The 72,089-nt window shown below is 36.2% G+C and overlaps 1 protein-coding gene across 2 annotated transcripts; it reads left to right on the plus strand.

Annotated features, from left to right (window-relative positions):
- Positions 1 to 3,278: 3,278 nt before the first annotated feature.
- PCDH10 (protocadherin 10) lies at positions 3,279 to 43,097 on the plus strand. 2 transcript variants are annotated; one of them, XM_029235663.1, is made up of 5 exons: positions 3,279 to 6,691; positions 8,304 to 8,362; positions 8,922 to 9,028; positions 16,975 to 17,280; positions 41,624 to 43,097. In XM_029235663.1, the coding sequence occupies exons 1-5, from the start codon at positions 4,076 to 4,078 to the stop codon at positions 41,641 to 41,643; spliced, it is 3,108 nt and encodes a 1,035-aa protein (XP_029091496.1). In that variant the 5' UTR covers positions 3,279 to 4,075; the 3' UTR covers positions 41,644 to 43,097. The 2 variants fall into 2 exon arrangements, with proteins under 2 accessions (XP_029091496.1, XP_029091495.1); XM_029235662.1 differs by lacking the exon at positions 41,624 to 43,097 and adding an exon at positions 22,833 to 22,944 and having other exon boundaries at positions 3,285 to 6,691.
- Positions 43,098 to 72,089: the final 28,992 nt, after the last annotated feature.

Below are 72,089 nucleotides of genomic sequence, written 5' to 3' on the forward strand. Positions count from 1 at the left end.
GCATAATCACTCACAAACCTACCAGGATTTTTTATGAAAATTGATTTTGATAAACCCCCTCCAAATAATAATAGCTACTTTCCCCATCTGCTTTAGGATACGATTTGTCTGGGCCCAGATGGTTGGCGCTCCTGGAGGGGGTGTGGGGTTTGGGGGAGGGTTACATTAGGAATTGGTTCTCCCGGCCGGTTTCAATAATTGGGGGGGAGGGGGTCGAAGGACGCTGCATTGAACTGTATTCTGCACTTCAAAGAGGTCGTCCACCCCCCCGCCCCACCCCCCCGCCGAAGCTGTTATCTATGTAATCACGGCCTCACTACATTCTGGGGTCCGCCGAGTGAAAAAGAAGGGGGGGCGGAAATCTGCTGGATTGACACAGCAAGGAAAAAAGTACACGGGTTTCATTTCAAAAGCATTTTTAAAAGGCAGATTTAAAGTGTGGTTTTGTTTCGTGGGTGACGGGGCGAGGGGAGTCTGTTTAAGGTTCCAGAGTAAGGAGGCAAGTAAGGCAGTAAGGGTGCTGATGCCAACGTCTGAATCTTGGCCCGGGACAAAATACTCTTGCAATTGCCCTTGGCCGGAGCTACCCAGACGGAGGCGGACGGCCAGGCTCGCGTCTGCTCTCCCAGGCGGAAGACTCCGTCGTCACCCCGCCGATACCACGGCGCCTCGGAGACTAGAAGTCAGAGGCGAGACCTCTACAGGACCCCAGCCGGCGTCGCCGGCGTGAATGCAGGCCTCTGCGACCCAAGAAATCCTAAAGAGCCCCCAACAGGCCAGCCCTGTCGAATGAGAGCTCCAAAGCGAAATTCTCCGGCATGCCCTGTGTTGCTTTCGCCGCTAGGAGACGCCTGTAACCCACGTTTGCGGCGAGAGTTCCCCTTTCAAACACAACTGCTACCAAAAAGAAAAAAAAATGCAGCTCAAGCGTTAACAGTGGATGTAGTGATTATTTACAGGCAAATCTGGCCATCTCTCCACGCTCTCATCTCCACCTCGGGAAGCACTCTGGCTCTCAGCGAACGTCCAAAGTCGGCTCAAACTTCATCTACATCTTGAGAGCACAAACCGTCTCCCGCAAACAATTTCCGGATCTGTATTGTCATTCAGCCGCATGTCTCTCACACGCAAACACGCACGCACACGGGCACACACACAAGTGTTTCCGTATGTACAAGTGAAATATTAGAAAATTACCGTCATTTAAAAAATGCTCCAGGATTCTGATGGGTCAGCTTGAAGACCTCAAAACGTGTCATTTCAATCCTTCAGATCTAAAGAAAAAACAGGGAGGGGGAGGGGTAGAAAGTACAGATGCAATGCCGTTATTAATATTCAGATACACTATAATCTCCTTTTCATTGATCCACAGGTCCTTTTATAAACTGACGCTCCATTCGCAGCCGCAGACGTGATGCTAAAATCATTTCAACTGCAGCGGTTTTCGCTTGGCTTTGGCCAATCGTCAATTTACTGCAGCTGGAAAAGGATTAGCCATTTTTGCTGGCATCCTTTCCTTCTAACCGCTCAAAGGCAGGACCCATCTCCATGAAAGAGCCAAGGGGGGCGGGGGGCTAGGGCAGCAGACACGCACTCGCAGGGGCATGCCTCAGTCTATAATCACGCCCATGGCCACTCGCCCTCCTTAATTCCCCGCCAGGAGGGAATGGCAACGTACCTCGGGGTCGGGGAAACGACTCTCCTTTTCCCGCAGGTTGTGGCGGTGTTGCTCTCAGGTCATTCATTACCAGGAAGCCCCAAGGGACCTTCCCATCCTGTGGCATAAGAAGGAAACTGAACAAGGGCGGCTTGCGTTTGAATAAACAACCCCTTACAGCCCACTAATTAATACACAATTATGTTTTCTGGGGTTTTTTTAAATCTTTTCTTGGAGAATTAACATTCAATCCACTCTCTCGCATTGAAGAGTTCGCGCTCTATTTCAACTTCACAGGAACTGGGTGCGTTTACGCGCCGCTTTGCCCCCGCGCCTCAGGAGTGAGCCCTCAGAGCTCGTCAAGCGCATCCTTCGCGACCCGGGAGGAGGGGTGGAGGGTGCTCCGTTGGGACTTACACAGAGCTGTGCGCTGGACCAGGAAGGATGGATGCGAGCACCGTGAATGTGCAAGCGCGTTCACAGATACCCGCAGCGGCACACACTCTGGCTCCGCGTGTGCAGCGACCCAGCCCATGCACCCACCCCCGCCTACGCCCGCGCCCGCGTTCGCCGCCGCCCAGCTGCCCTCATCCAGCGGTCTTGCCCCAAGCTGGGCAAGAATCGGTGCTCCGGTCTAGCAGAGGGCGGAGGGGGGAGCTCTCCAATTGTCAAAATAAGCAGAAAAAAGCCTGTGCGCGCCGCCGCGGCGTCGCACTTGGCCGGGGGAACGCGCAGGCATATCCGCGGCGCCTTGCAGCGAACAAGCCAGAGGCCCGCGAGGCCGGCGTTAGGCGGGCGGGCTCCAAAGCGGAGCTCAGATGAAACTCCTCAGTCACTGACCGAAGGGTTCACAGCTCAACCCGGGTCCCCAAGCGCATTAATCTATTTGGTAAGAATATTGTGGATGTACGTTTAGGAAGGGAAGAGGTAAGTCTAACGCGGCCGCACGTCTATAGGAGCCGCCAGCCCTCAACCCTGGGCTTGAATCCCGCGGCTTTTCAGGACCCACCTAAGCTTCACCCCTCCCTACACGGCCCCTTCAGACCCTCACACTTAGTTTAACACAGTCCTTATCGTACCTGTTTTTTAAAAGTCCTGCCAATCTCCACCAGAGTCCCTTAATTAGGTAACCCCTGCCAATTAGTGGCCCCTCTGCAACTTTTTCCTGTTCTCGGTGACTTATTTCCACGAACAGTAGCAAGGAAAATACCTGAAAGGAAAAAGAATGCTAGCGTCATTGGAAACCCCGCTCCTGGGAGAGGATACCGCTGCTGCTATTATGTTTTCGCATTTGCTGATGCAAACAGGGGAACCTCTCTATTCCCTCGCCATTACCTGCGGCCGGGGACTGGGAACTTTCCGTGGCAGAGTCCCAGCTAGCGCCTCGGGACCTGCCGGGCTGTGGTCGCGCTCACACTCACACTCACCCCGGCAGCCCGGGCGCGGGCTGCATCCCGCCCGGCCCGGTTGCTTGCGTGACGCGCCTGCTTGACGGTCAGGTTGGCCAATTAGCGGTGGCTCGGTGGGTGGTGCTTCTCAGCGATTGGTTGGCAGAATGAGGGCGCTGCGCAAAAACAGGGAAGCGGAGCGCTCGGAGCTCAGAAACTGCCAGCCGAGATCGCAGGCTCTGGGGCTGAGGCAGGAGGAGGGAAGGACTGGAAAGAAGAGAGATAGGTTAGAGGGAAGAAGAGGCTTGGGAAGGAAACAGCAAGAAAGAAACTGCTCTTCACACTTCCAGAGAGGCAAACGACGGTGGAGATGAGGACAGAGAGTAAGACTATGAAAGCCAAAAACTACAAATAGAGCGAAAGAGGAAAAAATGCCAAGAAGCACATCCATCCGGAGAAATGAAGAGAATGAAAGTTTTATGCTGCAGAACCGTTCTTTGCTTTTTCGGCACAAAATTCTCTCGCCGTTTTTAAGCTCTTCTGCATTTGCCAGCCGTTGACGTTAAGAGGCATGTTCAGCGGTGCCAACAGCATCTCCTCTTCCCCTTCCTCTTCCACCTCATTCTTCTCCTCCCATCAGCAAGAAGACAAACCGAGGACAGTCTTGAAATATCAAAATTTCCTCCTTGGGCTTTGCCAGCACCGCGTTGCGCCAAGACTGTCGGAATAAAGGACGCTGACTATTGTTATTATTTTATTAATTGGTCAGTGGGAAGATTACAGATTAGGAAAGGGGACGCCTGTCACCCTTCCTGCGCTAAGATTGAAAAATTAGGCTGAACTGGGGGAAATCCTAAAATGAGGCAAAAGTAATTAGATTTTTAAGGACAGAAAGCCACAAGACAGCCCCCCCACCCCACACACACACAGAGCGCACTTTTATTTGAGATTTTTTTTTTTTTTCGTGGTGGCTGGGGAGGCGATTGGGTGGCTGGCTGGCTGCGGGAAGCTGCTTCCTTTCCCTTTGGAGATGATTGTGCTATTATTCTTCGCCTTGCTCTGGATGGTGGAAGGAGTCTTTTCCCAGCTTCACTACACGGTCCAGGAGGAGCAGGAACATGGCACTTTCGTGGGGAATATCGCTGAAGATCTGGGCTTGGACATTACAAAACTTTCGGCTCGCGGGTTTCAAACAGCGCCCAACTCTCGGACCCCTTACTTGGACCTCAACCTGGAGACCGGGGTGCTGTACGTGAACGAGAAGATTGACCGCGAGCAAATCTGCAAGCAGAGCCCCTCCTGCGTCCTGCACCTGGAGGTCTTCCTGGAAAACCCCCTGGAGCTGTTCCGTGTGGAGATCGAGGTGTTGGACATCAATGACAACCCCCCCTCCTTCCCGGAGCCGGACCTGACCGTGGAGATCTCTGAGAGCGCCACGCCGGGCACCCGCTTCCCCTTGGAGAGCGCATTCGACCCAGACGTGGGCACCAATTCCTTACGCGACTACGAGATCACCCCCAACAGCTACTTCTCCCTGGACGTGCAGACCCAGGGGGATGGCAACCGATTCGCCGAGCTGGTGCTGGAGAAGCCGCTGGACCGAGAGCAGCAAGCGGTGCACCGCTACGTGCTGACCGCGGTGGACGGGGGAGGAGGGGCCGGAGGAGGCGGAGCGGGAGGGGGCCTGCTCCCCCAACAGCAGCGCACCGGCACGGCCCTACTCACCATCCGAGTGCTGGACTCCAACGACAATGTGCCCGCCTTCGACCAACCCGTCTACACTGTGTCCCTCCCAGAGAACTCGCCGCCGGGCACGCTCGTGATCCAGCTTAACGCCACGGACCCAGATGAGGGCCAGAATGGCGAGGTCGTGTATTCCTTCAGCAGCCACATTTCGCCCCGGGCGCGGGAGCTCTTCGGACTCTCTCCTCGCACTGGCCGACTGGAGGTGAGCGGCGAGCTGGACTACGAAGAGAGCCCGGTGTACCAAGTGTACGTACAAGCTAAGGACCTGGGCCCCAACGCCGTGCCCGCGCACTGCAAGGTGATCGTGAGAGTGCTGGATGCTAACGACAACGCGCCGGAGATCAGCTTCAGCACCGTGAAGGAGGCGGTGAGCGAGGGCGCGGCGCCCGGCACGGTGGTGGCCTTGTTCAGCGTGACCGACCGCGACTCAGAGGAGAATGGGCAGGTGCAGTGCGAGCTGCTGGGGGATGTGCCGTTCCGCCTCAAGTCTTCCTTCAAAAACTACTATACCATCGTGACCGAGGCCCCTCTGGACCGAGAGGCGGGGGACTCCTACACCCTGACCGTGGTGGCTCGGGACCAGGGCGAGCCTGCGCTCTCCACCAGCAAGTCGATCCAGGTGCAAGTGTCCGATGTGAACGACAACGCACCGCGATTCAGCCAGCCGGTCTACGACGTGTATGTGACCGAAAACAATGTGCCGGGCGCCTACATCTACGCGGTGAGCGCCACAGACCGTGACGAGGGCGCCAACGCCCAGCTAGCCTACTCTATCCTCGAGTGCCAGATCCAGGGCATGAGCGTCTTCACTTACGTATCCATCAACTCCGAGAACGGCTACTTGTACGCCCTGCGCTCCTTCGACCACGAGCAGCTCAAGGACTTCAGCTTCCAAGTGGAAGCCCGGGACGCCGGCAGCCCCCAGGCGCTGGCTGGCAACGCCACTGTCAACATCCTCATCGTGGATCAGAACGACAACGCCCCTGCCATAGTGGCGCCCCTTCCGGGGCGCAACGGGACTCCGGCGCGCGAGGTGCTGCCCCGCTCGGCGGAGCCCGGTTACCTGCTGACCCGCGTAGCCGCGGTGGACGCGGACGACGGCGAGAACGCCCGGCTCACCTACAGCATTGTGCGGGGTAACGAAATGAACCTCTTCCGCATGGATTGGCGCACCGGGGAGCTCCGCACGGCGCGCCGGGTGCCGGCCAAGCGCGACCCCCAGCGGCCTTACGAGCTGGTGATCGAGGTGCGCGACCACGGGCAACCTCCCCTGTCCTCTACCGCCACCCTGGTGGTGCAGCTGGTGGATGGCTCTGTCGAGCCCCAGGGCGGGGGCGGGGGCGGGGGCGGGGGGTCAGGGGAGCACCAGCGCCCCAGCCGCTCCGGCGGCGGGGAGACCTCGCTGGACCTCACCCTCATCCTCATCATCGCGCTGGGCTCGGTGTCCTTCATCTTCCTGCTGGCCATGATCGTGCTTGCCGTGCGTTGCCAAAAAGAGAAGAAGCTCAACATCTACACGTGTCTGGCCAGCGACTGCTGCCTCTGCTGCTGCTGCTGCAGCGGTGGCGGCTCGACCTGCTGCGGCCGCCAAGCCCGGGCGCGCAAGAAGAAACTCAGCAAGTCGGACATCATGCTGGTGCAAAGCTCCAACGTACCCAGTAACCCGGCCCAAGTGCCGGTGGAGGAGTCCGGTGGCTTTGGCTCCCATCACCACAACCAGAATTACTGCTACCAGGTCTGCCTGACCCCCGAGTCCGCCAAGACCGACCTGATGTTCCTTAAACCCTGCAGCCCTTCGCGGAGCACGGACACTGAGCACAACCCTTGCGGGGCCATCGTCACCGGCTACACAGACCAGCAGCCCGACATCATCTCCAACGGAAGCATTTTGTCCAACGAGGTAAGGCTGAAGCGCCAGGACCACCATCTCTCATCTCCTCCATCCGAAAGCCTCCTCTAGCCCGGCCCTTGTATCTCTGGTGCACTGTGTATTTATTTTTAGGATATTAGCTCACTTGTATCTTTGTGGAGGCAGGAATGGGGAGTCACCTCTCCCACACTTTCGTGTATAACTTAAACTTCGTGTTGTCCCTAATTTTCTGCGCTCCACCCCTCCACGTTTATTTTCATTCCCCTCCTTTGGTGCTTTGCCACCTTGGACCTTCCCTCTTCCCTCTGGCATCTTTCCTTTAAAATCCCAACCCCCCCTCAGTCTTTTCCCTTCTTAGAAATCTGGGGGTAAAGGGGAAAGTGCGCTGTGGGGAGAGGGAAAGGCGGTGGAGGGACCTTCTGGCGCTGGCAAAGGTGTATTTTTTTCTCTTTGCATTTGTCCCAGGCGTTAATAAAGTTCATTGTTTTGCTTTGTTTATCGATGCTTTCAGTCGCGTGTAAAAGTAAGCTATAGATTGTTTAACTTTGCACAGTTGTCTAAACTTGAATGCATGTTTTAGTGAATGAGTTATCAGATCCTTGTCCTTTGAACTCGGGTTGCAAAAAAAGCCTTCAGTTCTGCTCTGGACAGCATTTACAGACGCTCTTGAAGCCGAACGCCCACACAGTGTGAATTTGAATGAAGTTGCTTTGGCACAAACCCCTGTAAGCATAAACTAACGGAAGGCTTAAACAATTGTTGTCTTGAGTATATCTTTTAGCTAATAATTACCTTCTTGCCACCGTTTTGGATAACTCACTGCTGTTGGCTTTCTTCATCCAAGAATTTGGCTTGTCAATTCCGATTTCTTTTTATAAGATGGAGAAGTAGCGAAGTTGAAAGGAGGGAGGGAGGGGGGGAGAACGGAGTTGATTTCTGTAAAAGAAAGTTTGGACCGGAAAAGGCGTGTGGGTGCTGGAGGCGGGGAGGAGAAGGCAGGGGGTGTTTGGAGGGGAAAAAGAATTGGGGCCAGGAGGGAAGGGAGGATTATGAACTCCTTTCTTGGCAGGTTATTTCATTTATTTTGAGTCTTAGATATTATTCATTGACTTTCGTGAATATTTGTACAGCTCATTTGTATCTTAAGCACATTTTGAAAATAAACAACAAAATAATTCCATAAAATATCCAAACTTTTTCTTATTGAGCGTGCTGTTTTTCTTGTGTCAACCAGTATATGCACCTAAACACTGTTTTTAGGCCACTGAAACAGAAAGACTGCAGCATATATAACTAGGTTGACCCTATTGGAGACAATAGTTTATGAGCCCCAGCTATGAGGTCATTTGCATTCTCTCCTTAACACACACACACACACACACACACACACACACACACTTAAAATTGGCCTTTTATCTCTGCATTTTTTTTTTAACCTTTACTGAAAATCTAGATTGAAGTGTCTCTGCATATCTTCTTGCCTTTACCCAGCAATCACTAGTCTGAGGCTTTAGGACAGCTTAGAAATTCATAAAAATGTACACAATTACTTAAGCTAGAATTAGTTCCTAACTTCAAAAGCAGACTTGTTAGTTAAACCCTTAGCATTCAAATGCTCTTGATTTATTTATTTTTTTTCTAGACTAAACACCAGCGAGCAGAGCTCAGCTATCTAGTTGACAGACCTCGCCGAGTTAACAGGTATGGACTCCTTTTTTTTTTCCTACCTTGGTGTATGGACAAATTACTACCTACTAAAAGTAGGAATTAGGTATATTATTCAATATCAAAATAGAAAATGATAAAGTATTTCCAATTAGGGCAGGACATAAATACTGATTACGTTAGGTTTCCTAGACAATAAACTTTAAAAATATTGGTGTGTTTCATTTACATACAACCACTAAGTATACTTGAATATTTTGTCAGTTTACACTCCTACACTGCTTCTAATAATCTTCCTAGCTGTTCCAGATATATACATATATATATCTTCTATGAAAATGATATAAACATATGCTTAGTTCCAATCACAGAATAATGGCTAAACTTTACATGCCTTAATGGCTCCAACTAACTGCTAATGTTTAATTTTAGAGAGTTAGGCTTAAGGTTATGAAAACTAGCTTTAAGCAGAAATAAAGCCACCTGAGAGCTCTAGGCATCTGCAGCACCATCAGTGACCATGTGGTGGCAGAAGAATGTTTTCTGTGTTTCTTCACCTTTTTTTATTCTAATATTCACATTTTTGTACTTCTAGTTCTGCATTCCAGGAAGCCGACATAGTAAGCTCTAAGGACAGTGGCCATGGAGACAGTGAACAGGGAGACAGTGATCACGATGCCACCAACCGCGGCCAGTCAGCTGGTAAGTGTGATCAAAGGGCAATGCTGACTTTTATAGTGTTTTTCAAAAATCAATCCTGAAAGGATGATGTTCTAGGTAATTTTTAGTGTTAGTAAATCTACAGAAGAATGGTGCCGTCCTATGTCGACAATTGTATACTCGAAGAGGATTGTAATATTTACTGTTCCTTCAGAGAATGAAAGCTAGAAATTCATTGTGGAATATGTTAGACTATGAAATGTTTCTTTTTTATGTAATGTTCTTTCCTGGAATTATACTGCATACAAAAGCCATAGATTTCTCGCGTGGTCCAGTCCTCAGTCTTCAGTCAATTACGATATTATTAGACTTGCTTACGGATGAGGTAACTGAAGATGAATGAAATTGGTTGACCTGAACAAGGTCACAAGAGGATGAGTGGATGATTGGGGACCAGAATCCAAATTTCTCCATTTCCAGAGCAATGCATTTTACATGTCAACGAATATTGAATGAGAGAAGGAATGGTGATTAAAATCATGAATAAGTTGAGAGCAGGATTTCCAGTCCTGGGTTCTTAGGCTTCAGGACACTAGTTAACATTTGATAATGTGTATTTTCTGAAGCATCCTAGGTTCCCTCATATTTTCATTGGATCCATGTTCAAAAGTTGAACTCTAGGTATATTTGTATGCGGGCTTAATGGTATTCACTGATGGAGGTTTCAATGTGATACGTATTTTTTACTTTGTTTTACTTTATCTTACTTTACTTTTTCTATATAAATTTACCCTTTAAGTTTTATAGGATCCTGATAACTCTAACTACTAATAATTAAAGAAAACACTTAAAAGAAATAAAATATGTACCTTAAAATAATGAAAACAATTTCACAAGGTTTGGGTTTTCTTTCCACTTAATTTGCATTTCAACTATGAAGGGTGCTTGTTGATTTTTTTTTGTTTGTTTTTTCTTTTTCAATTGAGTTTTGTGTTTATCTGACACATAAAGAAAGGCAAAGGCAAGCTAACTTTTATAACTTCTAAGACGCCCATCATTGGACTGTCTCAAGGTCCAACTTCATTCACTTGAGCTTTGAGCTTTATTTTGGTTAGTGATTAAGTGTAGGGTGATAGGGTTCTCATTTTCAAGGTACCATTGATCCTCGAGAGCACCCATTCCTTAACACGCTCCCTGGGCCTCTGAACGGTGCTGACGCAGTGTGCCAAAGGGCAGTATCAGCCCCACGGTCGCCTGGCAGCAGTGGTGGCTGCAAGCCTCTCACTTGGCTTGTGTGTGCCGTGTCTGAGGCTGCCTTAGCCTTGGGAAACGCAGGCAGGAGGAGGGGAAAAAAAGGCTGCTCAAGGGTCTCTTTATATTGCTGCAAGTCATTAATATGCAGACCTAATGAGACTTGAGAACTGCCAAGAATCCCCGGAGGTCCCTGCCCCTTGCGGGCCTTCACGCTAAGTGAACAGAGCATCTATTTAGTGTCTGGGAACCTGACAACAAACCAGATCTTGCCAGAAGTTTATATTTGAGTACAAAGTCCCTTTCATTTTTGGCCTATATATGACATATGATTTATTGTTATCTTTTAAAAGGTATATGTTTAGAATTGCTCATTCCTATTCCTTTTTCAGAGCTTCTAATTTAATAGTCTGCCTTTTAAAACTTTTGAAACAAAATGCTTAAAATTAAAAAAAAAAAAAAAAGAGTATCCACTGCTGCATGGTTCCTTGGGTGCACTTTATTCCTTTCCCACTCCCCCCTACTTTGTTTTTTTAGTTTTTTGGGTTTTTTTCTGTAGCACTCCAATCTCAATGAACATTTCAATTAGTTTAGTCCCCTCAGACATAATGAGCCATAATAACCGAAAAAAGAGAAATGAATAAACACCTGCAAAAAGTGTTAAATTTGGAACATGGATGGGAATACATTCTTATCAGTGTGCCTTCCCACTAGCTCTTTCATTTCACAGGTGCTCAATGTTGCCATTTTGGTAATGTTTCTTTTAAATTATTTGAGATGTCAAAACATTAAAAGGAAATTTTAAATGCTAAATTGTGTAAGGAAAACATATTTAAAAGCAGGCAGTTTTTCTTATCAAAATGGCAAATTCTTTTTTCTATCTTTGAGTTCTTAAACATGTAAAAGTATTACAGAATTAACAATCTACTTCATTAGCAGTTATAGAGCTGCCACCACATACTGGGCACAATGATAGCTGTTTTCAAATTGTACTAACACACTCGTATTAAGAAGTAATTATACCTTCGTGTGCTGAATTTAAGTCAGATTTAATATGTCTAATTTTATTGTAAAAATGATTTTGAAGTGTTTACCTTGTAAAGTATAAAACCCTAAATGCAGAGAATTAAGATGTTAATGACTTTTTCCTGTCCATTCTTTGTTGTGTACTATAAACTTTACACCAAGTAGCTACAGTATTTCCAAAAAGTTAAGCCTATTTCAGGTAAATAAGTACATCTGCTTTATTACCTTCTAAAACCAAGTATTGATGGTCTTCCAATTTTGCAATATTTAGAGAATATTCTTCATAGCACATACATTTCCAGGTTTAGAATATGAAAAACTTTTGTGCTAATAAGCAGATCCCACTGAGCTAGGTTATAAAGGGGGAAAGTTAGACTATCAAGGAAAAACAGCACTGAAAAGAAATAGATTCTGAATTCTTTAGTTTGTACCTCATTTCATACTACATTATATACACTGTTTAGCTTAGTGCTTCACCTGTTTAAACTTCCTAAGTTTTTATTTATTCCCACTTTCTTTTCCTACGTTAACATTAGCTTGTATTTATTTATTTGGATATTCCTTCTATTTATTCTTCTATGAATAGTTTTCCTTTTTGTTCTTTCTCCTCCCTCCCCCCCTTGCTTTTCTCCTTTCTAAGCCATTTGCAGTCACCAATCTTGTTCATAGAAGGGCTTTAAACACGGAGGCAGCTGCACAGAGAATCACATAAGCTTTTTCAGTTTTCCACTGCACCTGGCTCCATGTGTGAAATTCTTCGGCTTGACCACTGCTCTGTGGCACTTACTTTCTATAGCCTTGTCAAGGTGCTTTCCGTTTTTTTCAGTGCAGTATTGATGTATTGGTTAGATATGGCAGAAGTCCAAGGAGATGTGGTAAATGCTTACATAAACCATCACAAGGGGAGAAACTGATTAATCAAAGCTTAAATAGCAAAAAAAAAAAAAAAGATAAAAAAACAATAAAATGAACTTAAAACCAATATATTTTCAATTTTATAATACCATTAGATTAAAAGATAGAATTTTTGTCTAATTTAAATACTGATACAACATTTTTAGTTGTATATTCTTAAACATTTTAATATTATTGGAGGTAGATCTAAGGCAATCTATTTAATTGTGAGAAATTTTTTTCCATTTATTACTTACCATGTACATACTAGGATTAATTATGAATTTATTTTTAATAATTGTGCCTTCTTGAAATATGTATTGAAGAAGAAAACGCTAGTAAGTGATGATTCAGTTAATGTTACTTGTTATATTTACCTGAAAATTTTCAAATTTCTCTTCTTATAAATTTTTCTTTTAGTTATAAAGGGAACTTAGCTTCTCAATGTGTCAATTTCTTACCTAATTATCATGAGATTTATACATGACACATGGTCAAAACTTGGCTATAAATTTAAAAAATTAAGTGATTCGTATTATTGGTATTTTCATACTAGTAGATAAAAGTATATCATGAAATGCATTAAGCCACTGCACTACTACTACAATGTCAATAAGAGAATTCTTGGTTTGTCATAAAATACAAATTCCCCTTTCCTGACTCCAATAAGAATTTAGATAATGGCAATTAGTTTCTGGCTTTATAAATAAAGTGAATTCATACCATTGCCTGAATAAGCAAAAACTTTCTGTTAAGGTTTCTGGTGAAAATGTGAACTACAACTTGATAATGAGGAGACATTTACAATTGGAAAAAATATAAGACCAATGTTAAGAGAAAACAGAGAAAAATATAAACATTTTGAAAGATAAGTAAGGAGAAAATTTTGATGTGCATGTTTTGATTTTTTTCATGGGTGAATTATGTTGTTAAATCTCTGCTCTCAAATCAAATTTTCCTAAAAATTATAGCAATTTTTATGGTTAGAGTTAATATCTGTAATTTCTCCAGTGTTAAATAATTAAAGGAAGACTTGAAATTTCCTCCAAAACTTGAGTGTTGATTTTTAAATTATTTATCATATTTGGGAAAAAAAAACCCACATATTTTCTGAAGGCTTGGTATGTGAGAGAGAAATGAGCATGTAATTTTATAGTATTACATTCATCAGAAAACAGCACCAATTGAATACAGATACCTTTTTGGAATCAGTTTGTTCTCAGTGGTAATATCACTGCCTCTGACTGTAAGGGATCAAGTTACTTGCTAGTTAAAAAAGATGTATTTTAAAATTTGTCTGAATATATCTTTGCATAACAGGCAGTCTATCACTTCAGCTGTCATGCCTTGCAGAACAGACATTTCTGAGAAGTGGAAAAAAATAAATAAATAGGATAAGAAATTGTAAATAAAATATGTATGTTGAAATGCTTCTTAGGAATTACCAAAACTCAGGCTTGGCCTGTATTTGTCTGCTATACAAATCCCACAGGTTCTAAAGTAAGGGCATTTGAACAAGAAGAAAAAAAAAAAGAAGTTAAACTTATTTTCTCTTGGGACTTCAGTTTGAGCTCTTAAAATATTCCGAAAGCAATGTGAAAGGTATGCATTTTTAAATGTCCCATGTACTGAAATAACTGACATTCCTGTCCTTTGAGCAGTCATTTACCACCACAAAACTTAAATATGCCTCTGCTTATCTGGTCATTAAAATAATATATTTAGGGCTTCCCTGGTGGCACAGTGGTTGAGAGTCCGCCTGCCGATGCAGGGGACACGGGTTCGTGCCCTGGTCCAGGAGGATCCCACATGCCACTGAGCAGCTGGGCCCGTGAGCCGCTAAGCCTGTGTGTCCGGAGCCTGTGCTCCTCAATGGGAGAGGCCACAACAGTGAGAGGCACGCATACCGCAAAAAATATATATATATATATATTTATTTATTTAATGGGATTAGTGATATATGAAAAAAGAAAAAATAATTTTAAAATAATTTTAGTCAATGGCTCCCTAAGGTGAGGACCAGTAAATGGGCAAGATGTATTTTGTTCTCAAACTATATATCTAAGACAAATGAAAAAAACATTTTCAGTGAATGTTTCTAAAACTTATTTGAAATTTATTGATGTACTATTTATATGATTTAAAAAAATTGTTTCTGTGTCTGATATTTTCCTCATGAGAAATTAGTATACTTGTTTTATCAGTAAAACTGGTGAAACATCTACATGCAGAATGTGTGCCATATTCCCTTTCCTTGTAGTTATATAAAGCTGTGTTATCACTATGGGGATCCCACTTTAAAAGGAGTAGCTCATAAATTTATTAAGAACATTATTTACAAGTGTTCCCCTTTCAGGCAAGTAACAGTGTTCTTCCAACAGAAAACTTTATCATATTCCTCACTTTTCTTGTTATGCACATGATATGTTTTGTTTTACAGGTTCTCAATTCATGAGAACTTTACTTCATCATCTAAGGGAATTTTAACTAGCCTCTAATAAGTCAAAGAGGCAGAAAAACATATACTTCGAGAGAAGAAAATGGGCACAACTGAATATAAACTACCCATAAAAACAAATTCTACTAAAAGTACCCTCTAACATAGGCAAACATCTTAATGATAATGTTGAGAGACTAGATTATTAAAATTTTTCTCTGTGATTATCATTTTCAAAATTATAAGAATACTTGGGTACAGTGTTCAAACAGATGTGAAAGATTGTTAATGGTCTCCTGAGGTATATTTGAAAGGGTTTGATCAGTTATGTGATGAAAAACTGTATTAATATCAAATTTTGCATTAGTACCCATCTTTATCAGGATCCAATAAAACAATTCTGTCTTAAAATTTGAATTTTTTCATCAACTTCAAATTTAATGACATGAATTTATTTTTAAAATATATAATTGCTCATAATTTACTATTAATGGTAGTTCCACCTATCAAAAAGGCCTTTTATTCCTTATCACACTATAAATAGGGAGCATTTAGAGTACAGTGCCTCAAAAAGAGATGTCTCTGGTTCTCTAACTTCTACCTAGCTCGTATGTCATTGTGCATCAGGGATATTCTCCTTCCCTTCCTCTTTTTTTTTTTTAAATACCTATCTCCTTACAGGCATAGGATAACTAACTTCCCTGGTGTCTACAGAAAAATTGACATGTTTTACATGCTGTTCTTAGTCTGATTCCTTATCTTGGCTTCAGCTCATGTTTATGTTCCTCAACAGTTCACTGATCAGTAGTTTACTTCCAGGCTTATGCATCAATTATCAATGGAATGTTAGAATTGAAGTCAGACTTAGCATTATACATAGTTTAATTTAAAATAAAAAAGTCATTATAAAGTTAGATTAATATATGATAAGAAGCTTGGTGTTATTTCTTAAAACATAATATATGTAATTAGCTGTTCTTAACTCCAAAATACTTGAGGATAATCTGGAGGGTTAATAATTGTGAAAAATTGATTTCTTTATATTATAGAGAGAGATGTTAAAATATATACACAAAAAAGTAAATTAGTACTAGTAGAATACCATTAGGAATTTGCAAACTAAAACTTGTTCAAGAGTTCAAATCACTCATAACATTTAAAGAAAAAAAATCAAGTGTGTTCATGACATAAATATTACTCTGTTGGTCAAAAAAATAATCCCTAGTTTTTCCACACCAGGCATTTCATGCATTTGAGAGTTTCTGACGTACGGACTAATCACACTTTGGTTATTTCAAATTGATCCTGTTTTTAAACATATTTAATAAATGCGTTGCTCTGTTTAGAAACACGTTAAAATGTGATTTTGTTTATGTACTTATTTTTTCACCTACTGCTAGTTATCAAAATGAATAACAAATGGTATTCTATAGTGCCCCCAAATTGTTATGTTTTCTTAAGAAAGTGAGTGAGCTTTCCTGAGTCATAAATAACGTGTTTAATATTCTTGTCAATCTATGGGAGACAATGAAACTTGAAGATGTCATTTGAAATCTTGGTATTCTATCTAGGATTAGTAAGCAAACAGCTCTGTGTTGTCTAGGACAAGTGTTTTCCAATATAGAACAAGTAATAAAGTATTTGTCAATAGCGTTTGTAGCTGACTCACATTGCACTTGTTACCTTGGTTTCACTAATTACAGTCATTTGTTCTGGACTTGTCTAAGGTGGTAAATGATAAGTGGTTTGTAGTAATATGGACTACGAGAGTGTCACTGAAAAATAACTTTTAGGAAGTCATTTTCTAGGAACCTAAGAAAGCATGCTCTTGGCCGCTCACGAAATCTTATTTTATTCTTGTTATTTACTGATGTATCAGTATGTATGCCATGTTTCTGTTGAATTTCACTTTTTATTTCATGTCCAGATTTTATAATCTAAATGTCATCACTAGTACTTCCCATATTTCTTCCCTTTTTGTCTCTAAGAAAAAAAATATCAGATGACTTAACATCATTAGAGATTATGGATAATGAAGGTTTTCCACTTCGGTTTTTTCTCTGTTATGAACTTCACGAGAGATTTTTTAAAATATTCATTCTCACTATTTTCTAGTTATTTAAATAATTTAGAGCCAACATTTCCCCCCCGATATCCTGAGTAGTTTAGAAACATCTATCTCATAGGCCTCTTTGCCAAGAGTCTTACCCTTTATAAAATAATGTAAAGCGATTTTTGGCTCCTGTCAGGTTAAAACAAGAAAAATTTGTCAAGATACCTTCACCCATTGCTCTTTATGCTGCCTGTAACTTTTCACTTCTAAGTAGCTGGTCATGTTGGTGAAGGCTCCCTCCATAGCTTCTGTGTTTTCTGCTCGCAGGTATGGATCTCTTCTCCAACTGCACCGAGGAATGTAAAGCCCTGGGCCACTCAGATCGGTGCTGGATGCCTTCATTTGTCCCTTCTGATGGGCGCCAGGCTGCTGATTATCGTAGCAATCTGCATGTTCCTGGCATGGACTCTGTTCCAGACACTGAGGTGTTTGAAACTCCAGAAGCCCAGCCTGGGGCGGAGAGGTCCTTCTCCACCTTCGGCAAAGAGAAGGCCCTTCACAGCACCCTGGAGAGGAAAGAGCTGGATGGACTGCTGTCTAATACACGAGCGCCTTACAAACCACCATATTTGAGTAAGTATTCCGTAAAAGGCTGTAGCAAAGTATTCCCTTTCAGGAAGTAAAGTTCAACATGCCATTCTTCTTAGTAAAAATAGAGTTCAGGTTGTTTTCAGAAACAAGGATAAAAGTGACTCTTGGATGCAGACAGCACTTTACAATCGAAAAATGGATATACTTAACAAGACAAATTCCTGGGTTAGGACATGGTGGTTGGCTACAATCAAAGATAATTTTTGATGTTGTTGAAAACATTTTTCAAATGATCTTCCTATTTCCTTTGAATACTGCTCACCTGCTGACTTGATTTCCATGTGCTTTGAAGGGCTTAAGGTGGAAAAACATCTCTTCACAGTTAAATCACCGAGAGATCTCGTTTTCTTATTGCTTACCAGCATTATCACTTAATCATCCTTTTCCCACAATGACATTAAACACAGGCTAAATTCAGAAATCATTGCAGCCATCAGTTTGATCATTCTACGTGATTTAGTAATATGTTGGCATGGATACACGTTGCTTATCCGAATCAGAGGAACTACACGATGAAAGCATATCAACACAGCAATATTATTCATTTATTTAAAATAGTAGCTTCTTCTAACATTGAGACATTGATAATTGTAGTCAGCTCTTTCGATATTGGGACCATAGTCTCGAAGTGGATAACTTTATACAACCACTCTGTAAAACAACAATGCTTTGAGATTCTTTAGCATATATTTATTAAAGTAGCCTAAAATCAAATTTTAGTAAATAAGGACTGTGATTCAGTCTTTGCCCCTCAAACTAAATTGTGGATTTAAAATTTTATTCATTCTTTCTGGATTTAAAGTTTTACTTATTATCAAAAACCAAGCTTTTCCAAATTTTATAAAACATATTCTCAGTAGTGTTTCACTTAAAGTAATAACATACATTATAGAAGTACATTATCAATAATTTCAAGGTAAAAATTCAAAGGGCATATGATTCAGAGTAATTCAAATTTGTATTTCTAAATAGATACAAATATTTCCTGTTAGCATATATTAACTGGTAAATCTACATCAAATATAGTGAAAAATCAGTTCAACCTCTAACTCTTAGTGAGTACCAACCTTGAGGAAATTTCACTTACATTATAGAACTGAAATTTTGAACATCTACAAATGTCTTTTCTCTACTGACTAGTTTTCTTTTTAATTTTAAGAATCATGGTAACAATTTTTGTTGATAAAAATATTAATGCTACATATATTTTAATGCAAATTTCTCTACTTTTTAATAATCTAGTATTTCATTTAGATCCCTGATTTCAGGGATTATAAAATATGTTATCAGATATACGTGCTGCTAGAAATCAAAGAATGCATCTATTATTTTACCAAGAAAACTAAGATTTGTTTGCATATTATTCCCGATGTGTATTATAATTAATTAATTTTGAATAACAATTTCCGTCTTCTGTTTTAGCCAGCTCAGCTCATACTGCTCAAAATTTAGGGTTTGGGATGAAGTGTGGACGGGATGAAAAAGAAGCAGAAAAATAGCATTTTGTTGTTTTTATTTATACTCTCCTCAGTTCTTCATATAACTTTAATCATGTCTGAATTTTTTTTTAACTTCTAGTGTTTAATGTCATCTTAGTCTCACACAGTTATCTTTAAAATTACTTCCTAGCTCTGATTTAATAGGCATAGTCAATTTTGTGGTTAATCTAACTGTATAAGCTAAACCAAAACCCTCCATTCCTGACAATTTTGCCCCCCAAATTCACATGGTGGTAGTTGTTAGTACGTGTATCATTTATCATCAGGAATGGAAATATTCTCATCTTCTAAATTGAAAAGCACGTCCCTTATGTAATTAAAGAAGCTAAAAATTAGCACTAATTACCTTTATTTAAAATCAGAATGTTTAAATAATTATTGAGGAAGCAGTTTTTCTTTTGCTAAACATGCATTTTGTTTTTTAATGAACATAATGAACATTTTGATGTTAAGAAAAGTAACTGTATATTTAGTTATTTTTGTAAAGCCCTAAAAAAAGCCTAATCAGGCTACCACTGTCATTTATAAAATGATGACAGGGAAATGGTGATACGCTTAATAATACAAATGAGATCATTGTCTACACCCAAGAACTTTCTATTTCTACACCTCTGATTGCTAAAGTTAAACTTAAAAATTGTAAGAAAACAACTTTTACATAAAAGTGCATGTATGCACATTAAAAACAATGTACTTTGTGTTTCTAAAAAAATACCTATATACAATTATATTTCTTCTTTTTTTAATGTATAAGAAAAGATCCATGAAGACTATACATAATGCATTTAATGAAATGGAACTTATTTTTTTAATCAGGAGAAATTTTCAGCATATCCCTTAAACCTTGTTTCATTAGTCATGAGCTCTTTACAAGCATGCCTCCTCTTATTTTTGTCATAATGTTGTATATTGCTAACACTCTGATAAGGACCAAAGGGATACACTGAAAGATGGAGGAAATAAATTTAAACATGGTCATATAGTCAAAATATAGTGTTTAGATTTATCTTAAAATGTTAATAAATTTTAGCTTAGCTTTAATTTTTATTAAAGTAATAAAAAATATGAAAATACTTTGTCTTAATAAAAATCAAGAATTGTTTTCAACACTTATTAAAATGAAATAAAAATATTCTCTGGAGTTTAAAACTAGTTATATTTTTCATACAGGATTCAAGAATTTCTTTAAAATTACTGACATGTTATTTAAAATTACTGAGTCTTTCAACTGACACAGTAAGTTATACATAAAACATCTAGTCTGAAAAAATAAAGATCATAAAAATAATTCAAGTTCAAGAATATAACTGGTAAAAGTTATAGCATTAATGTAATTTAGAAAAGCCCAAAAGTTAAAACAACATGTTTAATATTATTTTTGTAATCATTCTTGCTTATGATTTTGGTTTCACATTTTGAACATTATCTCTTCAGATTTTTTTTGTCTGGAAACAAGCATATCTTTCAGTTTAAATCCGCCTAAACAATACAGTACTAAAGGTATGAGGATTTGTTATTTGGAAACCTGTTGATTTCTTGTCAAAAACTTAGTCATTCCCTAAGAATTGAAAACAATCATAAGATAAATGGCCAATGAAATTTCATCTAAAATGTATGTGTGAAATCTTTCTTTCATTTGTTTAAAGGGTCATACAATAATAAATTATATTGAATAAAGTGAAAAAAACCTACATGATTTTTAAATCCTAAATCCATGAAATTTTCTACAATCATAGGACTGTAGGAAACCATTTATTGAAAAGTGTTACAATTGATTCTGCTTTCATAGCATACAACATTTAGACTAGTCCAGGTGTGTCAAAAAAGCAGCTGTCTCCTGACCTAACTTTGTTTTTGCCTACTTTTGAGCCCTTTTGAAATTTCAACCCAACTCATACATATCATAACGTAAGAAAAGATGTCAGAACTTTGAAACATTGCATTTAAAATGCTGCTGACACTTTGACTTCTTTTCAGTAACCCTCATTTTAGGAACATTCTTTTTGGCATCTATATTATTTCTACCTAACACTTCAAGTTTTTACTTTTTTGAAGTCGTAGAGTGTGTTTTGTTGAGTCACACGTCTTCCAATTCCTTCATTATCTTAGTCGGCCCTCTAAGTTTTCATAATTTGTTGAAGTCAAACGAATTGTGAAATATATATAGGAGCATATACAGTATTCAAAATAAAATGACTTTTCTTACTGGTACAGATTACCCTCATATTTATGTACCCCTGTGTATTGTTTTCTCTGGAATTTGTATATTCCTCTAATGTCATAAGCATAGCATCACTTTATCAAATATTAAATTCCACAGAAAGTATTTTTATAGGTGGCCTTTTGACATTTTTGTCTGTTAGGTCCATATGTTACTAAATGAATGGACATCTTTTTCAGTAATTTTTCCTTTTTTAATAGATATGTTTGTTTCTGTTCACTTTTTCTCCAAGTTGTGCTACTTTTTTTTTTAATAATATCCTATTTCTGAGATTTTTGTTCTCTCACTTGTCTTTATAAGAATACCTCTAGATTTGTGAGTCTAACTAATTTTCTTACTTTTTTAGTTTATCTCTTTGTGACAAATCTCTGGTTTTTGAATCACACCAGTATTTCTATTTTTCCATTAAATTCTTTTATTCTGTAATTATGAATTAATCTCTCGTAATCCAAATAGTTTACTCACATCAACTCTGTGAGCAAGAAACAAATGACAACTCAGGATCAGAAAAAACCTGACCCCAGTTCATATTCTCCATATATCTACTGTTAGAATTAAATGTTCACTGAATTTTACAATATTTCACTTCTTTGAAAAATGGTAATCTATTCACAATTTATGGGATTACTCCAGTTAAATGGTGTAGCAGCTGACTGGAACCTTTGTATACTCTAGATAAATGAGATATCATAAGACTATCTTGTTTCTTCTCCTTTAGTTGTTGAGCAATAGTCTGCCTCAACTAATAGGATTTAAATGAAAGCTATAAAAATCTTTCTGAGGTGCAGATATGAAACAGAACTGTTCATTTTACATCTATACATCTGGCAATTTCTGTAGGCAATTTGTGTTTTACTTATTCAGACAGCAGTGCTTCTCTGTGACTTATCACATATCATTTAAAATGTGTGCCTTTGGGTGCATTGAAACTAGTTAATATCCAATACTCCCTTGGCATATTTAGACTCATTACCCAGCCATGCATATTATAAATGCAAAATAATTATGTGATAGAAAATGAATTAATGGACGAATGAGTGTTTTTAAAGCACCCAAACTTTCTTTAATACTGTCATCATACTTTACTTTACACACACATCTACACACAGCTTTTGATACCTCTAGGCAAACTCTCTTCTTTTCTTCCAATTAAAAAAACATGTTTTAAATTAGTTGTATTTCTCTCTAGATAGTACCTACAAGGTTTTATGAGGGAAGATAGATATTGAACTCATTCAAAATATTGAAATACACCTAACCAAGATGTTTTGTGAAATATGATGGTGTTTTTCAGTACTTTAAGATTTTAAACTTCTTTTGATTTATTCAAGGGTCTTACTTCGTATTCTAAGGGGGAATTAAATTTTTTTTTAATTTCTTAACCCTCTTAGAATATTAATTGCCCCCATTTCTTACCAGGTCTGTAAAACAATCTTTTACATGTTTTATTTACTAATAAAGCTTTCATACTTTAGCTCTCATCCTTCACATTTTTATAAAGCTAATGTATATACATATATACATTTTCTTCATTATGGTCACTTATATTTCTTATTTAGTTCCCAGGTAGGAGTTATTTATTTACATGTTATTAATTACATTTTTGAGTTCATGGATACATGGTTAAATAAAACATTTAAGGTCATATAGAGAAGACAATTGGTTAAAGTAATTTATATCTTTTTCAGTGTTTTACACTGCTTAGTAAATGATTCTTCATCTACATAAAGCAGTTTATTTTGTGCACACTTTGCATTTTATTGAATCAACATTTAGCACATCAGTATATTTATATACCTCATTTTATATTACAGACCATTTTCATTCTCTTTCTTATTTTGTACATTGGAAGTAAATCCATATAAGCATTTGTGCATCACGTGAGCCTAACAAAGGAAGATTATCAATTAAAATATAAATAGAATTGTTCAGTGAAAAGGAATATCTACTTGGGAATTTTTCCTGCCTCCTCATACTGAAGATTTTGGGTCAAAATTTAAATTCATCAAATTATAAAGATATTGTAAATAAGTCTCGAATATACAAATTCAATTGCTTATAAATATTATTAAACATTGTTCAATACTCAACGTGCCAGACTTTTTTTGAGTGAGTCTGCGTCTTCTGAAATCTTTTTAATAGGAATTAGTATCATTTAGACAATATAGCTTGGAAGTTGTTTTGGACTATAAGGTTCATTGTTCAAGATTAAATAATACTACTGAATCAGGACTAAACTCAGCATAATGTGAGTCCATTTAATGCTTCCTAAATTATAATAAAAATCTTGGAAGTTTTATATCTAGGTCTAATAAGACTCCCTAATTACTGTGTTAGTGATTTCTAATTAACTACATCAGTTTAGGTGGGGACAGTATAGAAGATTTGAAAGATTGAACCCCAAAATATAATTACCTACAAAAGGACATGGATAAAAACAAATTGTAAGCTGGAAAATCTACAGATAAAAATCAGGATTTTATTTTTTATTTTTTAATTGATATAGTATATGACATTATATTTATACATTATGTCTAGGCACTTAACCATATTCTTTTTCCTAGAGATACATTTCTTTTAACTGTAGGGATTGAAAAGATTATATGTGAAATTTATTTCAATAAAATTTTTATAACCTGTCCTCTTAAGTGTTGTCTAAATTATCAAAGATAGTTTTTAAATCATTGAGTTCAACAAGTGATTATAAATATATTTTCTGCATTCTATTTTAATGATTCTGTTGTATGGATAGAGTTGTGCATATTTGCAACCCATAGAGAGCATTATGTTTTTAATTTAGTTTAATTTTTAATTATATCTATCAATTACCAGAGAAAGAACAGACAGAGATTATGCTTAACATAAGAGTAAATTTATTTAACTAACGGCTATTTCATTATCGGAAGCTGTTAACATGATAATATGGTGCTTTTTGAGAAACAGATAAGTGATACAATCAATTTTGGTTGTTCCTTTATTTTTGGGGGTCCTGGTTGTACTTTTTGAGGATGAGTTCATATTGCATAATATAACAAAATTAACCATGACACTGTAGAGGAAATAGATTTCTGTATTATGAGGAAGACATTACTTTTACTGCTTGTAAAAATGTTGTAATCAGTAGGGCTTTTTTTTCTCTTTTAATGTTGATGTTAGCTGGAATCCTACACAAGATTCTAATATTACTTGTGTTGGATATTTAATTGTATATTTTACACAAACTGGAAAATTGACATTAGTTTGTCAGCAAGTGTTCCAAGGTTCATATTTATGCCAATAACTATGTTTCAGCTGAAAATTGGATAATTACTACCTTATTCCATAAAAAGCATATCTGTAAATGTTTTTGTCAAAATAAGTGTTTGGAAAAATAAAAAAGTCCTAAGCCGAGAAGTAATACATAAATAAAATCAATATCAAACATATATTTCCTGGGTTAAATTTTGAATCACCCTGGATAAAGAAATAGCCAGGGCAGAAAGCTTCTCTCATACTTAACTAAACATCACTGGGCATTGTGATGGGCAACATATTGGTAAAAGTTCTGAGTCAAAAATGGCAACAGTAGATAAAGTAAATGTAATAAGTTGTCTTGATGATGTACACCTGATGGTGAGTTTAAAATAAAATACTTCACATGTAGGTTTAATCAAAATGGTGGTAGGAGTAATAGGTCCATAGATAGGAGAGTTAAAATTATAGTTTGGCAGTTGCTATCATTTTATTCTTAAAAAAATATGTAGAAAACCTTGAAACTGACTTGTAAAATTAGTATAAAATTATTGTACCTTTTTCTTTCACTATTAATAAATCTGATGCCAGAACCAATCCCCTTGCTAGTCACTAGTAGTGTGGTTTTAAGGTTTACTTGCCATAGAATTATTCATCAGATGATTACATTGGAGGTCAGGAAATCTAGATCTGTTATGGTGAATATATATTGATTCTTGAATTACCTCAATCTTTTTGGTAAGAACGATGGTAATAGGGAATGATATTATGTACAGCACATACATTCTACTAAGTTATATTTTTAAACATTTTTTAAATGATGGATAATTTCAAGCTTATTCAAAAAAGAGAATAGTTTACTAAACTCTCCACTTAAACAATTATCAATTCTTGACAAATTTGTTTCATCCAAAACCTAATACACTTCCTCTTCTTTCATATTTTTAAAGCAAACCCAGAAACCCTACTGTTTAATTCATTAATATTTCAGCATATTTATTAAAGATAAAGTTGAACATAACCACAGGAATAGTATTCCTCCTAAAAAAATTTTCTTGCTATCGTTGATTGGTTGTTGTTCAAATTTCCATAATTTTCTCATAACTATTATTTACATTTACAATTAATTTGATTCATGATTAAAATAAGGTTTGTTGATAGCAACGCATTTTTACTTATTATTTTAAAACTTTTGATTAATGTACAGTATGCATATAGACAAGTACAAAAATCACAAACGTATAACTCAAGAAATTTTCACAAAAGGAGCACACCTGTGTAATCAGTGACCACATTAACTGGGTACTGTGTCCAGTAGCCAAAACATTACTAGTATCTCAAAAAGCCCACCATTCTGTCCCCTTTCAGTTACTACCACCCAAAGTGTTACCACTGTCCTGGGCTCTAACCAAAGATTAATTTTTCTGGTTTTAAAAATTTATATAGTTTGAATAAATGAACTAGTGCAATATATTTGAGTTTAACTAAAATGTAATAGCTGGTTAGTCTCTCTGATAATATAGGGAAAGCAAATATCATAGCTAAAACATATCAGTATGTAAGCTTAAAAAGATAATTTAGTTAGGATGTGCTCTCCTTGGATATGATTTCTGTTACTATCTTTGGAGTTCTTATCATGTCTAGTATTTCAGAAATGCTTGATACTTGTCATTATATCTTCTCTTTGAAACATAATCTTCTGTTAACTTAGTGGTGTTTTACAGAAGCAAATACTTAAATATGTTGATTTGAATACCAGATTATAACAAAAGAGTAGAAAAATTGAAATGTGTCTATTTCGCATTTCTTTGAGCCTAGATTAGAGGACTGTGGCAAACTGGAGACTATGGTGCTTAAAGGAGACTCTGAATAAAGAGATTAACATTGTGGAAAATAACCTATCTGAAGAGACTCTAAAGGATTGAGGGACTGTGAATTAAGAAGAAAAGGGGAGAGGTGACCAAACAAATGTTAAGTGTTTAAACAAATATTTCACAGATAAATATCCTGAACTTGACATTGATATTTGCTCCTAAGAGAAATGGAAGCACATTACCTAGAAAGCTTTACAAACTACAAACGTATGCATACGCCAACTGTAATTTGGTGGAATAGCACTTTCTAGCCCTGTGATGTATTCCCACAGAATGCTTTTCTAATACTGGGTCTGGTTTAAAGGAGTGAAGGATGGGGCTCAGTTTTACTAGGGGAAAAGGAAAGGCAATTGAGAAAGCTTGGATTTTTATATATTTCCTTTCCTTCCTGTTTCTACACAGATGACTTCTTATCTTTCGTATTTTGGAATTTGGGGAAGGAAACATTTGGCTTCTTAAATCCTTTTTTTCTCTCTCACACACTGAATTGCAATGGATGATTAAATGTCTAGGAACAGAAATTTTAAAATCCTAGTTTTAGAAGGAAATTTGGGAAAATAAATATAGTGCAAAAGCTGAGTATGAAAAAGTCTAGTATATTTTATATATGCAATAAGTACCATAGAGTATGTCTATTAAAAGTATGCATTACAACTTAAAGATTTAAGACTTCATATTATATATAATAATTTATAAAAGAAATGACTATAGATTTTAATATCTATATGAAGATATTTTAAATATATTCATCAAATATTGAATCTCCTCTTAATATTGAGTTGGCTTATTTCTCTTATAATAAGAATTTTCCATTTTGGTATCATATTATCCTCTGCTGAATTTTAAGGAAAATCCTTGGTGTCAGTTACTGTGGAATGACTTACAAATAAAAATGCAGCAGCTATCATTAGTGACTCAGGGTCAAGTGGCCTACTTTACTTAAACCTAGTGGTGATACGTGCTTTCTTAATTATTTTGGAGGATATAGCAAATAGGCTATATATGATCATTATATCTTGGATCGATACTTTGGAGAGTAAATTAAAATGTAGCATTAGCTTGGTAAGGGTGGAGGCATGAATAAATCACGCACTTAAGAAAGGGAAAATAGTCAAATGGGGGAATGGTGTTGTATAAACATTAATGCTTGATTTAAGAACAGTAGTAGCTACTACTGAGTGCCTATTTTATAGGCATTGAGAAGATGAAATGACACACTACAATTTCATAAATATACAACCAGTGTTACAAAGTGATAGTTCTTCTCATCAATTAAGGGTCATGAAATAAGCTCTATGAATTTCAGATTATAGTAAATAATTTTAGAAATGTTTGAGAATATTTTATGATTATATAAATATACTCAATTTTATATAGGCAAAGGGGTTTTTGGTAGTAGACAATGTAGAAATGCCTTTTATTGATAAACTGGAGTGAATTTTAACTCCTTTGAAGTTGAATTAAAAGTAAGGATTTGAGAAATCTATATTTTTAAATTATATTATGAAACGGTGGGAAGATAATTATTTCTCAAATTATAACAACAAAATATTGACTCTATTGAAATGTGACTGGGAAAGGTTTTTTTTTTTTTTAATGCAGGCTTACTTTAGAATTGTTTTTAGGCAAATACTTGACATTGAATAATTTTATTTTCATCTCTCAGACTTAAAATTGACCTTGAAATCTAGAAACATAATCCGTAAGAACTTAAATTGCTTGCCTTGTAGGAATTCTTCACAGGAATTGTGATTTCTTAATGCTTATAAAAGGTGTGCTAAAATATCCAATATGGGGGAATATTACCTTTGCTTTAAATAAAAGCATTTAACATAATTTACAAAGGGTATATTATATTGTTTTGAAATTAATTTTAAATCTATGTCTTTTAAAAAATCTATTAAAGTTTTTCACATTTCAACTACTTTCTAATTCTGAGGGGTAGATATCAATAGGTCCTATTGTTTATAATACTATTCTTTATTGTAAAGTAGTGCTATGGTAGTTTGAAACTGTAAAAAGGTTTTTAACCAGCTGTTTTAAACTGACCTTCCCAAGCTACTGACAAAAACAGTGTGACCCACATTCAAGAAAACTTATTATTGAAGACATACTATATTGTAGGCATGGTGACCTTCAGTTTTGTTTGCCATAGATCTAGATTATGTAAATGTTCTCAAGGCCAGCCATATAGGAAAATGATCCTTATCACAGACTGATGTGAAAATAGGATCAATATCTTAATTTAAAATACAGATGTAATAACAATCAACTGAAATACTCCTGGAGATATCCAGGGGAAAAATAGAAATACTATGAGAACTCTGGTTGAGAAGGTGTAAAGGGCATCAGATCAACTTCATTACTAGTGATCCCACAAAGCCTCAGGCATCCTCATCCTATAAGGATACCATACCTCCTGCACAGATCAAATCAGCTCAGATCAAGTCATCTCAGTGTCATCTGCTCTGGGCCGTGCTAGAAACATGCAAAAGCATGTTCAATTATTGATATCTCTCCACTCCATACCTCATAATACCTCATACAAACTTCCTTTGAAATGGTTTTGAAAAAAATGAAGAAACAAACCTCGGACATATTACAATACCAGTGAAAAGTTTTCCTCTTCCTTTACGATGTATGTGGAGTACAACCTGCTTGCCTACTTGGATTGTGGTGTCCTTAGTAAATATTTAAAAAAGACCCTAGTCATTATTTTCAGGGTAGGTTTTCCTAAGCATCACTAATTTTATTCATTTTGACTTTACGATAGCTTGGAACATTTAATTTCACAAGACATCATTTTCTGATTTTGTTCTCAAAGTATGCATGTACTTCCTTTGGACACATAGCCTGCTACAGAATTACAAGAGTGGGTCTCTATACTGGTCCTCACATCAGAGAAGTGATGTGTAGTTAAGCGCTCCAGTTATAGAGCCAATCTGCCAATCTGCCATGGTTCAAATACTGATCCAGCCAGTTACTAGCTGTGTGACCTCTGTAATTTCTTTAATCTTCCTGTAACTCATTTTCCTTATCTGTGACATAGATCCTCAAAAGCTCATTGTGGAGATTAAATTATTTAACATATTTAAAGCAGTGAGTGCTTGGCCCAAAGGAAACACTCATTAGGTGTTCAGGGCAACCATATATTCAGTTAAAATTGGAACAATGACATCAGCCTGAGTATGGAGAAAATTTAAATTCTGGGTTTAAATAGAACTAATTATGCTTTCTTTTACTCCCAGAGAAAAATCAGACTCCAAATGTTCTTTTCATGATATATCACTATTTTACATCTGCAGTGTATATCCTTTCACATAATACATATGGTTTAAAAGTACAGTATCCCTATTTTTCTTTTTCATCTGTGAAACCAATGAAATGGATAGATAAGAACCAAAATTATAATGCCCAGTAAAGACTAAGCTTTATTTGTTTTATAAGATGTTAGTCACGAAGCATGATTATAACTTTAAACATTTCATATTCTCATTATTTTACTTAACTTGTGCATGTCCAATGAGTGGAGATATTTGATTATGAGCAATAAACAGTAAAAATAAACTGATAAAGAATACTCTTTTTTGAAACAACTGATTTTTATTTCATATAGAAAGCAGCATATTATATTTGATGATTGTAGAAAAATAAAGACTATTTCTTCAGGTCAAAAATTCCATATCCAATTTGACTTAATCTACATTTTGACAATTGTACTAACCCTTTAGAGAAATTCTGGCCTTAGGCAAGATATTGTTACTCCAAAGAGTTCTGATATCCCTGTGTGAGAGACACAAATGCCCTAAAATTATCACAAAAAGTAAATGTAAAGAGTCTATTAGTGTGGAAAATTGGGTTTTTCTATAAGATATACCAAAGATATCTATGTCTGCCATAAATCAGTCTTTACACGCAGAAGCCCAAAGATTTTCCTGCCTCCTTTTTCTTCCCTAAAACCCTATTATCTGATAAACTCTTTCAGTTACCCTTATATTTATATTTTTGTACTTTTGTCTTTCACAGTCAGAAAGAACTAGCAAATGATGTCACAAGCCCTTTTGAGAAACGCCTGAAAAACTGCCCAAACTTTACTTTTTTGTTTATGCCTTATTCATTGAACTCTCTCAGGTGTAATTCTCTTGATTTTATGGTTCTCTGTTTTCTGTCTTCTACCTTCCCATCAGTTCTGCATAGGTATCATGATTTTGCCTAGAAAACAAGAGGCCTAACAACTAAGTTCCAGTGCCCAGTTGCATGCATTATATGTGCTTATTTCTTTTTATCTTTATGACTATTTAGAAGAAAGTCAGTAAGGATTTGTTACATGGGGTTTAATTTTTGTTTTTGGTTTACTAGCAGAGCATTACTGCAGTTGTCAATCTTTGTGGTAATAAGGGCCCGACGGAGAATGATAGGGGAAGGATCAGAGACATTCTGAAAAAAAAATTATAGTATTAGAATTATAAATGTAAGAATAAAAGGCAAAGAAAGTAGTTATCAAGGATGGTTCTCAGGTCTTGAGACTGCATGATTGGGAGAAGATTGCATCCCCAATCTCACAATTAATTGTGAGACAGTGTAGAAAACAAGTGTGCTTTCTTTTTTAAATTAAGATTTTTAGAAGTGAAAAGTAGATACTAGGGAAGATAACTGAAAATACTAGTAAATCGAGATACAACGGGAGTTATTTTTGGATAGGAAAGATTTGATCAAATATATGTGACATTTAATCACTTTAAATACGTTATTTTAAATGCCATGATTAAATTTGTCCCTGTGTCTTCACCATTTCTGTGAGTTGCAGACCAGATGTTCCTAGGGTGAGATTTACTTGTGAGTGTCTCTCTGTGAAAAAAATAAACCCTGAAGCAGTATTTTATTTAAAAAAAAAAAGATTCATATAAAAATCTTACATAAATCATATATAAATCTTATACAGTGTATTTAATATTTGTGATCATTATATGCCTTATTTTTCTTTGTTAAAATCTGTGGAAAAAAATGTCCCATCTTTTCTACGGGTTCCTGGCTTTAATTGCTGCTGACAGAACCTGAGGCTTGAGACAATGGGATAGAATCACTTCCTAGAGAAGCTCATATCACTGCTTTTTTTCTGTCACAACTACCTTAGAATTGAGTTATCAACCACAAAACATCCAGGGAGTCATTTTGACTGCAGAACACTTTGTCACTTTTGGAAGATTTAGGGTGATGGAATGCAAACTATTTCCAGATGTGTAAAGTATAAACCCTGGATCCTCGGCTGGGCTCTGTGAGAAGACACAGGCGTACTTTCTTTTTTGCATTCCCCGAACCCAGTCATTTCTTCCTAATTCACAAAAATTAATGAAAACCCCTCTACTTCTCTGTCTGGCTTCCACTGTCAAATAATTAGAGAATTTATTTATATTCACAGACATTTGACTTTAATATGTTCCTCTTTAAAAATCTTGAGAGGCTTTCTGCTTCGGCTGCAATAACGTTCACGCTGTTATTAGCTTTAAAAGTTTTTTGTTTAAACCCTGCCTACATTTTTTAGTTTCATGCCATTCAGTGATTGTAGGCTTCTTGATACACTGTTTTTCCCAGGCCCTTGCACTTTGACATTCCATTCTCCCTCTGGAATGCTCTCTCATTGGAAAAACCACTCCCACCCCGGCTGCTTGGCCATCTACTCATCCATCAAGATTCAACTCCTTTTACCTTTAATGGGAAGCCTTCCCAGACAAAGAGATATATACAATCTTCTTGTAACTTCTTATAGATTTTATATGTAATTGCTATTGTTAAACTATCCTATAAAACAATTGTTAGCCTATTGGACTGGTAGATCTTTTAGAGAAGAATCCATGTGTATTCATTTTACAGTCTCAAATCCCAGAACTTTGTCTGGAGCAAAGTAAATACCCATAAAGCCATATTAGACTACATCAATTAATCAATAAATGAACCATCCTAAAACCAGAAGCGAGTGCATTTCTTTTTCTCCTTAGTTATTTAGGCATCTTCCCAATTTACATAAATTAATATAATTATAGTAATCTCTGAATGGCAAAACAAACAAACAAACAACCCCCCCAAACCTAACCATTTCCACTCCTAACATACACTCTCCTGGATTTCATCATTTTTCAACCTTCCTTGATTTTCATGTTCTTTTATTCTGGCCTTACATATACTGCTACTAGCTCTTTTATTTTTTATTTGTTTATTTTTTTTCTGATTGATTGCTTTCTCTTTAATAACTCCTTAATCCTCATATTTCAATATCACCAACTGCTAATTTCACAGTCTATTTCTTTTCAGTTGTCTGTCGCATATAATTCACAAACATATACATAAACATTAAGTAAAAATGAGGTAATCTTATACATGAACATAAAGTGGGATCCACTGTACATATATGAGTATAAGCAGGAGACTGTTGTAATATGGGATAACCAGGGCTACAGGTAATTTATCTGGCTTTCCTTTGGGTTTCTGGGGTTTTCATGTAACAGTTTTTAAGCCTTTGGTGTTTTTGTTTATCATCAGTATTGCACAAGTTATTTTCAGATTTTTCTTTATGGCATTGTGGCAACTAAAGAGTATCTCAGATACTTTTTTTAAAACAAGGATACAACATTTTAATTTTGTTCTGTGAGAATTTTATTACGAGACATGTAGGTACATTTGTACTTTAGTCATATTTTAATAATGATGTAGATATGTTATATATAAATATACATTGTCAATACTATTTAACCTGGTTAATTATTTAAACAAATACTGGACTTAACAAAGGTTAATTATTTAAAACTTGAACTTTTTCCTAGATTTATTGTGATACTTTTCATAAATAGTAAATGTATAACATGACTTTTATTGACTTTATTAGGTGGTTAAATATTTGCAGTAATTAGGAAAAACCCTAATCAAACACAAAGTTTAAAGTTATGGAATGTAATATAACTGTGTAAGGATTTAACTCTTGTCATTTAATTAGAACATAACTAAAATGATTTTTAATGTTTAAGCATGGTAGTGATCTTATTTTAACAAATTCGCATTTTTGTGATGTTTTTAAAGCTGAGTTTGATTCACTGCTTATCGGTTTTCAAATCTCTAATTATCTGATTCTAGATTAAATTGAAGGTCCAAGAGGGAGGTAGTTTAATGAGTTTCTAGAATAGAACTAAAATTAGAATGTATATTTAGATTTAAATTTTAGAATAAATAATTAAAAATTATGGTTCTTATGCAAAGAAGAAAGAACCTTTTATCAAATATGCTATATCTACCTCACAAAAAAAAATGCTTCAATTGAAATCAAGGTTAAAATTTAATTATAATACAAAAAAATTTAAATGACAAGATTGTGTTCATCTATGATAACTGATTTTTTATATTTTATCTCCTTTTGAATTCTTACATCTTCATTTTAAAATCATTTTACATGGAAATATGTACAAAATGTATTATATGAACTACAGTTCTACAAATTAATTAGAGAATATAGTGTAATATTTTTCTAGGAAAAACAGCCTAACATTCTCCTCAGTGGTAACTAGTATCATCTGTGCTATCATGTAGCTGATATCTTGAGGATATGGTTGCCAGATCTAACAAATAAAAATACATGACACCCAAATGTTGCATGGGGGGTATGTATACTAACTAATTATTCACTGTTTATCTGAAATTCAACTGTAACTGGACACCCTGTATTTTATCTGGCAACTCCGCTTAAGAAGTTATTGGCACCTGTAGTCTTGGGTTCCTAACCTGTTTAGTGTGGGGATGTTTTTCTAGATACAGAAAACCAGTGGTTAGCTTTCACTTTTCAGTGAGTCAGATTTCAACCCTTCTGAGCCTGCAGTTCCTGTTATTAATCTGCTATTCGCTTTGACATAGAAGCAACTGAATGATGTTAGGGGAAGTCAGATCATCAAGTATATTAAATAAATAGCCATACTTCTACACACCGTTTCTAAGTCATGTGTGTTGTGTCTCTTTTTTGAAAATAACCTTGTAAAAATTGTGCTATTAGTATTTTATTTACCAGCCCAGAAGATTTTCCACTTATTTTCATGGCTTAGTTATCTAAAGTGTTAGTTGAATTATTTTGAAATCTTATCACTATTTAAGTAGGCTATTAGTGGTTAATAAATTAGATACGTGGCTATGTATTTTTTAAATGAAGATCTTATGTATTTATTCTTAAGTTTTCCCTATCTTTCATTGCTGGAATTTCTCTGCTTGGTTTTCATATAGAAGACAAAGTTGTGCATGTCACTAGTAGTTGGTTTAATATTGTGATACAGTGATGTTGTTTGTTGCAAATAAGTCTAAATAGGTATAACATCCCTATACTTAGAGGAATAACTAATGCCTTGCAGGAATTTTCCAAACCTTTACTTGGAAAATTAATGCTAATTTCAACCTTACAGGGAAGTAACTAATTTGATCTCCTTATAATATTGTTTTGAAGGAAACTACTAGAAATATAAGTATCTAAATATCAGTAAATATCAGCTCCATAATTCTCAAAGAAAAAAAAAGGAAACATTTATTCTTTAAAGAAGCATATGGATGTCTTGTTAGAATTTAGAGACACATAATCATGGTATTTGTCTAAGTTAAATGAAGGATCTTTTGTCATTATTAAAGTAAGAGTTAATTGAGTGGATTTTCTTCAAAAGAAGTTTCAAGGGTATTTCTTTATTGCCATGTAAAGAATGCAATTTTCAAATAGTTGTGGAAAAAATCACAGTTTCCATATTTTAGTACATTATGGTAAAGAATTCCAGAAATTTTTTCAATGATATTATAAACATGGAGAGCAATATGTGTTAGAGAGTTCCATTTCCTAAATATATGCCAATGTAGGGGCGGAGCATTTAAAAAGAATTCAGTCTCCAGACTTGATTTTAAGATACCATTCAGGCAAGGGGGTTTTGTTTGTCAAAGAGAGCCTGGATGGTGACCAAAGTGTTCTTGGTAGGGTCATGTCCTATTACTTTTTTCGCCCTCAGGGAAAATTTGTTAAGCTTTCAAGGCATAATTTTTGACATTTCTAGGTAAGTTTGGAATACATCCATTCAATCTATAAAATGCAAGTACTTTGTCATGCTAAGTTTTTTTAAACAAATATTTTAATATAAAAGTTTATCTCTTTAGCATTTAAAAAGATATTTAGAATATTGACAATTTTTGTGTCTAGATGATTACCATGTGTTTTTTGATATTTTGCTTAAATCAATTCAGGCAATGATAATAATCAAAGTATATTGTCTAATTAAAGGAGTTAATATACTATCACTGTTTTTTGTTGTAGATTTTAAAGCACTCTTAATTAAAGTAGTTAATTAGAGACAAAGATTTTTAAACCAAACAAAATTGAGTTACTGTAATTACACCTACCCTGTTAATACATAGCACAGGGAGATCAGCTCAGTGGTTTGTGACCACTTAGAGGGGTGGGATAGGGAGGGTGGGAGGGAGATGCAAGAGGGAGGGGATATGGGGATATATGTACACATATAGCTGATTCACTTTGTTATACAGCAGAAACTAACACAACACTGTAAAGCAATTATACTCCAATAAAGATGTTAAAATATATATATTAATGGTAGTTGACAAGGTTGCAGTAACCCACAGAGTAGATATTTCTTGCTGAATGTACTATTGCCTTAATAAGAAGGTAGTTTTAAATCACACATATTCACATACACACAAACACATACAAGTATATAGAAATTTCTAAAAGCCTATGGATTTTCTATCTACAAGAAATTCATGATGTTTTGGGAGACTCACTTGCTCAAACAAAGCTATGTGAAGGTAATGGTATTCTGCCATACTTTTGGATTCTACTTGTAGACAGATAGAAGCCCCTATTTTCAAGGCTATGAAGTCTTTTAACTAACAACAAAATGTGGTTTAAAAATAAGCTCCGTTTGTAATACTAAATACTGTAATTTTCACAGGTGGTACATATAGGGCTTTGCACAGTGCATCAACACTGCTTGATCTCAAGGGTAACTTCCAGCTTATGAAATTAATTCTGTCTTTGCCCACACCATTCTTAGTAAGCAAATGAAGTCCAATTCATTTCTATTTTGTGACCTCAAGTTCATATACAGTCTCCATCACAACTAAAAAATAGCAGTTTTGGTCACTAGGTTCTGGCACTTAGGGGTGCCAGAATTTCTAGAGCTAAAATGTCTATAAAGAGAATATTATGCTCAATATGTTTGTCTCCTATCTTAGAAAGGATCCATTTATTGATGTACATTTCTAATCCACAAAACTACACTTACTGATTTCTTATCCCTTAAAATACCCATGGATTTATCTTTTAATTTAATAGGCATTTAATAATTGCAAATTATGTTGTAAGCATTGCGTGCATATATAGACTAAACTAAAAATAAACACTTGGCTTTACGATGTATTTCTTAGGTGAGTGGTCTGAAGTCTTATTTGAGTCATTTATTTCAAAAAGTTTCCTTTCTAAAAAACTAATCAAGTTTACAAATGGGAATCACCTCCTCCAAATGAACTCTTGCTTTCTAGATATATTCTATAATCTCTTAACTCTGTCAAACTAGAATAAAAAGGCATATTGTTTGATGAAAGGAAATTTAACATGAGGATGCTGTGAACATTATGAAATAAATATAAGAATGCAAGTTTATATTGCTCTGAGCTACAGTTATTAGACAGAAAGACAATCTATATTATACTAACAGAAGGCTGTCAGTCTCTATAATTCATAATAAACCATAGCATGTAATTTTTTTAATTATATATATATTTAATTTCAAATATTTTTGTAATTTTTTGAGAGGAGGAAAACATTTACAATATGAACAAGATACAACTATATTAAAAAAATAAAAGCAAATATAAGGGCGTTCCAGTGGGAAGATCAAAAACAGAACAGCGACCCATTTTAATAGTTAACACAACTATGCTCATCTCAGAACTTTAGGGTTAAACAGAAAAAAAACTCTTTAGAGACATTTTTGAAGAGAATCTTCAAAAATGGTTCAAGAATAAGACAGAGGAAAGTTAAAAGAACTGATTATTCGCTGGACAGATCTCTAATGGGGCTTACTTTTAAATGATCTTTCAGTTTATGATGTGCTTTCACACAGGGAACAGAGAGTAGATGTTTCTGACTCCTACAAGGGGTAATGGGCTTAAACTCTTGTACTATAGTTCACTTTATACATAAAGAAGTGTCCTGACCCTGAGGCTCAGGAAACATTTGAATGACTTCCCGAGTAGCTTACTGATCTCAGCTTCTAGAAGTTTTTCACTGTAGTGGAGAGTCTCCATCATCTGGGATATTTGAAGGCTGTTCTTTCTTTCAGTGGCAGAAATAGATTAGATCACTTCATAAGCTTTATTTATTACTTTAGCTTCTGTGATTTACGCTGTCATAAAGTATAAAGAGTATTATGCTTCCTGCTACGCAAGTAGAGGAATGTGAATATTCAAATGATTAAATTGTCATTTTAATATATTATACAATATTATTTTTTCACCAGATTTTTAGTAAACTATAGTATGTTGAAGAAATAGAATATCACTGGTGATGTTTTTCAATTATTTTTTGCAACATACATATTTACAGACAGTCTTCTTAAGTCATTCATCAGAATTTTTAAATGTCCAACAGTTTAATATCAGACTTTACAAATTACCAAAGGCAGTAACACGATTCCACAGTATAAGGAAAAATATGCATCATGGAACTTTCATTAAAACAGTATGTATATGCTGAAAATATACATACGTATACCTGTTAAATATATACACACATATATATGCTAAATTATAAAAGGTAGATATTTGAACCTCTTCTCCATTAATAGTAATTTTTCATCTGTAGTTCAGGCAGTAAGATAAATGTGTTAAATGTAACATTTATATGACTCACTTTGAAGAATAAATGCAGTGAATGAATAAATAGAGGTAAAAACAAACAAACAAATAAATAAATAAATAAAATAAAATTCCAGTAATCTGGAATCACAGTATCTGGAAAGATAGTCACAAAGTTGTTAGCAGCAGTTATCATTTTTTGGGTATTTTTGAGTGCTTTTATTCTTATTTGGCTTTTTCTGTGCTGTTTGAATTTTAAATTTTTAATGAATTTTATTTTATTTTTGAATTTTTAAAGTAAATATGTGTAATTCTACAAATATATATATATTGTAAATACTTATAAGTACAGCTTTTTAAAAACATATAATTAAGGAAGAATTGACATAGTTAAAAAAAAAGGAATGCTAATAGTCCTTTTTCTATTACTTTTGACTTGAATGAAAATAAAATATTTTATTCATATCAAGTAACTAAATCCCTCTACATGCTGATGAATAGCTAAGGAAAAATGCATTTGTGAAATGAAAAGAAAAAGTAGAAATTCTCCAACTATGCTTTGATAATTTCAAAACATATACAGAATACATCAGAAAGCATGAAGATTCAATGTATTTGACCCATACTCTGTAGCCTGAAATGCTTAACAAATGCATGACCATAATCGTTAATACTGTGGAATAACTGTCCTTGGTATGGACTCTAAAATGTAATAGCGTCAATTTGTCTCTTATATTTGTGTGCTACTTCCAACATTAACCCATATATCCCCCAAAGAACAATGATTTTTCAGTATTCAGACTCACCTTTTAAAAGCCTTGAAACAGGGGGCCTCCCTGGTAGTGCAGTGGTTGAGAGTCTGCCTGCCGATGTAGGGGACACGTGTTTGTGCCCCGGTCCGGGAAGATCCCACATGCCGTGGAGTGGCTAGGCCTGTGGGGAAAGAAAAAAAAAAAAAAAAAAGCCTTGAAACAAAATGTATATGACTGTAACTTTAGTAATAATATATTTTATTTTCTCTAGTTTGTCTAGCAATACTTAACATTCGGGAAATTAGCTTTTGAAATAAAGGAAATCTTCCCTCTCCATTCTAATTTGTTCTGACCTTCAACTTCAGCCCTTACACTTGTCCTATTCAGATTTGCATTCCTGAATTAACAGATAGATGGGAAGAGGTAAATGTAACGAAAGGTGATTATATTGTTCGGAGAACTACTGCTTGTGTTTATGTTTCAGATATTGAGTATATTATATGCTAAACATGTGTTCTTGTAACAGTGAACCACTTTAATAACACGATTTTTCTGTATCCTAATTAAATCAAATGAACGTATAATATCTAGGTTAATAACTTATTTTATAAGTAATTTTTTTTTTTTTTTTTTTTTGCGGTACGCGGGCCTCTCACTGTTGTGGCCTCTCCCGTTGTGGAGCACAGGCTCCGGACGCGCAGGCTCAGCGGCCATGGCTCACGGGCCCAGCCGCTCTGCGGCATGTGGGATCTTCCCGGACCGGCACACGAACCCGTGTCCCCTGCATCGGCAGGCGGACTCTCAACCACTGCGCCACCAGGGAAGCCCCCTATAAGTAATCTTTTAACCTAATTAGAAATATTTTACTCATTTAAACATGTGTTAGGTTGACTAATCTCTGCATTTACACTAAGAAGTAGCTTTTCAGTGTATTCATTTTTTTCACATAATGAGTTAGTTTATAGGTTGAGTATATATAGGTCATTACTGAGTTTCTTTTTTATTTTGAACTAGTAGACTGTTTCCTAAAAATCAGTAGTTTCTGATTTATACTGTTTAAGAAAAACTTCAAACTGTAAGTAATATCTCCAACTTATTTTGAAAAAAAATAATTTGTAAAATTATTTCTGGGTTGTCCAGAAAAGTGCAAGATTACACCTTGTGTAGTTATTAATAATGCTCCGTTTCAGCTACACAATTGTGCAGTTTAGACAATACGTTATTTGATCACTATAATTATTTGTTCCAATTCATTTTCTAAACCTGTGTTTCTGTGATGGCTAAATATTTTAATTTACTTGAGAATTTTAAATCCTGATTGATACAAACAAAATGTAAATCATTCATATTTATCAAGTTTATCACGAAGCAGAGAATTTGAATTCAAAGGCATAGGAAAATAAGATTCGATTCTTTTAAAAGAGTGAAGTTTCTATTTGCTTATATAATAGAATACTCTTTGTAGCATTATGACCAGGTAAGTTATAATAGCTACCATGTGGTCCCCTGTTATAGCTAATTCATTTTATAATTCATGATATTATATGATATTATAAAAATATGTTTTGATTATTTTCAGTACTGGTTACTACACAGAAGATGTATATATTCATTTTCACTTTGATTTCTGTCAGTGGTGGTACCTGATTTTTACAATTTTAATTGATGTATCTTTGCTAAAAGGTGAACTAATGAAGAAATGCTTGATGGTCTGGTCAGAAACTGAGTTTGTGAGGAAAAATAAATGAGAGAATCAGGGAAAATAAATTAAGAAAATATAAAACTAGAAAATCTACTTGAAATGAGTGGAAATACCATAGGAGAGGAAGTGAACTCATCAGCATGTTCTTACATTCGTAGAAAACAACAAAAAAAGTAACTTTTCACCAGTTTGAAACAATTCAGTTATGCTACTTAATGTTGTACTTATTTTTTAATGAGATACACATATATGTGTTTTTTAATCACAATTGAACCATCTTGATTTTTAGCTCATTTTTATTATACATCTCTTATGTCCCAGATACTGATCTAGGAGATGCAGTCTCTGTTCTCATTGTGCTCATGGTCAAATATCACAAAGATTATGAATAAGTGGGAAGAAGTATCCTTTATCATTATAAATTAAATACTTAAGATCATAAATTCTGAATGATTGAATCTGGACATCCTGCTTCATAATTCATTTTATAAGACTGGGCCACATTCAATAATATCTTTTTCTCCCTTTCGCCTATTCCCACCTTAGAAGAAAACTGATTCCTTTCAGGGGATAAATTTACCTTACAAAATTATAAGCCATAAAAAGATTTGGTTTTTATATAATTCTAAAAAAATTAGATAAAATAAACCTCAAAAATGTGAATCATCCTTTAATTTTTAACTACATGAACACTTCCTGGTACAGTTTTCTCCTATTATATGTAGATTTAATACATGTAACTTAGAGCTTGTTAAATTAAATATATAACCACTTATCATAGATATTCTAAAGACTTGTTCTAGAAATGTAAGGACCACAATTTTTTCCTCTATTCTGATTGTGCATAAATAGTGAAGTAGGGATTGTTTTGTAGATAACTTTAAAAAGTTAATCACATAATTGAGGGTTGGTATATAAAGCTCACATTTCCCATGCAAAACTGATTTGTATAAATGTCAAAATTGTCATTTTCAGAAACCCAAACAACAGAATGACTGTGGCTATTAGAAGCCAAGGTGACACAGAAATATCTTGCCACTACCTGGGTCTGGTAGGGGGATACAACTTGTTTCCAGCTGTATTTGCTTCTTTTACAATACTGTGCAATTCTAAACACCAACAGTCAGGCTGTTTCTCTTAGAGTATTTTTCTTTTCTTTTTCACAGCACGGAAAAGGATATGCTAGTCAATTCTACAGGACTTACCTGAAGCAGCATGATTTGCACAAAGTCGACCAACAAAAGCATCAACTTTTCAACTTCATTATCTTGGCCATCCAGTTAGTTGTGTGTAACTGAGTATTAGGTTGCCAGCGGAGTCATTATGGCCAATTATAGGACCTAATTGCTCTCAGCAGGCCTGAGAAATGAGTTGAAATGTGCAGAACTGTAGAAACTTTAGGCAACTGATTTTGCCTCTCCGATCAGTGTGTGCCTGTTTACAGCACTATATATCTTTCTCTCTCCAAATGTCACTGAGCCCTTTAGATGTTTATATTCACCACGAGAAGCCAGTTATAAAGATAAAGGAAATTTGTGCATTATAAATGCAATATCACTGTTTTAAGCTTGACTGTTTTATATTATTTTTGTGTGATCAAGTGTTCCCCAAACTATTCCAACTTTACAAGAGAGATTGTGATTATGTTCTTTTCACCTGTGGGTTATAAAAAATGTTGTATTCTGAAGACCCACAAAATATCAAAGACATTCTGTAGTTTATACACCGTGTTGCAAAGTGTTTACTGTACTATTTCAAAGCTTCTAAATAAATATAAAATATATATATTATATTATATAATTTTCCTAAAATGTGGTACAACTTAGTTGGTTTTTAAATGGATTCATACAGTCCACATCATATAATAAAGTAAAAGGTAATTCAGGGTCCCAAAGATAACACTTACTAAGAAAAAAATAATCATTAATCGTTTCCTTCCAGTTTTTGTATCTTATTCAACCCTGTTTTTCCTTGTTTAAAAGAAAATGAAGCTCTAAGCTGCAAAATTTTGTCAAGAACTCGTACTGATTTTCAATGCCAAAGATATAGCTGTCGATGTTATCAGAGGAGCGCTGAACATGTACTATCAAAATATCTAACAATCTACATTATTTCGATTCTATTTCTATGGCTTTGAATTTAGAATCATTTAAAGATTTTATAAAGAATTTATAAATTCACCTGTATCTGTTGTTAGGAAAAAAAAAAAACACTGGGTGTGCCTGTACATTCTGTGGTGTAAAATATGTTATTGAAAATTATTATTTTAAATGAAGTTCTTCAATCATATAATTCACACAAAGTTTTATTTTACATAGTTTTACATAGTTTTGTGACTTCTAATAACACATGCATATAAAATCTATAACTCTATATGAATATATAGAGGTACATAAATATCTGAACTGGTACAGAATAACTATAAGATATAAAGGATCTCTAAATTTAAAACAAATTACATAAATTTGGAGACAGAAACATGGTACATTACTCTTTTAGTGTTATATGTGAAAATTTTATAGCTTAAATATAGTCAGTGTTTTATTAATGAGAAAATTCTTCATGAGTGGGCCTTGAAAAGTGAAGTTTGCTTTTTATGTTTATGTCAACAAGGTTAATTATTAAATTCAGTAAGATGCATTTTCATTTCTTTTACATATTTTCCTTTTATTATACTGTTTGTTGCTTGTTGAAGTACAATTAAGAAAGAAAAATCAGAGGATGTGATAATCTTCTAAGCAAAAACCAGATCTGTCACAGTTCCCCTCTAAAAACTCCCTCAACATTGTATCTAAATGTTTGCCAAACCCAAATTGCAGACTGATTTTGAAATATTTCCCTTAATTTTAACAGATCTTATGTTCGATGATAGTTTGAATCATGCTATGTTTTTAAAGAACAGACTAAACTTAGCACGTAACAAATGTTTTCCACCTAATTTTATGTCATCTAAATGGGAATACTTTCCTAGATTTAACATTAAAATGCATACATATATTCCTAGGTCCTTGATGTGTATATTTGAGTGATATCTTGGTATCACTCATTTTTCTTATCAGATTAGACATTAATATGTCATAATCCCAATTTATATATCAAAGTAATGTGTGTGATGTTCCAGCATTTTGGGGACCCTTTAAAAATAAATGAAGCTAATTTGTCACATATGACACATAAAGCACACACACTCACTAGATCCAGCAGTAAACTTTTCTTAAAATTTTGGCATTACTACATTAATATTTTGAATGATAGACTATTTTAGTAAGGAAACATTTTTATATAATTTAACTAGAAAAAAGTCTGTTTGTTGTAACTGCTTTTTAAACAAGAAAATTATTTTCTTGTTGAATCACTCTGCTTTAATTAAAACTTTTCACTCACCATTCTACAGTTATGGGGAAACTCATATCCATCTGCCTTATTACACGCACTGAAAATAAGGTTATACTCACTTCCTATGTAACAGCTATATTAATTCATTTGACTTAAAGAAATTTTATTTAATTATTTAATCCTTTATATCATTGTGTATAATTTCCCTTGAACCAACTTCTCATACCATATATTTGTCTATTTGTTTTTTTAATATATTATAGTAACCTGTTATACTAATTTGCATTTTAGCTCTTAAATTTTATCAATCTACAAAAACAAAAAAACACAAAATTTTTACCTAATCTGTGGGATAAATAGAATTATTTAAACAAAAAATAGTAAAAGATTAGCTATTAATGTATCTATTGCATCCAGAATAAGTCAGAAGTTACAACAGAGTAAAGATATGATTTTATTAAACATTTATCAAAATGTTTTCTCCCAGTGAGGGGAACCTTGAGATGGAAGTATGCAACCAATCAATAATGAAGTTTTTCAAACAAACATTTATGAGATTTGTATGAAAAGGAATTTTAGAATAAGTTTTATAATTAATCTAGTCATCCTAATATCCAATCTTCCATAATTGTATACATATCAAAGGAAAATAATACCCAAATTATTAGACAGTATTTCATCAATGAATTATTTCAGAAAATAATCATGACATTTACTTCTTGTTAACATGGCTAGTTTTAGAGTAGTAAAAGTCAATATTTTTCTGTGGAAACAGTGTCTTGATGTTTCAGAGGTATGTCAAATGACAATTTTTAGAAATATTCCATCTGTATGTAAAATTCTAATTTTTAACTTGTGAACATAAGTTTGTGACATCATTTTAAATCAAATATTTAAATATCACATTAGAATTACTTTACAGATATAATGATGTCTGCATCATTATAAGTGTATCATCTTTCTTGGTAAATACTAAGGAAATATGCATATTTTATTTTATGAAGATATTAAATGCAATGCCTTTATCAAACATTGCAAATTAAGTGCTATGGTAGAAGATTTAAAGATTTTAATTACTTTTTCTCCTGTTTCATTTCTTAATAGTGCTATAATTTGCTGTTGGGTCGTTTGTAATGTAGAAACCCTCCTGCATCTCCCGTAAGAGGTGAAAAGAAAATCCTCACAATTTTTGACATAAACTTTAATAACTGTGCATTAATTGTACCATTTTACCTTCCAAAAGTTATTTACTGGTGTAAAGTTCATCTTTAATATAGTTATTCAGTCAGAATGTTGCAAGTGTTAAGTAGGATAAAGAAAACTACTCGTTACTGACTGATAATAGCACTGTTATTTGTCATTGCATGTGGTTTTTTTCTCCCCTTTATATTTCTGTGTGTGTGTTTAATACCCAAGGAGTTCAAAAATACTGAAAACATTGATATACTTGATAATTTTTCTGAAAATCTTATATTTTTCATATTGCAATTTCTTGGGTTATTTATCTTTTTCAACTCTAATTTTGTAGTGGTAAAGGCTTTGCACTTAACATCCTTTTTATGTTCCTTTTTAACAAGGAAAAACAGAAAATGACAAAATTCCATATTTTTTATGCCATGGAGTAGTAAAATTATTTTATATATTGTTAGCATTTCAAGGAATATCCCTCTGCTAGGTCAAACAAAAATCCTTAGACAGTAATTTGTGAAACTACTGTTCGGTAGAGTATTTTTGTTTTCTTCTAAAACTTGGCATAGGTTTTAGATTATAGCATTCTTTGAGAATGCTGGTAGATGGGTGCCGCCAGAGTATTGCAGGCAATAATATGACTAAAATTCTAATACCTTTAGTGTGCATGCATGTATTTCTAACCACTGCTATTTTTTAAGTATTTGTAAAATTAGAAAAATGGCTTTTATTTCTTGAAAACTTGTCACATGCTCAGTTTGAAGTTTTACACTCCAGATGTTTTTGAGTTGCATGAAAATAATGCATTAATGATGCAAAAATATTGAATTTTCACATGAGACTCAAAAATTTCTGAATGAGAGAACTCAGACTTCCAATACATCCATACATCCTTGAGCTGAAAGTAAGCAGGGAATTTCAGCTTTAAACACATTTTTGAGACAGTTATCTGTGAGTGAAAACAGGGTATTATAACAAAAGATGAGTTTAAATCTTAACTATAGTGTTTGTTACTGTGAATGCTATAATGATACCTAAGTAAAATGAGTGTAAATGTAATATATTATTTTATACTGCTGTATACATACAAAATAAATAAAACTAGGATACATATTATGCCATTTTTCCATGCATGGATCTTCCACTTACGCCTGTGGGAGCTTTGGATAAAAATCAGTGGCAAAATATGGCTCTAAGTTTAAAAACAACTAATGCTGATTTAGTAATTTTAGTCTTAATATATCAGGTCTAAGGGGACATCTGTTCAAAACTGTTTCATTTGAAGCAACATATGCTAGGTTTAAAGGATTTCACTATATTTATAGCTTTGAAAGTAGGCATTTAGTTCCATATGATTCTCATGATACCCACAATGAATATTTTATATATATATACATTTCCACCTGATGTTATATTTCTTTTTAATTTTTTAAGTGGTAGTAATACAAAGGTCCACAAAGATTAATACAAAGGTTTTATATAGGATATGAGTGCCTTCAAGCAATAAAAGAAAAAACACTTTATCTAAAATTTAGAAACAAACTATTTCATATTTAAAGTTGATAGAAACATAAAAAAATCATATGGGTATCATTTCCCAAGACAAAAATATGAATTAAGGAATAGACTTTTCTGTAATGTGAAAACATCTGAATGAATCTTATAGAAATTTACATTCTGAAATAGCTAAAATGTAATAGAAGAGATGTATGCTTCTTAATCCCATGTGTGGATTGTATAAATTATTTTCTTGAGTTCAAACCACACATATCTGGACAGAGGTTCATTTTATGAAGCAAAGAAGGAGAAGACTAGGTATTTGAACAACTAATAATGCCAACGTTATGGTGGGAAAGAACTGAATAAAATATACAGGAATGATAGTTCTCAATGAAATGTTAACAGCTATAACCACAAGTTGCTTTGGTTCCCCTATAGACCTGTATCTCCTACCCCTTATTATTATACTTTCTGGGAATCATATCATGGACTCTTCTATTTAACACAGATTATGAATTTTCAGAGCTAAAATTAAATTTATTATATTACAAACATAAATTAAATTTCACCAATGAGGGGATGTAACATGGCAATATCTGCCTTCAAGAAAATTCTAGTTTGCTTTGGGAATGAAAGAAATAAGAGGAGAATATTAAATAATAAAATAAGCAAATAATTAACGGATTACATTTGCGGTCAAAACCCAACAGTGGGTCATGAGAGCAATTCAATATTTTAAGACGACAGCATTAAATCAAAAATAAGTAAATGGAATAGGAAAAAATAGCATAGAAAAGTATCAAAACTCATTACTCATGGTAAAAGCCAATAATTCTTTGTAAAACATTTTTCAGATACATGTGTGAAATAGGTCACCATGTGAACTGTATTTCTTGCTGTGAACATTGTCCTAAATGTTAGAAAAGCACTGCACCATATGATCTCTATTTCAAATTTAAACTTTTTGAATGCTGTGAGAAGACAGGCAAGATCTTTTTGAAAAGTCACTTCTCATCTGAATCTTAATCTTTACCTTTGCAAAATATGGAGAAGTACACTTAGTTGTAGAATCTTTTGAGAATTAGGTGAATTGATGCATGTGAAATGCATAGCACAATGTTAACGCACCATTAAGTGGCATATTTTATTATTAATATTGTTTTCCATTACTTTATTCTTGGTTACCTAAAGTATGGAATACAGTCTGAGAATGGAAATAATTCGTTTCTCAAAATTCCAGACTGCTTTAGAGTTGTATTTAAGTAGTGCTAATTTCAAAACCTCGAGATGAAAAGAGACCTGATTTTGATATCCACTCATCAGCTCAGCCCATGTGTGCCTCTCTATTTATTGGTGGTACAGAGTCCAGGAAGTCAAAATCACAGCTGTTGAGTTCCAGTCATCTCCCTCAACTCTTTTTTGCAAATCTCAAGTTGCCCTCTATCCCTACTAAAGAAAAATATATATGTATGTTTGCACTAGGCCATATTTACCTGATTTTTTGACCTGACCCCAATGTGCTTTCTGAATATCATTCTATTTCCATGCAAAGAAATGTGGGTTGGAATTAACTGCATATCTGACAGAATCACACTTTTTGCATATGACATTATAAATATTATAAAAGGAATTTGGGCAGTATTTACTATCTGCTCAGTGGAAATTGCATTTCTTTTTTAATGGTTCTGATCGTAGACTTCTTGAATTTGTCCTTTCTTAGCCTGGCAGACTGTTCTCCAGAGCTGTGCTTTGGCTGTGCAAAAAGTTTAAACATTTTTCTTTTTTCTCTTTAATCAATTGGAAGTTTTATGTCCTTGTCATAAAAATGGGATTTAAATTTATCAGTTAAAATAAGGCAGTTCATATTCAACTATGACTAAGTTAATGTTTCTAAGGGAACATTTATATTTTAAAGGAAATTTATTAATCCATGTGAAAATTTCTATTGAGAATATTGTGTAGATGAAGATACTTTTTGTCTTATTTCCTTTTAACTTATGTACTTTTGAGAGCAGTTGATAATCATTGGGCAACACCTAAAGGAATCCACTTAGGAGTAAGGACCATTTAATTAACATTGCCATCACCTAGTCTGGAGCACAACTCCCATTCCCTCCCCTTCCCTTATCAGTGTGAGTGACTCGTCTCTTAATCAGGACAATGGGAAGAATATGATTGTTGACAGGGTGAATTGCATAAACCTGAAATTCTGAATTTTATTCTAAAAGTGTGAGACTGTCATTCTCAGTTGTGTTTCCTAATTAACAATGGAGTGAGTGGCAACTTTCAAAGTTTTCTGTCAATTCTTTCTCTCAAAATTGATATCCATGTGTGTGTATGTGTGTGATGGGTAGGTATTAATCAACAACAAAAGAAACTCATATGGGTGAATACACGAAGAGAAAGAATTGTATTATAGGTAAACAAATTCTGTGCCCTTCCATTAATTAATGTTTAGAATATCAAAATGCCTAGCTGAAAGGTAATAATATTTGATTGCAACAAGCTGGCTTGGGCTTTTCCACACTTGGGCAATCAGTGATCAACTTTTTTTGACATTTTGTGAAAACCACCCTTATTTATTACTGGGCTACATAGACCACAAAGAGACAGCACAGTGGTTACAATAAAATACACTGAGTAAGGATGAATTAGAGAGAGAAAGTGAGAAACGAGAGAGGGAGAAAGAAAGAGACTATGATCATCTTCCTTCATTCTGTGGTTTTAAGAGACTGAGAAGCAGGTTTGATTTCTGAAGTCTATGTAGTCATATACATATGTAACTTAAAACATGGAGAAAAGTAATAAAAATAAATGATTGTTGAGTAATTCTTGTTAAAATATGACAAAGAATGAAATAAAGTGATGCAGTATGCCCTACGAAGTAGTAAAAAAGAGAAGAAATACATAAATTGTATTTCAAAATATAGTAATACCAAACTCTTTCACTGAGATGCCTGAAGAGATGCTTCCTTTGTTTCCATTGTTTCTTTGACAAAGATGTATGGATTCATGTGCCCAGTGTTTGCAAATATTACTCAGTTCAAAGATGTCTCAATGATCCTAAGATAATGTACTTGTAATTATAGGAACCAGAACAAGGGAAGAATTGGCGATACCATTAGCAAATCATGTGGAATCATGTGACACTGTCATAACATTTCATAAATCTATACGACAAGGCTGTACCACTGTGATTATCATTTCAGGGTATTGCTGCTGAGGTGGGAAGCAAGTTTTCAACTGCAAATCAGTTACTTGGAGTGAACAAGGTGTACATAGTAGGCATTTTAAAATATTAGCCTTTAGATATTAGCATTTTAGATATTAGCACAGAGTTTTAGTTTAAGATGTAACATTTCTTTTAACATTCTTAATAGAAGAGTGTATTCCAACATGAGATATAACAATTGAAAGATAAACATAAGTGCTGCAAATTACTAAGCATTACCCAATTTAGATTTAGTAAGATAACTCATAAGAACAGACCGAAAGTTGTAAATATCTAGCTAGACAACAAATGAGCACAACTAACTTCAGATTGGACTAGTAAAAATGGAGGGGGAAGGACAGAATTGACAGACATGTCAAATAATAGATGGATTGAACTTCCTCTTGGATTAGATGGTCAGCTGACTGATGAGGGAGAGGGAGAAGTTATCACTGAGATTTTTTTTGCCTCAGTGGATCTTGCTGCCTTTAAGCAAGACAATACAAAAGAACAAAAAAAGGTTTGGGGAGAAGGTAATCTTATTTGTAGAAGAGCTTGTTAACTTTCTCCTTACCATTCAAGCTTTATTAAGCTTGTTATCCAAATGGGACCTGATCTGCCTTATGTATTAACATTCCCAGAGAATTCTAGACTTTTATCCTTATGTCACATGGAAGTCTCTCTACTGTATTCTACTTTATTCTTTGTGTGATAATTGATTATTATTACTATTTAAATTATACTTCTTAAGTTAATTTTTTCATTAATTATGTTTATTTGGAAATCATTCTAAAAATACATAGTATGTAAATTATAAATATTTTTAAAGTTTTTTTTTTCTTGTGTAACTTTGGCTACTGTATATGCCAAAAATGGGCTTGACCAATTTAAAGAGGATACAGATTAAACCAAACCCTCTAGCTCTTTTTTGTGACACATACATGACACATAATGAAGAGGAAGCCATGTAAATAAAAATAAATAAAAGACATAATAAGTGTATAAAACTTATTTTTTAATCTTCCTTTAGCATTTATTTTTGAAAAAGTCATAACACTTTCATGTTTTTGGCCCATATTCATAAACTATTATCTGACCTCACTTAGCAATTAATCTTATTTTCTGTTTTGCTTTGTTTATAAGTGGGCCCTGAAGAATAATAGGATTTTAGTGCAGAACAGAACCTTGAAAATATTCTGGCCCTTATCCTACCTATGAAGATGAGACAAATACAGACCAACTGATGTAAGAACCTAACCATAAACCTAACTCTTCTTATCCAGACCCTTTCTCTTAACTCTGAGCTCTGGGTCTAGGGCAGGATATGCTTCCAGTCTCTGTGTTTTATTTTAACTTGAAATCCTAGGAGTAACTATACTTAAAAATAAACAAATAAGTTATAGCATCTAGAACTTCATTTATGTTTTAAAATTTCAATGTTCTCCCTGTCACATGGTCATTGGTAAGGATGATTCTCGTGTATAAGACACCATGAAATTTGGACTAAGAAACTGAAGTCAGTTCTGACTGTCCTTTTGTGATTTAGTTTTAGAATGCTGTTTTAATATACGCATTTCTATTCACCTTAACAACATGTTATGTGGGCAGCGAATAAGCAAAACTGGAGTCAAACAAACATGAGTACATCTCCCAGAGAAATCATATTTAACAAACTGCTGCTTCACCAAGAGTACATCTGCATAACCTAGTTTTACAAAATTCACATCATCCCACCCAATAAGTTCACCCAGTGTAGCTCAACTTACTTCAACTAATTTCATCAAATACTGAAAAATAAATAAGGTAGGAAAAGGGTAGTTTTAATTATCAACTATCCACCCTATTGATGAGGGAGAGATTTCCACCCTAGGGTTATAGGATGGAGAACACACGGCATCTGAAGCTGGACAGACAGGGTGAAATTGAAAACAACCTATTAGTCACATATTCTCACAGCTTGAGGGGGAAGGACACCACACAAAACACAGGGCCACAGTGGGGTTACAGTCAGGGACAGAATGAAAACCAGGGGCTACGAGAAGCAGGCTTTTCTGGTATCAAAAGGGAGGGTTTCTCCTTGGTTCCTACTGAAGGATGTGCTTGGTCTGTTTGAATTCAATGGGACTGGCAAGGAAATGCTACTCCTTGTTATGTCAGATGTCAAGGCAGCGCATAACATTTGGCCTTAATTTTAGCCCTTAGACCATGATTGACTCCTTGATGCCTTGCCATCGATTTTTATGTTGGTGATGAATTGAGATTTCTAGGGAGTAGAAATGCCTCTTTAGGATGTGAAATAGGCACTTGAGGAGGAAGAGGGCCACATAGTGAGGTGGTTTTCAAAAACATGAATTTTAGAGGTGTTCGTTTTATAGCCAATAAGGGAAATTGAGGAATCTTTGTGGCATTGTAGAGGGAGTGCTTGTGGCTTCAGACTAATCCATGCCTGTGGCAATAGCAGGGGGTCCATTTGCTCTCATGGAAGGGGGCATTATATCTCTCAATTAAACTGACTGTCTGCGGTTTAGTGGGGACATGGGAGGTGCATTGAATAACTTCTTCAAGAGCCCAACTTGTCAATTTTGAGAAGTGAAATGAATGCCTTGGCCGCTATCTATTATGATCATTGGAATTCTGAAGGGGATAAGGAGTGTTCTGATGACGACTTGAATTGGGGACTTAGTACAGGTGGTGACATCTCTACCTTTATTTATAGTTTAGGTCTCTGTGAGGCAAGAGATTCCCAGAGTCCTTTATCTCAAAGGGAAGTTCTCTGGTGGTCCAGTGGTTAGGACTCTGTGCTTTCACTACCATGGCCCAGGTTCAGTCTCTGGTTGGAGAACTGAGATCGTGCAAGCTATGTGTTGTGGCCAAGAAATTAAAAAATAAATAAATTTTTTTAAAAGAGGGCAACTCATGGGCTTCCCTGGTGGTGCAGTGGTTGAGAGTCCGCCTGCCGATGCAGGGGACACGGGTTCGTGCCCTGGTCTGGGAAGATCCCAAATGCCGCGGAGCGGCTGGGCCCGTGAGCCGTGGCCGCTGAGCCTGCGCATCCAGAGCCTGTGCTCTGCAACGGGAGAGACCACAACAGTGAGAGGCCTGCGTACCGCAAAGGAAAAAAAAAAAAAAAAAGAGGGCAACTCTTAAGTAAGTTAATAAAAATGTACTGTATAGTAAATGGGGTCATTTACTGGCCTGGGTCTCTGGTGTTAAGATGATTGTCTGATGTGTGGCTAACTGTGCTGGCTCTTAGATCCTGTCATTTATCAGGGACATCCTGGATTAGGAATGGAAAGCAGCAACATTCCACTGAGCTCCATCATATGTAACGGTAACAATATGGTCTGTAAAGTGTATAAAGTCCCATTAATGGTCACTCAGTTGCTCCCAAGGGACTCTCCAGGTTGCCAAGGAGTCTGGGAGTTCATTGACCTCCTCTAGCACCGTGACATCTGACAAGGGACTGAGGAGAAGTGAGGCTATCCCATCCTGCAGGTGGATATGTCAGAGGGTCCGAGTTTGGGTCCAGCCTATAGAAAGGAGGCCATGGTCACTGTGCAGAGCTGGTAGACTCCTGGTTGCTTCCATAACCTGAGGCATAAGGGCCAGCTTGGAGTGGAAGCATAGATGTCCAGGGTTTGTGAGAGACTATTTTCAAAAGAGCTTAGCACGTGGCCAACAGTCACCACTCTAATGGTATATAGCGCAAGGCCAAGGAGGGCAGCCTCCTGTATGAGAATTCATAGGAAATTTATGGCCTTCATAGGTGGTCCAGAGACTCCAGGAGCCATGAGAAGAGGTTGCTACAGTCTCTACAGTGAAGGAATCCCTGGGAATCCCTGAGTACACTTAAGGGAGTAACTGCAGATTTCAAATTGGACAGACTCTTGACCATTTTGTTTGAGGGTTCCCCAATAAAGGTGGGCGATTTGCAAGTAACTGCATAAATGGGCTTAAGTAAAATTTGTAAATAAGTAATATGTTGCCTCCAGATCTCCCAAAGATCTAAAAGATGTTGGGTTGTATAAACATTGTATGTGCTGAGAAGGATCAATTGCTGTTTCTTTCAGTGTCAGGATGGGGCAGCCCTCAGTTTACCAGAGGATTTTCAGGAATTTAACAGAAGTTACAGGGCCTACCACTATGTAGAGGGCAATGGCCCATACCCATTTTGTGAGACTTTGTGAGAATTTGTATGCCCTAAACATACGTGTCTAACAAATCTCCTCAGAAGATGTCATCAAGGTAATATAATACCTGTGTTCCTGGAGAAGGGTGCATGCAATTCTTATCTTGGCAGCAAAGACTGTATGTGATAGCAAGGCTCCTGAGGTCCCATGGGTAGCCTGATAAAGGTGTATTGTGTTACTTTGGAGGTGAGGGCAAACTGTGGCTTAGAGGTTGTTGAAATAGGCATTGAACATAGTAGTCAAATCTATAATAGCAAATACAGTACTGGTTGCTGATTGGATTGAATCAGTAATTTAAAAAAATATTGGGCATTGAGTGTGGGAGTCTTCTTGAAATGAACCACAGCATTAAGGTTTGGTAATCCACCATGAGATGCCATTCATTCTTGCCAGGTTTAAGAACAGGCCAATTTGCACTGTTAAATGGAGAAGCAGGGGAGATAATCACCCCTTCGCTTATTAGGTCTTATATAAAGTTTTAATACTTGAAGGCCCTCTGTCTCTTCCTTCCTTCCTTCCTTCCTTTTTCCTTCCTTCCTACTTCCTTCCTTTCCCTTTTATTTTTTTCCCTCACCACTGGATTCATTTGGTGGTGGTGGTTGTGCTGGGGTGAGGCGTTCTTTCTATCCTGCTCATATTTATAATTTCTTTATTCTAGAAAGTCTCCAATCAGTATCATCAGTATTGTAGCCTCACCCAAGGCAACGATTGTATTATAGAATTTAAGGATCCCCTTCCTCTGCCATAGGGATGTCACGGGTGTTTTTCCCTATAATCCTGAGAATTAAGATCTTTGTTGAAACAGAGGAGCAGCTAAAACAGTGGCATAGCAGAAGGCTTCTGGGCCCAAAACCCAGGGGTCAATTGCTCAAAATCAGCCTCTGTTATATACCTATGGGCTTCCTCCTTTTCCTTTTTTTTTTTTTTCTTTTTCTCTCTGTACAATTTTCTCATAATATTTTGGATTTGTAGTCATGTAAAGTACTCATGGCTTTCAGTTTCTGTCTACATCAGATCACCCTTGCAGCAGACCTCATGGGCTGTTGAAAGGAAAGAGTTTGGAGGCTAAGCTGCCCACTTGTAGACAGCTATCTCCTCCTCCAGGGAGTGTCAGGCAAAGTCCACAGTCAGGGTCCACATCCAGGAAGGTCATTTTGTCTGAGGTGTTCACTGGGTAATCAAACACTGGGATCAGATTAGCCCTTTGGCCTACTGATAACCAGCAACACTGAGACCAGGCACATTGACCAGGAGAGGCCTTTGATTGGAAGAACAGTTGTGTCATTGCCTCCATTGTTTTGGAAGGGGCTGGTACCCAATGCTCTTTCCACTTCTCATTATTATTATTGTTTTTTATCAGTGCCTGGGCCACAGGTTGCCACAGATATGTACCTGGATACCCCTGGGGGTAAGGAAAATACACAGGACAGCAACAAGGGAAACAGTAGCACAGGTAGCTACCTTGCCTAAATAATTCTTGTTAGGTGATTTGGGTGTCATGCTTAAATCTCCCTTCGGTGGTGATCTCCTTTTCCACAAAATTTACAATGAGCCATCCCTGGGTTCCTCCTAAGGGTGTACAATCACAAATAATGTCTATATGCTGGCCCCAACCAGCTAGTGATGGTTACCAAGTTAAACTCAGTGGTCAGAAAGCTCTAGCTTATCCATGGTAAGGGGGACTCAAGCACCAAATGACCAGTTAAGGGGCTATGTTGCCTCTTTTTTTAAAGGCAGAAGTCCCAGCGACCATCTGCCAAAGACAGACTGAATGTCACAGAACATTGTGCATAAGTATAGTCAGCTAACAACAATTGTTGTTCTCTTGAGAACAAAAGCATTTTCAGGGGACTTCCCTGGTGGCACAGTGGATAAAATTCCACACTCCCAATGTAGGGGCCTGGGATCGATCCCTGGTCAAGGAAATAGATCCCACATGCATGCTGCAACTAAGGAGCCTGCCTGCCACAACTAAGACCTGGTGCAACTAACTAACTAACTAAATATTTAAAAAAAACCAAAAAAAACTGGTATCAAAAATACTTCCAAGTTGGGGGGCGGACCTTCAAGATGGTGGAGGAGTAAGACGTGGAGATCACCTTCCTCCCCACAAATACATCAAAAATACACCTACATGTGGAATAACTCCTACAGAACACCTACTGAACGCTGGCAGAAGACCTCAGACTTCCCAAAAGGCAAGAAACTCCCCACGTACCTGGGTAGGGCAAAAGTAAAAAGAAACGACAGACAAAAGAATAGAGACGGGACCTGTACCTCTGGGAGGGAGCTGTCAAGGAGGAAAGGTTTCCACACACTAGGAAGACCCCTCACTGGCGGGAATGGGGTGTAGCTTCGGAGCCACGGAGGAGAGCACAGCAACAGGGGTGCGGAGGGCAAAGCGGAGAGATTCCTGCACAGAGGATCGGTGCCGACCAGCACTCATCAGCCCGAGAGGTTTGTCTGCTCACCCGCTGGGGTGGGCGGGGGCTGGGAGCTGAGGTTCGGGCTTCAGAGATCAGATCCCAGGGAGAGGACTGGGGTTGGCTGCGTGAACACAGCCTGAAGGGGGCTAGTGCGCCACAGCTAGCAGGGAGGGAGTCCGGGAAAAGGTCTGGACCTGCCGAAAAAGCAAGAGACCATTGTTTCAGGGTGCGCGAGGAGGGGGGATTCAGAGCACCGCCTAAACGAGGTTCACAGGATGGGCTCGAGCCACGGCTATCAGCTCAGACCACAGAGATGGGCATGAGATGCTAAGGCTGCTCCTGCAGCCACCAAAATCCTGTGTGCAAGCACAGGTGACTATCCATACCACCCCCCTGAGAGACTGTGCAGCCCGGCACTGCCAGGGTCCTGTGATCCAGGGACAACTACCCTGGGAGAATGCACGGCGCGTCTCAGGCTGGTGCAACGTCACACAGGCCTCTGTCACCGCAGGCTCAACCTGCATTCCAATAATAGCTACTGTACCCCTCCCTCCCCTGGCCTGAATAAGCAAGAGCCCCCTAATCAGCAGCTGCTTTAACACCCTCCTGTCTGGGCGGGAACAGATGCCTGAGCGTGACGCACATGCAGAGGCGGGGCCAAATCCAAAGCTGAACCCCGGGAGCTGTGCGAACAAAGACGAGAAAGGGAAACCTCTCCCAGCAGCCACAGGAGCAGCGGATTAAATCCCCACAGTCAATTGATGTACCCTGCATCTGTGGAATACCTGAATAGACAACGAATCATCCCAAAATTATGGTGGTGGACTTTGGGACCAACTGTAGACTTGGAGTTTGCTGTCTGAGACTGATTTGTTTCTGATATTCATATTTATCTTAGTTTAGTGTTTAGCTCTTCTTAACATTGGTGGATTTGTTTATTGGTTTGATTGTTCTCTTCTTTTTATTATTATTTTTGATAATTTTTTCTTTATTAATTTATTTATTTTCTTTCTTTTTTCCTCCCTTTTCTTCTGAGAAATGTGGCTGAAAGGGTCTTGGTGCTCCGGCCTGGTGTCAGGCCAGAGCCTCTGAGGTGGGAGAGCCAAGATCAGGACATTGGACCATCAGAGACCTCCCAGCCCCAAGTAATATCAATTGGCAAGAGCTCTCCCAGAGATCTCCATCTCAACGCTAAGACCCAGCTCCACCCAACGGCCAGTGATTCCAGTGCTGGACACCCAATGCCAAACAACTAGCAAGACAGGAACACAACCCCACCCATTAGCAGAGAGGCTGCCTAAATTCATACTATGTTCACAGACACCCTCAAGCCCACCACTGGACGTGGCCCTGCCTACCAGAAAGACAAGATCCAGCTCTGCCCATCAGAACACAGGCACCAGACCCTTCCACCAGGAAGCCTACACAAGCCACTGAACCAACCTTACCCACTGGCAGCAGACACCAAAAGCAAGAGGAGCTACAAACCTGCAGCCTGTGAAAAGGAGACCCCAAACACAGTAAGTTAAACAAAATGAGAAGACAGAGAAGCACACAGCAGATGAAGGAGCAAGGTAAAAACCCACCAGACCAAACAAATGAAGAGGAAATAGGCAGTCTACCTGAAGAAGAATTCAGAGTAATGATAATAAAGATGATACAAAATCTTGGAAATAGAATGGAGAAAACACAAGAAACGTTTAAAAAGGACCTAGAAGAACTAAAGATGAAACAAACAGTGATGAACAACACAATAAATGAAATTAAAAATTCTCTAGAGGGAACCTACAGCAGAATAACTGAGGCAGAAGAACGGATAAGTGACCTGGAAGATAAAATAGTGGAAATAACTACCACAGAGCAGAATAAAGAAAAAAGAATGAAAAGAATTGAGGACAGTCTCAGAGACCTCTGGGACAACATTAAATGCACCAACATTCGAATTACAGAGGTTCCAGAAGAAGAACAGAAAAAGAAAGTGTCTGAGAAAATATTTGAAGAGATTATAGTTGAAAACTTCCCTAACATGGGAAAGGAAATAGTCAATCAAGTCCAGGAAGCGCAGAGAGTCCCATAAAGGATAAATTCAAGGAGAAACATGCCAAGACACATATTAATCAAACTATCAAAAATTAGATACAAAGAAAACATATTAAAGGCAGCAAGGGAAAAATAACAAACATACAAGGGAATCCCCATAAGGTTAACAGCTGATCTTTCAGCAGAAAGTCTGCAAGCCAGAAGGGAGTGGCAGGACATATTTAAAGTGATGAAAGGGAAAAACCTACAGCCAAGATTACTCTACCCAGCAAGGATCTCATTCAGATTCGATGGAGAAATTAAAACCTTTATAGACAAGCAAAAGCTAAGAGAATTCAGCACCACCAAACCAGCTTTACAACAAATGCTAAAGGAACTTCTCTAGGCAGGAAACACAAGAGAAGGAAAAGACCTACAGAAACAAACTCAAAACAATTAAGAAAATGGTAATAGGAATATACATATCCATAATTACCTTAAATGTAAATGGATTAAATGCTCCAACCGAAAGACATAGACTGGCTGAATGGATATAAAAACAAGACCCATATATATGCTGTCTACCAGACAGCCACTTCAGACCGAGGGACACATACAGACTGAAAGTGAGGGGATGGAAAAAGATATTCCAGGCAAATGGAAATCAAAGAAAGCTGGAGTAGCAATTCTCATATCAGACAGAATAGACTTTAAAATAAAGACTATTACAAGAACAAAGAAAGATGCTACATAATGATCAAGGGATCAATCCAAGAGGAAGGTATCACAATTGTAAATATTTATGCATCCCACATAGGAGCACCTCAATACATAAGGCAAATACTAACAGCCATAAAAGGGGAAATCAACAGTAACACAATCATATTAGGGGACTTTAACACCCCACTTTCACCAATGGATAGATCATCCAAAATGAAAATAAATAAGGAAACACAAGCTTTAAATGATACATTAAACAAGATGGACTTAATTGATACTTATAGGACATTCCATCCAAAAACAACAGAATGCATTTTCTTCTCAAGTGCTTATGGAACATTCTCCAGGATAGATCATATCTTGGGTCACAAATCAAGCCTTGGTAAATTTAAGAAAATTGAAATTGTATCAAGTATCTTTTCTGACCATAATGCTACGAGACTAGATATCAATTACAGGAAAAAAACTATAAAATATACAAACACATGGCAGCTAAACAATATGCTACTAAATAACCAAGAGATCACTGAAGAAATCAAAAAATACCTAGAAAAAATTGACAATGAAAACGCGACAACCCAAAACCTATGGGATGCAGCAAAAGCAGTTGTAAGAGGGAAGTTTATAGCAATACAATCCTACCTCAAGAAACAAGAAAAATCTAAAATAAACAACCTAACGTTACACCTAAAGCAATTAGAGAAAGTAGAACAAAACAACCCCCAAAGTTAGCAGAAGGAAAGAAATCATAAAGATCAGATCAGAAATAAATGAAAAAAAATGAAGGGGGCTTCCCTGGTGGCGCAGTGGTTGAGAGTCCACCTGCCGACGCGGGGGACATGGGTTCGTGCCCCGGTCCGGGAGGATCCCGCATGCTGCAAAGCGGCTGGGCCCATGAGCCATGGCCGCTGAGTCTGTGCATCCGGAGCCTGTGCTCCACAATGGGAGAGGCCACAGCAGTGAGAAGCCCGCGTACCGCAAAAAAAAAAAAAAAGGAAATGATAGCAAAGATCAATAAAACAAAAAGCTATTTCTTTGAGAAGATAAACAAAATTGATAAACCATTAACCAGACTCATCAAGAAAAAAAGGGAGAAGTCTCAAATCAACAGAAGTAGAAATGAAAAAGGAGAAGTAACAACTGATACTGCGGAAACACAAAGGATCACGAGAGATTACTACAAGCAACTATATGCCAATAAAATGGACAACCTGGAAGAAGTGGACAAATTATTAGAAAAGCACAACCTTCCAAGACTGAACCAGGAAGAAATAGAAAATATAAACAGACAAATCACAGGCACTGAAATTGAAACTGTGATTAAAAATCTTCCAACAAAATAACGCTGAGGACCAGATGGCTTCATAGGCGAAATCTATCACACATTTAGAGAAGCACTAACACTTATCCTTCTCAAACTCTTCCAAAATATAGCAGAGGGAGGAACACTCCCAAACTCATTCTATGAGGCCACCATCACCCTGATACCAAAACCAGGCAAAAAAAGAAAACTACAGGCCAATATCACTGATGAACACAGATGCAAAAGTCGTCAACAAAATACTAGCAAACAGAATCCAACAGCACATTAATGGCATCGTACACTATAAGTGGGGTTTATCCCAGGAATGCAAGGATTCTTCAATTTATGCAAATCAATCAATGTGATACACCATATTAACAAATTGAAGGATAAAAACCATATAATCAACTCAATAGGTTCAGATAAAGCTTTCAACAAAATTCAACACCCATTTATGATAAAAACTCTCCAGAAAGTAGGCATAGAGGGAACTTACCTTAACATAATAAAGGCCATATGTGACAAACCCACAGCCAACATCGTTCTCAATGGTGAAAAACTGAAACCATTTCCTCTAAGATCAGGTACAAGACAAGGTTGCCCACTGCCACCACTATTATTCAACATAGCTTTGGAAGTCTTAGCCACAACAATAAGAGAAGGAAAAGAAATAAAAGGAATCCAAATCGGAAAAGAAGAAGTAAAACTGTCACTGTTTGCAGATGACATGATACTATACATAGAGAATCCTAAAGATGTTACCAGAAAACTACTAGATCTAATCAATGAATTTGGTAGGATTACAGATACAAAATTAATGCACAGAAATCTCTTGCATTCCTATACACTAATGTTGAAAATTCTGAAAGTGAAATTAAGGAAACACTCCCATTTACCACTGCAACAAAAGGAATAAAATACCTAGGAATAAACCTACCTAAGGAGACAAAAGCCCTTTATGCAAGAAACTATAAGACACTGATGAAAGAAATTAAAGATGATACAAACAGATGGAGAGATATACCATGTTCTTGAATTGGAAGAATCAACATTGTGAAAATGACTATACCACCCAATGCAGTCTACAGATTCAATGCAATCCGTATCAAACTACCAATGGCATTTTTCACAGAACTAGAACAAAAAATTTCACAATTTATATGGAAACACAAAAGACCTCAAACAGTCAAAGCAATCTTGAGAAAGAAAAATGGAGCTGGAGGAATCAGGCTCCTTGACTTCAGACTATACTACAAAGCTATAGTAATCAAGACATCATCATTTTCAACCACATTGCAGGTACTTAGTAGCTTGATCTTTAAACTGAAGACTTTCAGTTTTGGGGAATTTTTCTGAATTATTCCTTTCATTTCCTATTTTCTGCATCTCTTTCAATTCCTTATTTGTAAGTTGAAACTCCTCCACTGACCTACAAATTTTCGTCACTTTTTCTTCCATATTTTCTGTATTTTTAAAATCTACTTTCTGGGAGATTTTCTCAGGTTTCTCTTCCAACATTCTATTAAGCTTGTTATTTAATTATTTTATTATTATTTTAAATCTAAGAGTTCCTTTTGTTTTCTGAATATTTCTCTTTTAAGCTATTTTGAACTTTTTCAGGTATGAAATATTTTCTCTTATTCATCTCAAGCTGTTGATGATGGTTCGTATTACATTTTATTTTCCCTGAATAGTGTTTCCAGGAATATGGTAGAGATTTTTTGCAAATGTCCTGTGATACTTGGCTGTCTTCTCAGAATTAAGAACAGTACTCAGAAAATGCTGACAGCTCTGTGCTTCTTTGGAGGGCTTGTGGCATATCTTTTTTTGTAGGGTGATCTGGCTGGACCATATAATTAAGGAATCGCCAATATCAATATGTTAGGTATATTTTTTCTTGGTTTAAGCACCAAGATAAATGTCTCGGTGGCTTCTGCATGGAGGTAAAAGCTTGGGCATTTGCATTCTGAAAGCTAATTGAGAAAAGATGCAAGATCCAAAGTTTTCTTGGTATGATGATCTCACATTAAACAGTGCCTGCTGCCTTCCAATCCAGGAATCTCTCTTTTAACCTCCTTAAAGAATAAATCTCCTGTCTTCTAACCAGAGGGGATAATTGATCACCTATATGTGCACTGTCCATGAGGGCAACTTGGAGGTCTAATGACATTCTTTTTATTTTTATATTCACTTTCACTTCATAAATAATTTGTTCTCTCAATTCCTGAGCCTTTGGAATTTTCTGTGGGATAAATCAGATTTCTTCTTCATACTCTAAACTTCCAGCTAAAGATTAAATATTTTCAAAACCACAGAGTCAATTATAATTTATTGATCTACTTCCGAACTTCCAAAATATTGTCACAGTTGTTTTCTTCACTTTTTTATTTGTCTTTTATTTGTTTTTGTAGGTTTTACCTTTAAATTTTTCTTTTGAGTTAGTGAAGTTTTGGGAAGAGTGAAGGTTAGTGCATGGATTCACTTTCTTTCTATCTTTAACTGGAAGCTTGAAAATGAGCTTTGGGCTCATGAGCAAAGTATGACAGAGAATGTCATGAAGATTCATTAGATCCGTGGGAGTTTGTATAGTATATATAATATACTATACTATAATATATAATATTGCTAGCATATTTTTGTTGTTAAGGCTATATCACTAATATGTTTCATGTTGGATCATATTTGGAAATTGATAATCTAAATACAAATATAAATAATTCATTTCTCTCATTACAAATCAATAAATGAGATCACAAAATATCATATGTAATTCCATTTTCCCCAAATGCAACTATTATAGTAATTTATTTTTCACTTTGATGGGTAACAAATTTATCCTTATCTTGAGATTGAGTGGAGTTTTAGTTCAATAAGGTTAATATCAAATATGTGATATGCATTGTTATATTTGACATAGATTAGAATGGTGATTATTTATACAATTGTCTAAAAGATTAATTACATATGAAAATACACTTTACACCCCAATAGAGCTTTTCTTTCATTACATTGGTTTATTTACCATATTACTCTACTTTGAATAGTGCCTGAAATTAGTGTCCAAATAGTATCAGGCAACTTGCAAGCTTCAGTACTTGAGGTCAATTTAATTACACTGTGCATGACAGAAACTAGGCCATTTGGGTATTGCCTTTGCCACCAGCAATTGACACCTGAGTGTTCAGGAGCTGGTAATTAAGAGCTGGCACATACAGACACATTTTACTGTTTGGGACTAGGATAACCATATGCTACATAACTTCAGTGCTAAGTATCTTGTTAGCTCCAGAATTTACACAATTATGTTTGTGAGGTTTGTGTTTTTTTTGCAGTTTTTAAATTAATTTTATTTTTTAGTTTTGGCTGTGTTGGGACTTTGTTTCTGTGCAAGGGTTTTCTCTAGTTGTGGCAAGCGGGGGCCACTCTTCTTCGCGGTGCGCAGGCCTCTCACTATCGCAGCCTCTCTTGTTGCGGAGCACATGCTCCAGACGCGCAGGCTCAGTAGTTGTGGCTCACGGGCCTAGTTGCTCTGCGGCATGTGGGATCTTCCCAGACCAGGGCCCAAACCCGTGTTCCCTGCATTAGCAGGCAGATTCTCAACCACTGCGCCACCAGGGAAGCCCTGTGAGGTTTTTTAATCTCAATTTTTTCATGGTAAAAAAAGATAAAAACAATTATTTTAAAGATTTAAGTAACTGTACTCATCATTTTTAAGTTATGAAGCTTTCTATAACTAGCAAGATTATAATTGGAGAGCAAATAATTGGAACAAAATAAAACTGCAGAAGTTGTGTAATAGCAATTACTTTCAGTTTCATTTACAGGGCTTGTATTTTGAAAAGTCTTTTGTAGTGTCAAAAAGTACCCGAAGCAAATTAATATGAGTATATCCATGTGGGGTAGGCAGCCTCTGGGATGGTCCATAATGATTTCTACCTCCTGGTATTCACATGCTTGAGTAGCCCTCTTCCCTTGAAGGTGGGTGGGATAGAGTAACCCACTTCTAAGAAATAGAATGTGGTAGAGTGAGGAGATGTCACTTCTGACATTAGTTATAAAAAGGCGATGGTTTCCATTTTGGGGACCTTCTTGTTTCCTTTCTCATTCTCTTTTGGATTGCTTGTGGAGATGTCATAGAGGCAGCTCTGAGGTAAGACACAGGTGGCAAGAGAATGAGGCCTATCAACCATCATGTGAGTGAGCTTGGATGCAGACCCTCTGCCTAAGTTGCATCTTCAAAGGCAACCGACCATGTCTCCTGCCAAGAGTTTGTGGATCTCAAGAGAGACCACAGCCAGAGCCATCCAGGTAAGCTGCACCAAGGATTTTGAACCACACCAATTATGATATAATAATATGTTTTGGGGTATATTGTTATGCAGCAATAGATAACTAATACAATATATAAGTGAGAATCCTCTTGTCTGCTACAGGGTTGTAAGCACTGATTTTTCTTGTGCGATGTGACCATTTTCACAAATGATTTGTATAATGTACTTGTATCATTCCTTTGCTTTCCTCCTCAATTTTCAGGTCTCCATTCCTCTTCTCCTCCCTACCTCACAAAAAAGTCCCCATCATTTTCTGGATTAATCTTCTATTGGCTTAAAAAAAACTTCTTATCAGATAAAAAATGTATTAACTGTAGTGAATTTTAGTTGTGGGAAATACTTCTAATTTTCTTCTTTGAAAGAGTTTACTTTTCCATCCAACCCTCTGTAGGACATATAGGCTTTTATATGCAGATTGCTATAATTATGCTTTGAAATAGCTTTGAATTCCCTGTAGCTGAAACTGAGAACATGAAAGGCCAAATGTTATATCGAACCGAAGGATATAAAACTGCACGTACATCAATCCAAAATGAGATATAGAAATGAACAGCTCTTTACACAGTGATGTCAGTTTTTGACAGATTATTGAAGGATCTTTATAACTGCTGCGACTGCCTTGAGTAGGATGAAAACTCTGCCTGGGGATAGCCTTATCAGTTTGTATTTTTTATTCTTTCAATACCAAAAGGTGAGTCGATGTTAAGTGAAACAAGAGAAATACTCTCTGACAAAAGCTTAACTCTCTTCTCCAAAGATGACACCTGGCCACAAATGGGAAAACACAGTGTGATCCGATGATGGAATCATCTACGCAATCCGTCACGCTAGAGATGGCAGCCTAGATGAGGAGGTTACATTTTAGGAAGTCGTTAGAAAACCCACATGGCAATCTTCACCTCTAGAGGGATCCCAGCGACAGACAAGGGCCTCTTCAGCACAGGAGGAGAGTTTATTGTGCTAGTGACAGACGCGTCAAAAGGATTTAAAGCACCCACATTCTTACTTATCACCAGCAAGAAGATATAAGAAACACAGTGTATGTTTGAATGTTTAAAATCTTGAAACCAACACTGCCTTTATTTAAAAACAGATTCTAAGAAAAAACCTAACTTTATGCTGAAAGAGTATGTCCTGTGAAGATTTAATATCCTGACTGCTATGAGTTAAGTAAAAGTAACTCTTAGAATTGTCCCTTTGTGTCCACCATGAATAAAGATTTTTTTTTTCCTACTTAAAGTGTATATCGTCTCCTAAAATTATAATGCAAACAAAAGAATGGAATATCCACCTCATCTGGGTTTGTCAAGTAGAAAGGAATATGTCTTAAAATTGAAGATAAAAATGCCCTAAAATTCTGGTGTTTTTGAATGTGCAGGTATTAAGTATAATTGAAATCAGAACAAGAGGGGGATAAAACTTTTTTTAACAAAATATACACTTTGAAACTAATACTGATTCAAGCCGAATTGAGTAGGTGATGCATGTAATACTTACATATTCAGCCTAGTCTAGGAAATTTTGCCATGTTCGGCACTTTGCAAAGCGAACCACTTATTAATTTGCAAAGTATATATGAAAGGAAACGATGATAAAACAAGTAGTAGTTGAGAAAAACATAATTGTTAATTAGCTCTGACACTGCAATTAAAAAAATCTAAAATGCTTCTTTTCTGAAATAATCAGCATGGATTTGAAAACAAATCAAAGGCTTTAAACAAATAACTCAATGTATTCATTAGGTGAGTATTGCTCTCCGTTAACTTTGATGCTGTAGGAAATATATAGACAATGCATAAAGGACAGCATGACGTCTCTGAAACTATTCCAAAATGGATTTTATTCTAGTTCTACTACATAAAATGATGTGACCTTGGTAAAGTTTTGCAGTTAATTTGGAGACTCAAATCAGTTCTCATAGCTAAAGAGGGTCACGAATCGAAGTATAGTTGGAAATGATGTCAGACAAAACAGCCTCCATTTTATAAGGAGAATCTTTTATGATCTGGGGACGGAGACATACTCATCCCGTACATTCACATGAATTTTCCTGTTCAGTGGAAGTTCTGGGTAGAAATAAAAAACAAACAACACCCTGCCAACAACATTCTGAACAGTCTACTAAAATGTTTCTAGCTACTAGGGATGGGGAATGGTAGCTTCTAAGTTAAACTGGCAGGTGTTGCAAGAAAACTTTTCTTGACAAAGATGATAAAAAATGTCTCTACCATGAATTTTTATACAATTCCCAACTGTAGCACAAACCAAGATAAGCATAGAGGACTCTCCTTAAAATCAAAACTAAGATAGTTCTGAAGTTACAGTCAAAGCTAATGCTTACTGAGTGTTCCATCCGTGACAAGTACTGTGCTTGTTATCACAACACTTACATGAAAAAGATGACATTTTTAACCCATTTACAGATGATGAAACTATGAAAAGCTTATGTACTTGACTATTTCTTAATTATAAGGCTACGGAGTGTTGGACGGCTGCCTGAAGGACCCCTGCTGTTAACTACCTTAAATAGTATGGGGAAAAGATAAAATAAAATGAAGCAATTAAGCAAATAATGTTTCATTAGAAATGTACAAAATAGATCTATTACATACTGAATTTTAAAGAGAAACTATAAATTCCTCTCACATTTAAACCACAAAGCCTTGTGGTTTAAACAAAGCTTATGGTCCGAGCATCAGAAATGATAAAAAGACTTTAAGATTTAACTTATAGGTTGTATGCTTTTTCTTACATCTTCAAGCTGTAATAGTATATCTCACACTACATTAAATATGTGTGGGTGTATATGTGTGCGTGTGTAAAATGAGATAGGGACTGGATGGTCACAATATTGAAAATAAATAAAATAATATAGAATAGCGTACAGTAGAGTACATTGGAGTAAAATAGGATTTGAGATCCCCTTATCTAAAATTACTAAATTACGTTCCATGAACCCTCACTTAGATTGAGGGTGGGGGAAAAGGGAGAAGTATAGGAATCTTCATTTTCAAATGGACATTCAACCTAGTATTCCTAATCATTGACTATGAATATCTTTTTTTTCCACAAAATTAGCATTTCAAAAGGAGAGTTTAGAGGCACGTGCTTTGGGAAATGTTGACTTACCATGTTACGTATTTTGCAGGTGAGGAAAATTAAGCCCTGAGGAGTGTGAATTAAAGTCGTATAGCAAACTAGTAGCAGAAATCCACAGGCAGTGCCTTTTATACACATGTCAAATCAGGTTATGAAATTAGATGGTCTGGGGTAAAATCCATTTTATAATACTTTAAATCCGTGTGATTTTTTGAAAAATCACTTAACTAATCTGTACTATGACTTTATCCTTTGCAATATGCAGCTAATGATTTAACTTTCCACACTGGATTGTTGGCACATTCCATGCTTTAATTCATATGAAATTTATATTATTGAACATAACATACAATAAGTATAAGATCCATATTACTTTTTATTGTAGTATGTTATATATGTTTAGATGGATTATAGAAGAAGTGAGAAGAATCATTACAAGGCATCTTGTGCTACTTCTTGTTCCGGACTCTATATACTTCTTGTTCCTGAAGTTTGCCAACAGAGCTCTAAGATCTCATTTGTATACTGCTAGGAATAAAGAGACTGTCCTATTGAATATTCACCTTAAGAAAAGCAAACCCTTGGGCAATACCTTAAAAGAATTGCATGCCTGACAGGTGAGTAATAGTTAAAATGGTGACATGGGCTTTGAAATCCATGTACGTGGGTTCTAATTTTGGCCAAATCACTCACTAGGTCATTGGTGATGGGGCAAACACCGACTGTTGGAGCATTAAATAAGTCCCTCTAAATAGTAACTTCCAATAACATTTGAAGAACATATTTCTTGGTTCTCATTGCCATACTTGTAGCAATGATTTATCTTCTAGAAGTTAAAGTTAATCAGACCACTTATCATGGACTCAATGATGTCAGTGATTTTTGAATTTTTCTATTGGAAGACTTTTTAGAGAAGACTATTGAAAAGAAGGAGATGGATTGTTAAGTCTACACGAAGATAATACAAATGGTTTATCAGTTGAAGAGTATTTAACGGTAGAAGAGAATCCAAAATGACGATAATTATGACAATGGTGAAGCACATTTAAAAACCCATTTTTCACACACGTTTTACTTTTTCAGAAAAATACTGCTTATCTTCACTGGTGTACCCATCTCCTCCTCACATCAAATGATAGTGCAGATTTGTATTAGTTATGTCAATGGATGAATGCCATATTTGAAGTTTGTCCAACTATGCCTTGAATATTCATATGGAGAAGCTTTAGCTGTGTTCTATTTGTAACAATATTGACTTTCATAAAATTATTTTCTATTATCAACATACACCATTTCAACCACTTGTAGAATAAATTGTCTTTATGTGGTATACAGGGAAACTGGGAACGCATTTATGACATTATGTCTATAAAAAAAGTGCCATGTTTTAAAAGTTCATCTTAAGTAAAGGAATTATTTGTAAGTTGGTGGCTGTTGAACAGTAAGTTTCTTCAACCATATCTTTTGAATAGCACCAATGAAAATAAAACTAAGTGCTTTTTATTTCTCTTTCTTCATATATGGATAAAACACTTTTAATTGATATGACTGTTGATATGACTGTTCTAGAAAATTGTTTAGGAGTATACTTTCTTTTACACAGAAGTACAATGAATACAGGTATAGAATTTATTTTTATTTCACACATTAACATGTTTGAACTTTCCTGATTTATGAGATCAGAAAGTAAAATTTAAAAAAAACATGTTTTTACAAAGTTGTGTTTAGAATATAGACATCCACATACTATATTTACACAGAAAATATGTTGAGTCGATGTGTGTGCGTATACATACACAAATATATAAATATGGAGACACCTATATTTATGTATCTTTACATGGTATATATATATATATATATATATATATACATACACACACACATACACATATAATCTACAGACATTTCACCAAATGATCTAAAAGTATATCTATTATCCTTCAGAAATGATGTGAAAAACAATGCTCTTTGTTCAAAAACAGATTATTAGTAATTGATTTGCATTCAATCAAGGCCAATAGGGTCTCTTTAAGATACAGATAAATTATATTCATTATTTATTCTTAATTAGAAAGGGACTGAAAACACACCTTGAGGGAGAGAGGGGAATTAATGTAAGCATTAGAGGGAATGATTTTTTTTCCCTTTCTAATAAGAAGCGTTTCTAACATGATTTACGTGATTAATATTTGATGTATACAATTATCAGTAATAACAGATCATGTAACTATTTTTTCAAGTTCGAATAGTTCATGCAGATTAAGTATGCATACATTCCCAATTCAAGAGACAAGGGATACAAAAGTGAACATAAAACTACATTTAAGAAGAGATGTTTTTTCTGAGAAATGTTTTTCAGTAAATTCAAAAAATCTGACTGACATTGTCTTCCACAGTTCGTTAAATTTCATCAAATCATTTATCACATAGACTAAATATTGCTCTGTAATCTTATTACATTCTATTTTCCATTCCTTTCCTTTTCAAATGTTAAATTATAACTACTGTCCTCAAGCCTGAAATCCAGGCCTGTTCCACTCACACCTTTTAGTGTATGATCTTGCTTCCAAGTTCAGAGAAATAGTTTAGGCATCAGAAAAGACCTTATAACTTCTCTAAGAGCCTCATAATCTCAACGTTATTGGCACCCATCCTTTCATCTTAAAAGGAAAATTTACGTCACCGTTTGTATTAATCAGGACCGTTGTGATTACAAGCCATAGCATGTCAACCCATGCTGCTTTAAGAGAAAAGGACTGCGATGGCGGTAACAGACAGGTCTATGCATTGGTCTGGTCAAAGATCCAAATGAGAAAACAAATTCTTTAATTCCAAGACTGATCTAGTCACCAATGTTTTTAACCCTGTTTCTTTCTGTCTGCTTCCTTGGACATCTTGCTCCATCAATCATCTCTTTGCCTTCCTCTCCAGTGTTTTTTCCCTCAGTATATATACATGTTCAAACTTTCCTAACTTAAAACTATATCCTTCCACATCTAGATTCATTTATATGTGTAGTCTCTCACTTTGTCTCAGTATACCTCAACTCAACCACCAAGGTGTACCTTTACCTCAAATCCTCATGGTTCCAAGGACAAACCTTAGAACTCAATATATCTGAAATTAAAGTCTCACCTCGGACCCTACAGAACTTGTCCTGGGTGCTACAGGTGCTTTCTGCCACAGGTATTTTCTAAAGCTAGCACCATGCATAATTCAATCTCTGAGTATCCTTGGCTTCTAGCTCTTCTGCTCTCTCTTTAAGAGGCTTTCAGGCTTCACTTCCAACTCATTATGAGCCAAGGCCTCCTCTTACTGAAGGCCTTATTTGCATGAACATAAAGCCACTATCTCAACATCATTTCCTTAAACTTAGAGGATACAGCCACGTGCATTGGGCGAGGGGGTTGTGATAGAAGGATAGACAACAAGCTTTTTGGATATTTGGCTCACCATTGCAACCACTGGTGTTCCACGTGTATCTGTTTTATAGCTAAGATTCCAAATGATATTTTAAAATACTTTCACAGCTAAAGAATATTTAAACACCACTGTTTTCCTGGATAAAATACAAACAACTTCCGTTCATACTCTGATCAATGAATGTAACCTTCCTTCTTCCCAAGTCTGCCTCATATTTTTTCAGTCTAGGAACACTGAATTGTATTTCCCCTTGAACAACCCTCTCTCAACCCCTTTGCACCTTGTACTTGGTATTCATTTTGTGTGGAACCTCCTCAGTCACTTTTTTGTTTGGAGAGCACCTGTTCATCCTTTACTCCTCAATGACACAAACTGCTGATTTTTCTCTGACATCTTTGACTTCTATACATGGATGTCTACACTTCTTTCTTTCTTTCTTTTTTTTGGCAGTGCCATGCGTGCCATGCGGGATCTTACTTGACCCTCCATTTCTTCTAGAAGCAATTTGAAAATGAATCACAGAATGACTTTTGCCTCCCTGGCGTTTATAACCCAGAGATATCTGAGAATCGTATACAAAATGCTTAGCAATGAGGAGGACAGGATTGCAAGCATTGTCTAAGATATGCTTACGAGGTAAGAGCTTATGCAGTGAAGTCTGTGTAGTTTATTCGAGAAGACTTATTCATAGAGATGAGTTTAAGTAGAGATTAGAGAAGACAAATGAAACTAAGTTATGTATAAGTAGATTATCTCTATTATAATTTGTCAGTAATAATCTGTATGCTCTTTATAAATGTTGTGGTGGAGACCACTTCACTTTATTTTGTTGATGTAATAATGCCTACATATTAAAGCAATAGGTTGACAAATGAACAATTTA

The sequence above is a fragment of the Monodon monoceros genome, unplaced genomic scaffold (assembly GCF_005190385.1).
Source record: "Monodon monoceros isolate NGI ecotype Baffin Bay Population unplaced genomic scaffold, NGI_Narwhal_1 Super_Scaffold_20, whole genome shotgun sequence".
Classification (NCBI taxonomy): Eukaryota; Metazoa; Chordata; class Mammalia; order Artiodactyla; family Monodontidae; genus Monodon; species Monodon monoceros.

Coding starts and splice junctions, on each gene's coding strand:
- PCDH10 (XM_029235662.1), top strand. CDS start 4,076: ATGATTGTGCTATTATTCTTCGCCTTGCTCTGGATGGTGGAAGGAGTC. Junction 6,692..8,303: donor GAAGCATTTTGTCCAACGAG/GTAAGGCTGAAG, acceptor TTTTTTTTCTAG/ACTAAACACCAGCGAGCAGA. Junction 8,363..8,921: donor AGACCTCGCCGAGTTAACAG/GTATGGACTCCT, acceptor TTGTACTTCTAG/TTCTGCATTCCAGGAAGCCG.